The 59,918-nt window shown below is 45.9% G+C and overlaps 1 protein-coding gene, 1 long non-coding RNA gene, 1 other non-coding gene and 1 pseudogene across 3 annotated transcripts; all 4 read left to right on the top strand.

The window, feature by feature from the left end:
- Positions 1-28,872: 28,872 nt before the first annotated feature.
- Positions 28,873-29,851, top strand: LOC107276585 (uncharacterized). Its single transcript, XR_010735196.1, has 3 exons — positions 28,873-29,124; positions 29,341-29,439; positions 29,528-29,851. It is a non-coding gene; the product is annotated as an uncharacterized protein (transcript).
- Positions 29,852-37,323: 7,472 nt separating this feature from the next.
- Positions 37,324-40,936, top strand: LOC107278814 (uncharacterized; annotated as a pseudogene).
- Positions 40,937-42,170: 1,234 nt separating this feature from the next.
- Positions 42,171-44,688, top strand: LOC4346435 (uncharacterized). Its single transcript, XM_015755846.3, has 3 exons — positions 42,171-42,332; positions 43,463-43,895; positions 44,106-44,688. Exons 2-3 carry the CDS (start codon positions 43,482-43,484, stop codon positions 44,121-44,123), a joined length of 432 nt encoding a protein of 143 aa, XP_015611332.1. The 5' UTR covers positions 42,171-42,332; positions 43,463-43,481; the 3' UTR covers positions 44,124-44,688.
- A 4,336-nt stretch (positions 44,689-49,024) lies between these two features.
- On the top strand, positions 49,025-50,421 carry LOC107278894 (uncharacterized). The gene is made up of 3 exons (XR_003238485.2): positions 49,025-49,073; positions 49,277-50,002; positions 50,169-50,421. It is a non-coding gene; the product is annotated as an uncharacterized lncRNA (long non-coding RNA).
- Positions 50,422-59,918: the final 9,497 nt, after the last annotated feature.

Raw genomic sequence — 59,918 nt, 5'->3', positions numbered from 1 at the left:
TCATGTACCTCATATGCATCACATGAAGAAGTCGTCATATCTCGTCGAAGGTGTAGAAGTCGATGTTCTCGTATTCCCTTGCGCAATCCTGCCATGGTTAGTAGCAAACAAGAAACACACACAAGAATATGCACGCTCCTATCAACTACTAGGTAGTGGTAGCTAAAATTTCACACACACTCAAGCTTTTCACCAAGCTCTTACAAGTTCTTACCAAAGCAAGCGGAATGGTGACGTACACCGACTCAACCAAGCACCCCAATGGAGGTTGGATGTATCGATGCCTTGGCAAACACTTGCTGTACGGCTGCAATTAAATCTGTGGAGCTCTGGGTAGGCTTAAATATGTAGCAAAGGAATAGCAAATGCTCAAATCAGAGAACGCAAAGTTGAATAATTGTTCAAAGTCAAGTACCGGTACCGTGCTGGTCCTAGGCTAGAACGTACTAGAGACGCGAGCCTAGACACAAACGGTACCACAAAATAGCACCAGAAACAACTCAAGCACACTCCGATGTATGAAAGCAAACTCAAAGATACAACTAATTTTTCCTTTTGCTTCTTTCTTTCCTTTTCTTTCTTTTCTATTTTCTTTTCTTTTTCTTTTCTCTTTTTTTTTCTTGGTGCGGCTTTTCTTCTCTTTTTTTATGCACCTTTCTGCCCTTTTTTTCTTTCTTTTTTTTGATTAATTTTTTTTACCAAAAACAGACTCAAGGACCTCAATGTAAGATCACAGGGACTCAAATGTAAATATGAAAATTACAGGGACTCAACTGTAAAGTCCACACCAAAATTAAAAATTATAAAAAATGGAATGCTGAATTTATGCCGGTTCCGTTTTTCCAAACAGATCTCGAAACCAACACCAAACGAAATTTCACCAAGGTGTTTGACACAACTCGGAACTGAGATAACGTGATTTGGAGAGGGAGGAGGGAGTCGGACTGTCACGGTGGTGGTGGGTACGGTAAGTGGGAGGGTTCGGCCTGGCCCTCCACAAGTGGAAACCAAATCCAATCAAAAAAAAAACTTTCCTTTTCTTTTCTTTCCTTTTTTTTCTTTCCTTCCACCCCACCGAATCCAAACTGATCTGCTATATTCCTCTATTCTTCCTCACACACATGCACGGCATAGCCACCAAACAGAAGCTATGCAACTCAAGAACTCAAAAACTAACCGACAAAAACTTCTGAAAACTACGAAAATAGAATCGTGGCAGCGAGCCGATTCCGTTTTCGTAGGTCCCGACGACAACAGAGACACGGAGGCGACGACGACTGTGGTATAAAATGTGACCAGAACTCGAAACTCTAAATGGACTAAACGCTAAGAACAGCAACACGACTCGACGATGCAACACAGATTCAACAAAGCAAAAACTGAAAAGAACAATGCAATGGCACAATATGGCTAGGTAAATGATACAATTTTTTTTTGTCTGGCTATTTTCTGGTTACAGGTAGAAGAAAACTCACCGAGAAATGAAAGCTCTGAGACCACCTGATGAACCCTGAGTTCCTCTCGACACTCAAGGCTGTTGTTGGCCCGATCTTTCGGTGAGTTGTGATAACTACGATTTGGGAGAAACGTTGACGATCCGACTACAACCGTACGAGACGTTGTGTTGCGCCTTAGCAATCGATACACCTCTCCGTGGGTTGTTGATCTTGCCGGTGCAGATCAACCCTATTCCTGCAAGCAAATCGAAGAAACAAGCAAGAACAAGACAAAAGCAATCTTATATTGCAAATAGGAATTTAATACAAATGATAAGTTGGGGTTCCGAAGAACAAGCAGACGGACGGTCTAGCCAACACGCGCGCTGCAAGCAAGTAGCAATGGCTAAACTTTAATCTATCAAACCCAAGAAACTCTAAAGGCTACCTAGCTATTTAAGGAGGTGGGAGGACCTCTAGGTCGTCCTCCACCTGGTTGGGGCGCACCCCACATGGGCCCCACTTGGGCCGGGGTCCCAAACGAAGTTACAAGCCCATTGGCCCATGACAGGTGACGCAGCACCTTGTTTTTGTATTTGCGGCCAAACGAGATGGAGTCTGCTGATGAGGCCAGATCTGTTGGAAAGAGGACTCCGAGAACTTTCCATCAAGTACTCATGGGCCGAAAACGGAGGTCGTATGCAAATTCGGTAGCCGTTTGAAGTCAGCAGTGTAGCAGGTGGCCGAATCGGATTCCAGCACTTGGAGGACTTGATCTTGATATCATCTTGTTCATCCATAATGTGAGCTATGGTTGTATCTGTAGTAGCCATGGTCACATCATATGGGCCTGTAATGATCTGCCAATGAGGCATCGCCCTTCTTTGGCAACAGACCGATGTGAGCACTATTTAATTCCTCAAGCTAGTTTTGATTTAGGTCGGTAAAGAATTTTATTGCATTGAACAGGTCCAGCTTGATGCGATCCCAACATCTTTTGTAAAAGGCGCCAATGAAACCATCAGGCCAGGGGCTTTTTTAGATGGCATCAATTTTAAAGCCTGTTCTACCTCTTCCATTGTAATGTCATCTTCTTGATCCTGCAAGTCAAAACTGTTCACTCCCAGGTTTTGCTAGTTGAGTGAGAAAACTCTGTTATGCACCGTTCCAAGCCTTTTGTAGAAGTATGAGAATATTTTTTCCTCTTTTTCCTGGTTTGAGGTGGCAATTCCATTTTCAGTTTGCAAGGATTAGATGAAATTGTCCCTTCTTCTTGCACTGGCTTTGATATGGAAAAGCTTGGTGTTTGCGTCCCCTCTCCTAATCCAAGTTAGTCTCAATCTTTGCCTAATTTTGATTTTGTTTAAGGCCGCTAGTCCCAGCACTTTGCTTTTGAGAGTGGAATAAAAAGTTCTCTCGTCTGTGGATAGGTTTCTACTTTCCTGGGCCAAGTCTAGTTGGAAGATGACTTCATTTGCAATTGCAAGTTGAAGTTTAATGTCACCAACCTGCTTCGACTCCCATCTTTTTAGGTCTCTTGCTAGTCTCGAGAGCTTTAATCTAAAGATTGCCAGGGGGTTTGTTGAGTTCAGAGGCCTATAGAAGGAGGGGTATTGCAGCCAAAAACTCTCAAATCTAAATACCTTCACTCTTGCTTGCTCGTCCTGGCCGATTAGAAGCATAGGGGTGTGAACAAAACAAAAGCTGGAAAGGGGCAAGAGTCTTGAGTGCTGAAACAGAATGTCACAGTCAGGGGTGCAAAAACATCGATCAATCTTTGTTTGTGTTGGGTTAGGTGCACGTCACGACGGCTACCTCATCTGATCAACCCCAAGGCAAGGATGATCAAGGCAAAGAACCAATATCACACAACGAGCAGAGAAGGAAGTCTGCGCGGGAGAGACAGCCTAATAAATTGTATAACTCGAGTGTGTGGACTCAGTGATATTGGGCTGGGCCACTGTAAGCGAGTGAGGCCCATTAGCGCAATGCTATAAGAGGCCGGCATGGACTGGATTGAATCGAACAATGTAGAAACACTTTTCCTGAAACTAATTCAAATCTCTCCCAATTCTATTGTTGTTCTTCCCCAAATCCCTCTTCCTCTGCTGCTCTTGTTCCAGTCTCAATTCCGATTCCTTCCTAGCTAAACCCTAATTCTTAGAAGTCGTGACAATTTGGTATCAGAGCCGTAAACCTGGAGAAGCCACGCTACATATCTCGATTGCAACTCCAAGTCGAAGCTATGGAGAAGCAGAATGTGGATTTCGGCAAGGTGCTCTTGGAGATTCAGGAGTTATTGGGGGCGCTGAATCGTGCACAGGTCGAGACTCAAGCGGTGGTCGTCCAGCAGGATCAAGGAGTTAGCAGTTGGAGACCTCAAGTGGAAGCTGCGGTTCAAGAGCTGCGCTGGGAGGTCGAGGAGATCAAGCAACAATTGGATCTCGCCAGCAAATCACAGCAAGCTTCCGCATCGACGCTTTCCCCTCGAGTTCCGTCGACGGACGAGGAAAGGAAGGCACCGCTGCTGCCCACGCCACCGCCAACTTCTCTTCTGGCCTCGGCGGAGGGTGGAAGCAAATCGGCTCAAGGCCACCATTAGCTTCAGAGTTACCGGGGAAAGACTTCAGGGGGAAACATGACCCTGGGTCCAACCCCGGTCAAGGGTACGTATGATTCACACTCCTTGCAGTTTCCAAAATTTGATAGTTCGGGGGTTGAAGGTATAATCACCGTGTTCCAAAGTTGGATTTCCCTAAATTCGATGGGTTGGATCCCCAGGACTGGTGTATGAAGTGTGAGCACTATTTCAATGTGAATAACATGTTTCCTGGTTTGTGGGTGAGGGTAGCCACCATCTATTTTGTGGGAAGGGCTGCATCTTGGTTAAGATCTTCTAGGGCTCATTTGCGTTTTCCGATGTGGGGGGATTTTTGTGCTGCTGTGTCGGAGAAATTTTATCGTGAACAACATGAAAATTTGATCAGACAGATGGATAGTATTAAGCAGTCGGGAACGGTTTGGGAGTTTTATGAGAGGTTTGATGAACTGATGAACCAATTACTAGTTTATGATCCTGGGGTGAGTGCAAAATATTTGACTCATCGATTTATTGAAGGGCTGCGAAGAGAGATTCGTAATCCTGTACTCTTACAGAGACCAAAGACCCTCGAAACTGTTTTGTCTGTTTCTTTGTTACAGGAAGAGGTGTTGGAGAATCCTCAAGTTTCCAGTGTCAAGGAAGTCAAGAGAATGGAAGGCAACTCTAGTTTTCGATCATCAGGCAAGGGACCTTGGCCATTGCCGCAACCACCAGGGAAGAGTGGAAGTTTCTCTTTGATGAATCGTCCTGAAGAGAAAAGAAGCACTGATACTGTTCGCAGTCCGACAAATTCAACAGATAAAGTGACTGCTCTCAAGGCTTATCGCCGAGCCCAGGGATTATGTTATATTTGCGTAGAGAAATGGTCCCCTACTCATAAGTGTGCTGCATCAGTTCAACTCAATGTGGTTCAGGAGTTGTTCAGTCTCTTTCTGGAGGGAGGAGCTCAGGAAAGTCAAGAAATCTCAATTCTATCATATGCTAAAGCCGGTGAACTAATGGCGATCTCAGTGCAGGCAATACAAGGTTCTGAGCCAGATGGGACTATGCGCATGCTAGGGTAGGTTCAAGGAACAGAAGTGTTAATTCTAGTGGATTCAGGTAGCTCAGGGAGTTTTATAAGTTCACAGATAGCAGCTGGTTTGAAAGGGGTACAATCTCTTCTTCGACAATTGTCGGTCAGAGTGGCTAATGGTGGTACGCTCAACTGTGACGCTATGATTCCTCATTGTGAGTGGCAAGTGCAGGGTCACAGATTTAAAACCACTTTGAGAATTTTGCCTCTTATCAGCTATGACATGATTTTGGGTATGGATTGGCTGAAGGAGCACAATCCAATGTCAGTTAATTGGTCTCAGAAAACTATCAAAATTAACTTGTTGGGAGCAGTGGTGACTCTAAAAGGGGTTTAGTCTGAACTGTCTAGGTGTGATTTGTTATCAGCAAAGGAGATGCAGCAATTGCAACAGAAACAAGCAGTAGCTCATATGGTCCAGCTTTGTTCTCCCTCTCAAGCTGAGGTATCTGAAGAAATGCCAAGTGCCATTCATTTATTACTTCAGGAGTTTGCTACTGTTTTTACTAAGCCAAAGGGGTTGCCTCCCACAAGACAATTCGATCACACAATACCTCTGATTCCAGGGGCACAATCGGTGAACATGAGACCCTATCGTTACACACCTACCCAAAAAGATGAGATCGAAGCTCAAGTGACTGAAATGTTACAGAATGGCATCATACAACACAGTTCTAGTCCCTTTGCATCTCCAATATTGTTGGTTAAGAAGAAAGACGGATCATGGCGTTTTTGTGTTGATTATCGTCATCTCAACGCAATTACAGTTAAGAATAAGTACCCCCTGCCAATTATTGACGAGTTGCTTGACGAATTGTCCGGTGCTAAGTGGTTTACAAAATTGGATTTACGTGCGGGATATCATCAGATTCGAATGAGGACTGAAGATGAACACAAAACAGCATTTTGCACTCATAATGGTCATTTTGAGTTTAGGGTACTTCCATTTGATTTGACTAGCGCACCAGCCACTTTTCAAGGGGTCATGAACAGTATTATGTCCTCATTACTTTAACGTTTTGTGCTTGTGTTCATGGACGACATCTTAATATACAGTCGCACTCTTGCTGACCATATCAACTATCTAAGGGTTGTTTTCCAAATTTTGGTAAAACATGGTCTGAAGGTTAAACAGAGCAAGTGCTCTTTTGCTCAACAGAAACTGTCTTATTTGGGTCACAGCATCAGACCAAATGGGGTTGCTACTGAAGAAGATAAAATAAAGGCTGTTAAAGATTGGCCCACACCTCAGTCAGTAAAGGACTTAAGAAGTTTCCTTGGTCTAGCAGGTTATTACCAAAAGTTTGTGCGCAACTTTGGTATTTTCAGTAAACCATTGACAAATCTTTTGCGCAAGGATCAGCCTTTCATTTGGAATACTGTGACAGATGCAGCTTTTCAAACCCTCAAGCAAGCACTAATATCAGCACCTGTTCTTGCGATGTCGGATTTCTCCTTACCATTTGTAGTTGAAACCGATGCATCAGATAAAGGGATTGGCGCTGTGTTGATGCAGAATGATCACCCTATAGCCTTTCTCAGTAAAGCTTTGGGACCTCAGCATTTGGGCCTTTCTACCTATGAGAAGGAGAGTTTGGCTATCATGTTGTAGTAGAACACTGGAGACCATATTTACAGCACGCTGAATTCTTTATCAGAACAGATTATCGCAGTCTCTCATTTTTTGATGAACAGCGGCTGACCATGCCTTGGCAACACAAGGCTCTTACAAAATTGTTAGGGCTTCAGTACAGGATCATTTATAAAAAAGGTGTTGATAACAATGCCGCTGATGCATTGTCTCGCTGTCCAATACCTGAATCTGTTGCTTTATCGGCTCTTTCTGTTTGTGTTCCAGAATGGACACAAGAAGTAATTGAGGGTTATCATCAGGATCCTGACTCTGCCGGTAAGGTTCAAACGTTGTGCATCAATAATTCTGCCATTCCTGACTTTACAATCAAAAATGGTCTGCTATACTTCAAGGGCAGAATGTGGATAGGAAATAATGTGCCTGTACAACAAAAGATCTTAGCCAATTTGCATACAGCTGCTATTGGTGGACATTCCGGAATTACAGTGACTTATCACCGAATCAGACAACTTTTTGCTTGGACAAGTCTTCGCGCAGATGTTGCAAAATTTGTTCAACATTGCGATGTCTGTCAGAAAGCTAAGGAGGAACATGTTAAGTATCCAGGGGCATTACAACCGTTGCCGGTTCTGGAACAGTCTTGGCAAATTGTTTCCTTGGACTTCATTGAGGGTCTGCCTCGCTCATCCACTTTCAATTGCATTTTAGTGGTTGTGGATAAGTTTTCCAGATATGTGCATTTTGTGGCATTGGCTCATCCTTTCACAGCTTTGGACATTGCTGAGGCATACATGCAGCATATTCATCGATTACACGGGTTGCCAGAGGCTCTCATTTCAGATCGTGATAGAATTTTTACTAGCACACTTTGGACGACACTATCCAAATTGGCTGGCACTCAACTGCGAATGAGTTCTTCTTATCACCCTCAATCCGATGGACAAACGGAACGAGTCAATCAGTGTCTTGAAACCTTTTTGCGTTGTTTTGTGCACTCCTGTCCCTCTCAATGGAGCAAATGGCTTGCCTTGGCTGAGTATTGGTACAATACTTCCTTTCATTCTTCTTTGGGAACCACACCATTTGAGGTATTGTATGGGCACAAACCTCGCTATTTTGGTTTGACAGCTTCAGCTGCTTGTACAGCACCAGAGTTGGTTGATTGGCTGCATGAAAGGGATAAGATGCAAACTCTTATTCGAGAACATCTGCTACGAGCTCAAATGAGAATGAAACATCAGGCTGATTTAAAGAGATCGGAGCACTCCTTCTCTGTTGGCGACTGGGTCTATATGAAGCTTCAGCCTTTTGTGCAACAGTCGGTGGTCACTCGCACTAATCGCAAGCTTTCTTTTCGTTTTTATGGGCCCTTTCAGGTATTGGCCAAGGTGGGGACTATGGCTTACCGTCTTGCATTGCTAGATTCCAGTTTAATTCATCCGGTGGTTCACGTCTCCCAACTCAAGAAGGCTTTGGCTCCAGTGGAACGGGTGCAGCCTCATTGACCTGTTTTGCCGAATGATGAAGTTGTCGATATTTCGCCTTGTCAGGTGTTGCATCACAGGCTTGTTCGCAAAGGAGCTAAGATGGTGGAACAAGTTCAGGTATGTTGGTCCCGCCAAGATCCTGTCGCCGTCACCTGGGAGAATCTTCAGGAACTACGACAACGCTTTCCACAGGCCGAAGCTTGGGGACAAGCTTCGTTTCAAGGGGGGAAGAATGTCACGACGGCTACCTCATCTGATCAACCCCAAGGCAAGGATGATCAAGGCAAAGAACCAATCTCACACAACGAGCAGAGAAGGAAGTCTGTGCGGGAGAGACAGCCTAATAGATTGTATAACTCAAGTGTTTGGACTCAGTGATATTGGGCTGGGCCACTGTGAACGAGTGAGGCCCATTAGCGCAGTGCTATAAGAGGCCAGCAGGGAGTGGATTGAATCGAACAATGTAGAAACACTTTCCCTGAAACTAATTCAAATCTCTCCATGTTCTATTGTTGTTCTTCCCCAAATCCCTCTTCCTCTGCTGCTCTTGTTCCAATCTCAATTCCGATTCCTTCCCAGCTAAACCCTAATTCTTAGAAGTCGTGATAGTGCAGTCCCAACCCAAGTGAATTTCTTCCCCTGAAGGTTTAGCTCTTTAGCCTGTAATCTGTCAATTGTCGCTTAAAATTGTTGTATCATTCTTCTGTCCAGCCTGTTGTTATTCTTGTCCTCTGCCTTGTAGATTAGGTTGAAATCTCCCAAGATTAACCATGGAGGTAAAGTCACTTGGGCCACTTGCTACAGTTCTTGGAGAAAAAGGAGCTTGGCAGCATCTTCCTGTGGACCATAAACCACTGTAATTTTCCAGGATACATTTGCTTCTCTCATGGTCACCATGGCCGTTAGGGAGAGCAAACGAAGATCACAATGTGTCAAGTTAAAAAATTTCTCATTAGCTGCCAAAATTATTCCACCTCTAGTTCCATCCGCAGGCAAGAAAAAGAAATTATTCTGAAAATTGACTCCAGGTGTTTGGATAATGCAGGCCTTATCTACCTCTTGCAACTTAGTCTCTTGCAGGCAAACCAAAGTGGCTTTGTACTGTTGGAGAAGATTCCTGACGGCTTCTCTTTTGGCTGGCGCATTTAGGCCTCTAACATTCTAGCTTACAATCTTGCAATGCTGTTCGGACATTTTGGTAAGTAAAAAGACAGCAGATAAGCTGAATAAAAGAAGAAAAGAGCCAACACAGACTGCTCTTTTGATACAGCAAAAGATAGAACATCTTTCATGTCCATAACCTCCTGGGAATTGTTCAGTGACTTGTGACCAGTTTGGTGGAGGTAGGAAGCAGCAAATATCACAGCAGGTGCAGCAAAACCTACATCTTGCTTTAGCTTACATATGGGGGAGTGGGGGGGTTACAGCCTCATTTGCTTTTTGGCGCAGGAAGGCAAGAAACATCAAGTGCCCTACACTTTTCAGGTTAAAATTTCTTCTCTCTTGGCATCCCAACACCTTCTTCGAGGAGCCGACACCCATTTTGTTTATGTAAGTGCCCTCCAGGACTTCATATTGATGACCTTTAAGCCGGGGCAACAGCCGCCTTTCCCTTGGTAGCCTTCAGCTTCAGTTTCTTGCAGCCGCCCTTCTTCACCAAGTCAGCAATCATCTTGAGGGACCGCGGAGTGAGTGGCTGCTTGAAACACTGCAAATACAATTTTTTGACATTCTCATCAAAAGAGTCACTTTCATTCATGATACCAATTTTTTTGGAAATAATCTCTTGTGCAATAAGCTCAATTTTACATCCATTCCTTCTTTTCTTTTCTAGCCCTTCACTATGATGTTGTGTGGCGCTTAGGAGGACTTTGGGTCCCTGAGTGCGAATGTGAATTGGGAAGGAATGAAGGGTGGTCTCACCAGAGTTGTGAGAGACGCGATCAGGTCAGCAGCTGTGTTGTTGTTCCCTTCGGTCTGCCCCGCATTGGTCCCTCACGACAGAGGAATGAAATCAAGGGAGCCCTGCACACCCTGATCACCATCTGGCGAGAAGATGATAGCCGCTTCGACTCTCTTGGGGTCTTCTTGCTGCTCCTGGCTTCCCTGGTCCCCCTGATGGAAGAAAAACAACTCAGCGGGGGAAGAGGAGAGATCAATAGAAAGAGACCTCGAGCCCCCTCTCGGGCTTTTGTTCTATGCGGTTTGCGCACATTGCATGGAGAGAGAGTTTCAGCAAGTTGAGGTTTCTTTCGTAACCGACAAGAGGGGTATAGTGAAATTGGAGCCGTGACCTTCGCACTGTCCCTAGAACGATGGTTGCGGCTTCTGGTGGTGTAGGCATCTCTGTTGCGCTAGCGCCCCCACGTGTCTTCGTTGTAGTAGACTTGCCCGTCACCCCTGCGCTCGCTGCTGCGGGATCTCCCCGTGATACGGCCCTAGAGGGACCTAGAGCGGCTCCGGTAACGCGGGTGTGGGCGACCGCCGTTGCCATCTGGGTCCTCATCTAGTCCCTGCACCGCACTGGTCTCCTGCCTGCATGGAATAGGCAGAGGGCGCGAGCGGGAATGAGAAACATCATCATAGGCCCCATAGGACCACTCATACTGCTTATACAACATTGGCCGAGGTTGATGATCTTCTATGGTATCCAAGTGGATAATGACCGGGGATGACCACCCATCTTTGGGCCCCGAAAGATGGGGGTTGTGCATGGGGTCAATGTCAGGCACAGGGGTATCAATGGGGACCGGCTCATCGTCCGGATTTACCAACCCCAGCCAAGCCATTTTTGGGATGGCGTCGGGGTCGTTTGTCCAAATCCAGAGGTCGAAGGTGCGGTTGTAGTTGTGGCGGCGCGAGTACTCTTCAATGAAGTAGATGGCACATCTGGGCCCGATCAACTTGACTGTCGTGACCTCAGTGCGCGCATGCATTGGGATGCCCTCGATGCAAAGCCGCGCCCAGAACCGGTAATGCACATGATGTGCATCCTGCCGGGCATCCAAAGCCTTGAGGTGGTAAGATCTACCAGAAGGGCAGTCCAGCCTTGGCTGCTGTAACGCCCCGATTTTCGTTCGCGATTAAAAATTAATTAATATATCATTTCTAGAAATTATATTAAAATTTAAAGCAATTTAATCAAGTGAAATAATGGGAGAGTTAAAATTTTCCCTTAAAAATCATGGCCGAGGGTATTTTGTAATATCCATTGTGCCCTAATGAACTCTCTGAAATTTCCCACGAATTTTCAAAGCTCAAGGAATAATTTTACAAGCACAAAGTTCATTTAATCAATTAAAATAAAAAGGAAACCAATTAAATTTCCTTCCTTGTCCTTGGGCCGTTTCCGGCATAAGCTTTCTACCCTCTCGCGGCCCGCGCGCCCCCTCCTACTCTCAATCCGGCCTCCCCACTCCTCTCTTGGGCTGTTGGCCCATTTTCCTTCTCCCACACAAAGTCTATTTCGTCTCCCTAATCCGGCCTCCTCTCTCCCGAGCCGCCGACAGGTGGGGCCTACCTGTCGAGGTCATCCCCAACCTCTAGCCCGCCTCCAACCACCGCCATGGCCACCCGAGCTGCCCACGTCGTCGCCGATTCCGCGCCACCCCGCCCACCTCCTCAGCCCCACGCGTTCGCTCTCGCCCGTGAGACCGCGTCGCCCCACGTTCCCGCACTTCTCCCCCAATCCTCCTCGCAAAAACTAGCTATCAATACCTCCACGTCCCCACCCTACTCCGGCCGACAACTCCGCTACTCCCGATCGCGGTTCCGCCTTCTCGCGCCCACAAAAACCCTCCCCATGCGACCCTCTTCCGTTTCCCCCATTTTCCACCAGCTGTCACGCTCTCTAGCCGCCCCACGCCGCGAGCCCGAGCTCCGCTACTCGTCGGCTCTCTTCCACCAGCCACTGTCGCCGCTCCCGCCATCGCCGCCCTCCAGCCGCCCGCCACCACTGCTCTAGCTACACCCGCGCTGCGCCGCTGCTACCATCGGCTCTGTCGCTCCACGCCGCACCCCGGCCCCTACTCCGTCCTTCCCTTCCACCCTGCAGCACCATTCCCACCTCCAAGGCCGAGCCACCGCTGCCTGTACCACCTCCAGCCGCACCTCGCCGCCGTCCTAGCCGTCGGCGCGCCACACGACAACCTCCACCGGCTTCACTGTCTCGAAGGCAAGCACGGCCACCACTTCTCCTCTGCAAATCGCCACCCGAACCCCGTTTTCCCGTGCACCGATGAGCACTCCCTTCTCACCCTCCATCACCGGCCTCAATTCCTCGCCGTTCCCTGTCCCCTCGCGCTCTCCTCACCCCGTCCGCTCTTTCCGTAGGACATTGCCGTCTCCGTCCACCGCCTCCCTCCCGTGGACCGCTGTCGGAGCACCGTTCCGCCTCCGTCCAGACGAGCGCTGCCACCGAGCTCTCTCCGGGTTCCGCCAACAAGCCCTTCCGGCAGTTGCCACTCGTCGGTGCTGCTCGGTGAGCTCCCCCTCTCCTTTCCCACTACCCTCCGCCGCTTTTCCCGCCGTCGCCACTCGCCGTTGGTGGCCTCTTGGCCCCAGGCATCGCTGCCACTCCCTGCCGGCTGGCTGTCCTGTGCCCACCCACGTGGCCGCGCCGCTCGGCCGATCTGGGTTGTCCGCGTGGTGCCCACCGTGACCGCCAGTGGCTCTGTCGCGTTGGCACCGTGTCGGCGCCACGTGTCACAGGCGCTTGACGGCAGGCACGAGCTAGACACCAAAGCCTTCATCATCCAGGATCTCCTCTTCTGGGTTTGGGAAAAATTGAGCAAGATTGAGTACAACCAACGTACTCAACAAGACACACCCACCAGTGCAGAATAAATGCAAGGGAGTACAAGGGAGTTATAATGTAAGGGGTTAGGGTTTGCAGTAAACAGCACCAAAAGACACTTAGTTGCTCAAAGCTATTTTGTAAATACGATCCTAGAGCTATACAATATTATTAATCAAGGCCGTGAACCCACACGAACCTGCCTTAACCCAAGGCCTACGATGATTTGGACCGAACTGGCAACCCGACCCTGGGTCCCAGCTCGTCCCAAGCCAACCCAGGCCAACCATTCCACATTTTAGTTGTTAAGCAGGTTTTAAGAATTAAAACACTAACTTGGGTACATTGCTCGGCTTGCCCATAACCGAGGGCGCGGCTATTCGAATAGGTTATACTCTGATCAGAGGTGTACATCTTTACCCACAAGACACATCTTCGTCACGTGTAACCACGTGCCACATATCACCACGGTATACGGACGGAAGACGTGACATAGTTTCCAACCCATCCTAGCCATAGACAAGAATACCGACCCAACCCCACCTACGGCCGGAACCTCCGGGACAGGTAGGCAGGTCTGAGCCCCTAGCAGCAGGACACCAGCCCTGTGCCATGACATCTCGACTACCGGGCCGCAGCTCATGTAGCCTTCATTTGCCCTAGAGATGTCCATCAACCCCGACTTCGTCCATCTCCATCCGTGTACTTTTGTTTATAACCAGACTGAGCCACAAACTAAGCCTTACCCACTAGACATGTGGAAGTACGGTAGTGCTTTGCAACAGAGGCCCGAAGACCGGTCCTTATGTGGCCGAGGTGCTACTATCAAAACCATGCACCCCGAGCCCAGCCTAAAACCATTTTGAGGATTTTGAATAGAGGGGGAGGTGTGAATCCGATTCCACAATAATCCAACCATTCCATAGTGTCCAGGTGATATGAATATTCCCAAAGTCTAGAGTTGTAAAACCACCTAATGTTGCCTAATTAACCAGCGAAGCATCTACCTAAGTTCATACTAGTGGAACCATAAATAGAGTACCCACTAGTTGGGGTTTTATTTTCCTAGGGTGAACAAGGTAATAATAACAATAGCAATAATAATAAGGTCATAACAAAGGTAAATAGGCATGGCTAAATAAAACAGTGATAACGCAGGAATTTAAATAAAGCGATAATGCAATAATTTAAATCAAAATAATTTTATAAACTGGGACTCAATATGTTCAAGGATGATATGACTTGCCTTGCTCGCTTTCCCAAACGTCAGCTTCAACCTCCACGTAGAGCGGATCTTCCGAAGCTGCAGCGTCTACACGACCAATGAAAAGGAAAAAAGCTTTTACTCTAATAAACTCCATATAACAAGCAGGAACAAAGCACAAAAATAGGTTCTTGACTTCTTAAGGAAAAATTAGAGACTTGAATGGTCCAATTCCGAGTTCAAATGGCCAAGTTATGGCCATTTGAAGTTTATATGCTCTTTTAAGTGAATATTTGCGAATTTCTTGTCACACCCCGAAGTTCTCCTCCCAAGCCAAATTTAATTTGTAAACAACCCCAAGAAAATGCAGGTGCAAATCAAGAGAAAACCCTAAGAAAGTAATGCAAATAATAATCGGATTGGGCATGTGGAATTTTTCTTGAGTTCTACATGTCGAAATTCATTAACAGGATTTTTAGTGGAATTTTCAGAGCTCTAGAAATAATTTTAACCAATTAAAATTGAGCAAGCAATATTTTAATTCCAGGGAAAATCCTTTTTCCTTTTTCTTTTTCTTTTTCCTCTCTTTTTCCTCTTTTTTTTCAAATGGGCCGTCGGCCCATTTTTTCCCTTCCTTTCCCCCCCTCCCTGCTGGGCCGGCTGCAGGCCGAAGCCCAGCCAGGCCGCCCGCCGCCCTCCTCTCCCGGGGTCGCCGACAGGTGGGGCCCACCTGTCGGGTCCTTCCCCCACCTCCGGCCGACGCTGCGCCAGCAACCGACGCGCCCGAAACCGCCGCCGCGTCCACGCCTCCGCCTCCTCCGGGCCACGTCGACCACGCCCGCGCGTGCGCCGCGTTCCCCGCGCCCACTCCCCTCTCTCTCCAGCTCGCGCCCGCGCCCGAGATGGCCGGGATTCGATTTTCGAATCCCGCCTCTCTCGCCTCCCCCACTCCCCCACGTCGGCCGGCGTTGCCCGCCTCTCCCGGCCACGTCTCGGGGAGGGCCATCGGTTCGGCCGCCGCGTGGCGCGCCGCTCCTCCCCGGTCCGTGGACCCGATCCGCCGTGGACCGCCCTCCCCGAGCCGCTGACCGGTGGGGCCCGCTTGCCGGCGCACCTTCCTCCCTCTCCCGAGCCGCTGACCGGTGGGGCCCGCATGTCGGCGCCGCGCCCCGCCTTGATGACGTCAGCCCTGGAATATATTGTGCAATAAATGATTTAAGGTTTTTCTTGTATAGTAATAAACACAGTGAATCTTCTAAAATTCATAACTAATTCATCCGAGCTCCGTTTAAGCCCATTCAAGTCTCAGTAAATCAAGAAAAATGTGTAGAATCCATTAAAAATGGTTTTGTTCCCTGTTTCAGTAGTCTTATAGCCTGTTTGCAATGTTTGCTTTGTATGTCGCTAGATTCCGATTCCTCCGACGCTCCGGTGTACTTCGAAATAGTCGCTGAGGTTTCTCCAGCAGCAGAGCAAGGCAAGTCATGCTTGTCACTTGAACATGTTGATCCTATATTGCAAATGCTCTATTGTTTTCTTTCAAATATTGCATTGTTTTATAATGTTACTATGGGATGTTTACCTATTGTTACAGCCATGTTATTTTGATACCATGCTCCTTTGTTAGCTTGGGTTATAACATGAATAGACTTTGGACTAGGAATTGCTTAGCCATGCTTAGTTCAACTAGTTCACAATGGGGAAAATCACATTAATGTTTAGACTGTTGGTTCTAATGGCTTTGTTGGATTAGTGACACCGCTTTGGTGTTGGTTAATTAAAATAAACCACATGGTGGGCTGTGGGTGCATGGTTTAGCAGGTCGCACCTATGGCAGTTAAGGACCAGTTCGCGGGATGCCCTGGAAGAACTTATCGTACTTATCACAAGCCAGCGTGGGCAACGGCTAGGCTTGTAGTGTAGCTTTCCTCTAGTCGACGCATCCAGGCAAGGGTGGGCGTGATGGAGCGGGGCGGGCCCAGCGACGGCCTCTGTCGCTTTCGGATTCACCTAGGCACGAGAGGGGACTGCCCGTTGCCCGCTGGGGACGGGGGTGAAACCTGAGGTGTGGTGTGCTTGGCTAGAGGGGGTTATGCGAAGGGTCCTGTCACGGCCTCTTTCCGGTGTGTCGTGGTGGCATGTCGGCGCACGGAAACGTGTCGAGGAGCTTCCTCACCGTGTTCGCCTGGAGGTCCACGGCTACGTGGGTACCTGCCTAGCTAACATGGTGGTGGAGGCATCTGGAGGCCCAGCAGATCACGCCTGTCAGGAGGCAGCATACCTGATGATGGCTAGACTACGGGAGCGCCACAACTACATATTCCACGACACGGTGTACCGGTTTCACCCTCGGCGAGCCAGCAGTGATGATGTCAGTACTTTCCGTCCGACAGCCGGCGAGAACGACACCACCTTTGGTCACATGTGTGCTGTGATGAGGGGATTGGATAGGATGCACTCGGACCTGGACAAGGCGACCAAGGCCTTGAATGATGGGAAGCTCATGAGGATCGTCGCTCTGAAGGACGAGATAGCGCGCCTGAAGAGGGAGAACGCTCAGTTAAAGGGTCTTCCCGCGCCAGGAGGAGTCCGGATCCGCACCACGCCCCGCAAGACGATGACTGCACCCGTGCGCATCCAGCTTGCGCCCAGGAACCCACCTCCATCAGCAGCTCCCGCAGCACCTCCAGTTCCGCCCGCAGTTCCTGCAGCTCCAGCTCCAGCTCCCGCGTCCGCTCTCTCCTTCGCTCCAGCATCAGCCGCCAGGGGCCCAGCCAGAGGCAACGGAGGTTGGTTGTCTGCTACTCCCAGTGGCAGCCACGATCTCAGCAGCAGCAGCTCCAGTGGCTCAGAGTCGGGCAGCGGCGAGACTTATCTGCCAGGGTCCGGAAGTCGCTCAGAGGGACCTGGTGACGAGCAGGAGGACGCCTTCGACTCCACCGACCGCAGGAGCCGTTCCGAGCATTAGGCTCGTTTTCCATTAGTTTACAGACTGTCTAGCTTCTGCTTGTTAGTTTGTGTGTTTAGGTTGCTTGTTTGGGGTTAGTCGACGGTCGATATCATGTGCCTATGATATGGCTGTCTTAATAAGGATTTTTGCTTGCTCTTTAAGTGTTTTAATTCAGATCAGAACAATTGCAGTTTAAATTCCTATGTAATAAAGCTTAGTTCCTGAGCATCTGTTTTTCTTCTTTTCCCCCGTCTGCTTTTCCCTCCAGATGGTCTACACCAGGAATGGTAGCCGCGCAACAGGCGAGGGCAGCAACGGCGAAGAGCGCACTGAGGGTGTGCATCCCAACAGCAACTCCGGCAATGGTCCGCCACCACTTCCCGAGAATCCGACGCTAGCCCAAGTGATGGCACATCAGACACAGATGATGGCAGCCATGATGCAGCAGATGCAGCAGCAGCACCAGCAGATGCACCAGAGGATGCTGCAGCACGCCGAACAGCAGCACCAGCAGTTTGGTCCCCCTCCCCCTCAGTCCAAGTTGCCAGAGTTTCTACGTGTCAGGCCACCCACCTTCTCCAGCACCACCAACCCTATGGAGGCGAATGACTGGCTCCATGCCATAGAGAAGAAGCTGAATCTCCTGCAGTGCAATGATCAGGAGAAGGTTGCTTTCGCCACACACCAGCTTCAAGGTCCTGCGTCAGCTTGGTGGGACAATCACATGGCCACCCGCCCACCAGGTACTGAAGTCACTTGGGCAGAGTTCTGCCGTAGTTTCAGGAAGGCACAGGTGCCAGATGGGGTCGTGGCACAAAAGAAGAGGGAATTTCGGGCACTCCATCAGGGCAACAGGACTGTGATGGAGTACCTCCATGAGTTCAATCGCCTCGCGCGATATGCACCAGAGGATGTCCGTACCGACGCCGAGAAGCAGGAAAAGTTCATGGCAGGTCTGGATGACGAGCTAACCAACCAGTTGATATCTGGAGATTACGCCGATTTCGAGAGGCTGGTTGACAAGGCAATCCGTCAGGAGGATCAACGCAACAAGATGGACAGGAAGAGGAAGGCCGCACAGTTCAGGGCACCTCAGGGAAGTCACCAAAGGCCGCGCTTCGCTCCCGGGCAACAGGGTGGACCTACCACCATGATCGTCCGCCAGTACCGCCCGTTCAACCCTAGCAACTTTCCCCATGGCGCCGGTGGCAGTCAGACCCACCATAGAGGTCAGTCCAACCGCGGTGCAGCTCCACGCCCACCAATGGCACCGGCACAGTCAGGCCCGCCCGCGCAAGCCAAGAAGGAGACTGGAGCAAAACCAGGGTCCTGCTTCAACTGTGGCGAGCTTGGCCACTTCGCTGACAAATGCTCGAAGCCTAGGCGTGCCGGGCCAAGGTTTATCCGGGCTCGTGTCAACCACGCATCTGCGGAGGAGGCACAAGCAGCACCAGAGGTCGTACTGGGTACGTTCCCTGTTAACTCAATCCCTGCAACAGTACTTTTTGATTCTGGTGCAACGCATTCTTTCATTTCAAAGAAATTTGTTGGGATGCATGGGTTAATAAGAGAGGAACTTAGCACACCAATGCGGGTTCATACCCCAAGGAATAGCTCCACTTCGGTTCAATTCAGCCCTTCTATAACAATAGAAATTCAAAGATCACCATTTCTAGCCAACCTCATTCTTCTCGAATCCAAAGACCTAGATGTCATTCTTGGGATGGATTGGCTGACCAAGTTTAAGGGGGTCATCGATTGTGCGAATCGCACAGTCACCTTGACCAACGAGAAGGGAGAAACCGTGGTGTACAAATCACTAGACTCATCAAAGCGAGGGGTCTTTTTGAATCAGATTGAGACGGAAATCCCAGTGGACACCGTGGAGAAGAACTTGAGGAAATGGGAAGATATACCCATAGTCTGCGAGTATCCGGAAGTGTTCCCCGAAGACCTCACTACCATGCCACCCAAGAGAGAGATTGAATTCCGGATTGACTTGGCACCGGGAACCGCTCCAATTTACAAGAGACCGTACAGAATGGCGGCCAACGAATTAGCCGAGGTCAAGAAGCAGGTTGATGAGCAGCTACAGAAAGGGTACATTCGACCAAGTACTTCACCTTGGGGTGCTCCGGTCATTTTTGTGGAGAAAAAGGATAAGACGAAGAGGATGTGCGTTGATTATCGCGCACTCAACGAGGTCACAATCAAGAACAAATATCCTTTGCCGCGAATCGATGATTTGTTTGATCAACTGAAAGGAGCTAAAGTGTTTTCTAAGATAGACCTGCGATCAGGCTACCACCAGTTGAGAATTCGGGAAGAGGATATTCCGAAGACGGCCTTCACCACTCGGTACGGGCTATATGAGTGCACGGTTATGTCGTTCGGACTTACCAACGCACCCGCATTCTTCATGAATCTGATGAACAAAGTGTTCATGGAATTTTTGGACAAGTTTGTTGTGGTGTTCATCGATGACATTCTTATCTATTCAAAGTCCGAAGAAGAACATGAACAACATCTCCGTCTAGTACTCGAGAAGTTGAAGGAGCACCAGCTATACGCCAAGTTCAGCAAGTGTGACTTCTGGTCGACGGAAGTCAAATTTCTGGGCCATGTCATTACAGCTCAGGGTGTGGCAGTTGATCCATCGAACGTGGAGTCGGTTACCAAATAGACCCCGCCGAAGACCGTGTCGCAGATTCGAAGTTTTCTTGGACTTGCAGGTTATTACCACCAATTCATCGAAAACTTCTCCAGAATCGCTCGACCCATGACTCAGTTACTTAAGAAAGATGAGAAGTTCAAATGGACAGCTGAGTGCGATAAGAGTTTTGAGGAGCTCAAAAAGAAATTAGTATCCGCACCAGTTTTGATTCTGCCTGACCAGATGAAAGACTTCCAAGTCTATTGCGATGCATCCCGTCACGGACTTGGATGTGTCCTAATGCAAGAGGGCAGAGTGGTTGCGTATGCCTCGCGACAGTTACGTCCACACGAAGGGAATTATCCAACTCATGACCTGGAATTGGCAGCAGTGGTTCATGCTTTGAAGATCTGGAGGCACTATCTGATTGGCAACCGCTGCGAAGTATATACGGACCATAAGAGTCTGAAATACATCTTCACCCAACCGGACCTAAACCTCCGACAATGAAGATGGTTGGAACTAATCAAAGACTATGACATGGGTATTCACTACCACCCGGGTAAAGCCAATGTGGTGGCAGACGCTTTAAGCCGGAAAAGTTACTGCACTGCCCTGTGCATCGAGGGCATGTGTGAGGAATTGCGGCAGGAGTTTGAGCATCTCAACGTGGGAATTGTTGAACACGGGTTTGTGGCCGCTCTGGAGGCACGGCCTACGCTCGTGGATCAAGTCAGAGCAGCTCAAGTAAACGATTCTGAAATAGCAGAGTTGAAAAAGAACATGAGAGTCGGAAAAGCCCGGGATTTCCACGAAGATGAGCATGGCACAATCTGGTTGGGAGAAAGATTGTGTGTACCTGACGACAAGGAACTGAAGGATCTGATACTCACCGAGGCTCATCAGACCCAGTACTCCATTCATCCAGGCAGCACTAAAATGTATCAAGACCTCAAAGAAAAGTTTTGGTGGGTCAGCATGAGGAGAGAAATAGCTGAATTCGTCGCACTCTGCGATGTTTGCCAGCGAGTGAAGGCAGAGCACCAAAGACCAGCAGGTTTACTCCAACCTCTTCAAATCCCGGAATGGAAATGGGAAGAGATTGGAATGGACTTTATAACAGGACTGCCCCGGACATCATCGGGTCACGATTCAATCTAGGTAGTCGTGGATCGACTCACTAAGGTTTCTCACTTCATACCAGTACATACCACATATACGGGCAAAAGGTTGGCGGAGCTTTACCTTTCGAGAATCATGTGCCTACATGGAGTACCCAAAAAGATTGTATCTGACCAAGGGAGTCAGTTCACCTCAAAATTCTGGCAGAAGCTGCAGGAAGAATTGGGGACCCGTTTAAATTTCAGCACGGCCTATCACCCGCAAACTGATGGTCAGACCGAGCGAGTCAATCAAATCTTGGAAGATATGTTGAGAGCTTGCGCTCTTGATTTTGGTGGAGCTTGGGACAAAAGCTTACCATATGCGGAATTCTCGTACAACAACAGCTACCAGGCCAGTCTACAGATGGCACCGTTTGAAGCTTTATACGGCCGGAAGTGCCGCACACCTCTCTTCTGGGATCAGACAGGCGAGCGTCAATTGTTCGGGACAGAGGTATTAGCGGAAGCGGAAGAGAAAGTCAGAATCATCAGGGAAAGGTTGAGGATTGCCCAGTCTCGACAGAAGAGCTACGCGGATAACCGTCGAAGGGAGCTCACTTTTGAGGCAGGGGATTACGTGTATCTTCGTGTCACTCCGCTCCGGGGAGTACACCGCTTTCAGACGAAAGGCAAGTTGGCACCACGCTTCGTGGGGCCATACAAAATCCTGGAACGAAGGGGGGAAGTTGCTTATCAGCTAGAACTTCCATCCAATATGATCGGCATCCATGACGTGTTCCACGTGTCCCAATTAAAGAAGTGCATAAGGGTACCTGAAGAACAGGCTGATTCGGAACACATTGATATCCAGGAGGACCTAACATACGTGGAGAAGCCGGTTCGTATACTTGATACCAGCGAAAGAAGAACCAGAAACAAGATCACCAGGTTTTGCCGAGTTCAGTGGAGTCATCATTCAGAAGAGGAAGCAACCTGGGAAAGGGAAGATGAGTTGAAAGCCGCCCATCCGCACCTCTTCACCAGCTCCTCCGAATCTCGGGGCCGAGATTCCGTTTAAGGGGGGTAGGTTTGTCACACCCCGAAGTTCTCCTCCCAAGCCAAATTTAATTTGTAAACAACCCCAAGAAAATGCAGGTGCAAATCAAGAGAAAACCCTAAGAAAGTAATGCAAATAATAATCGGATTGGGCATGTGGAATTTTTCTTGAGTTCTACATGTCGAAATTCATTAACAGGATTTTTAGTGGAATTTTCAGAGCTCTAGAAATAATTTTAACCAATTAAAATTGAGCAAGCAATATTTTAATTCCAAGGAAAATCCTTTTTCCTTTTTCTTTTTCTTTTTCCTCTCTTTTTCCTCTTTTTTTTCAAATGGGCCGTCAGCCCATTTTTTCCCTTCCTTTCCCCCCCTCCCTGCTGGGCCGGCTGCAGGCCGAGGCCCAGCCAGGCCGCCCGCCGCCCTCCTCTCCCGGGGTCGCCGACAGGTGGGGCCCACCTGTCGGGTCCTTCCCCCACCTCCGGCCGACGCCGCGCCAGCAACCGCCGCGCCCGAAACCGCCGCCGCGTCCACGCCTCCGCCTCCTCCGGGCCACGTCGACCACGCCCGCGCGTGCGCCGCGTTCCCCGCGCCCACTCCCCTCTCTCTCCCGCTCGCGCCCGCGCCCGAGATGGCCGGGATTCGATTTTCGAATCCCGCCTCTCTCGCCTCCCCCACTCCCCCACGTCGGCCGGCGATTCCCGCCTCTCCCGGCCACGTCCGGCCCTCTCTCTCCCTATTTAAGCTCCCCCGTCGCTCCCTCTCGCTTTTTTCCCATTTCGCCTCCCTCTCCCGAGCTCCCCATCGCTCCCGCGCCGTGCGCCCATCCGCCGCCGCCGTTTCCGCTACTCCGGTCGCCTCTAGCCGCCGCTACACCCGCCGCCGCACCGCGCCGTCACCGCCGTTGGGTTCGCGCGGCCGAGGTCCACCTCGTCCACCCCTCCTCCATAGAGATTCGCCGCCGGAGCCCCATCCCCGTCGTGCGCTGGAGGTTCCGGAGCTCGTCCCGCCGTCACCATCGTCCTCCGTCGCCCACCGTCGTCGACCGTTATCGGTGAGGCCTCTCCTCCTCTTTCTCTCTCTCCCGCACCGTTTAGCCGTCGCGCCGCCGCTTAGCCGCGTAGCTGCCGCTTCACCTCTAGCCGCCGCTCTCCGCCGCCGGTCGGTCGCCGTCGGCCGCCGTCTTGCGCCGCTGCCGCATGTGCGCCGCTGCCGCATGTGCGCCGCGCCATCGCGCGCCATGGTCGCCGGGCCGGTTTGCGCCGTGCCCGCGCGCACCGGCCGCGAGCTCCCGCCGCCGTCCGATCTACCCTTGGGTAGATCGGGGCCATCGGTTCGGCCGCCGCGTGGCGCGCCGCTCCTCCCCGGTCCGTGGACCCGATCCGCCGTGGACCGCCCTCCCCGAGCCGCTGACCGGTGGGGCCCGCTTGCCGGCGCCCCTTCCTCCCTCTCCCGAGCCGCTGACCGGTGGGGCCCGCTTGCCGGCGCCCCTTCCTCCCTCTCCCGAGCCGCTGACCGGTGGGGCCCGCATGTCGGCGCCGCGCCCCGCCTTGATGACGTCAGCCCTGGAATATATTGCGCAATAAATGATTTAAGGTTTTTCTTGTATAGTAATAAACACAGTGAATCTTCTAAAATTCATAACTAATTCATCCGAGCTCCGTTTAAGCCCATTCAAGTCTCAGTAAATCAAGAAAAATGTGTAGAATCCATTAAAAATGGCTTTGTTCCCTGTTTCAGTAGTCTTATAGCCTGTTTGCAATGTTTGCTTTGTATGTCGCTAGATTCCGATTCCTCCGACGCTCCGGTGTACTTCGAAATAGTCGCTGAGGTTTCTCCAGCAGCAGAGCAAGGCAAGTCATGCTTGTCACTTGAACATGTTGATCCTATATTGCAAATGCTCTATTGTTTTCTTTCAAATATTGCATTGTTTTATAATGTTACTATGGGATGTTTACCTATTGTTACAGCCATGCTATTTTGATACCATGCTCCTTTGTTAGCTTGGGTTATAACATGAATAGACTTTGGACTAGGAATTGCTTAGCCATGCTTAGTTCAACTAGTTCACAATGGGGAAAATCACATTAATGTTTAGACTATTGGTTCTAATGGCTTTGTTGGATTAGTGACACCGCTTTGGTGTTGGTTAATTAAAATAAACCACATGGTGGGCTGTGGGTGCATGGTTTAGCAGGTCGCACCCATGGCAGTTAAGGACCGGTTCGCGGGATGCCCTGGAAGAACTTATCGTACTTACCACAAGCCAGCGTGGGCAACGGCTGGGCTTGTAGTGTAGCTTTCCTCTAGTCGACGCATCCAGGCAAGGGTGGGCGTGATGGAGCGGGGCGGGCCCTGCGACGGCCTCTGTCGCTTCCGGATTCACCTAGGCACGAGAGGGGACTGCCCGTTGCCCGCTGGGGACGGGGGTGAAACCTGAGGTGTGGTGTGCTTGGCTAGAGGGGGTTATGCGAAGGGTCCTGTCACGGCCTCTTTCCGGTGTGTCGTGGTGGCATGTCGGCGCACGGAAACGTGTCGAGGGGCTGTGTCTTGTGGGTACAGTTGTACACCTCTGATCAGAGTAAAAACTATTCGAATAGCCGTGCCCGCGGTTATGGGCGGTCAACCAGATTCACCGTGATTAGGCTCACCCTAGTGTAATCTTTTGAATTTGGATAGTTTAGGTGGATGGTTGGGCCTGTCGCAACGTGGGTTAGCGTTGGACAGTGGATAGTTGATATTGTTTAATTATTACAACTGTTTAAATCTTTCAACTTCTGTTTATGCAAATGAACCACTTCAGCTCTTCTTTGATGATTCCCTGCATCACACCCCTATTCCGGTATGACTTGCTGAGTACAGTAGGTAGTACTCAGTCTTGCTCTATTTTTCCCAACCCCAGAGTTCGAGTATGTGTCAGATGGAGGTGTCTCTGAGGAGTAGGCTTCGTCCGTGCCGTCGAGGATGCCTGTGGAGTGGTGTTCCCACTGCAGTTCTAGTCAAGGCTTAGCACCTGTTGTCTTTCGTTTTTCCGCTGCATTTATGTAAGACTTTTATGATGTTTGTAAGACGTGGATCTGAATGTCAACATTGTCGTTTGTGTACCCCGGCTGGTCCTGGACGGGGATTTTAATGCACATTCTGCTTGAAATTCTATTCGGGAATTTCTGGGCGTGACATTTCTTCATTTAAATTTTAATTTAAAAAAAAGTGTTTATTGCGTCAGCCGAGGGGAGGGGGCGCGCGGACCGGGTCCACGGGAGTGGGGCCCACGCGGCAGCCTCATGGTCCACGGTGGACCGGGCGCACCCGGGCTTGCACCGGCCGGCGCCGTGGGCCCCACGCGTCAGCCACACCCGAGGGCGCGGGCGGCTGACGGCCGGGCCCCACGCGGCGGCCACTCGGCGCGCCCAAAGGCGGCCACGACGGCGCAGCCGGCGGGAGGCGGCACCCGCGCCCCTATGGTCGCCGGCGGCGGCCATCGGCACGGCGGAGCGGTGGCCGAGAGAGGGGAAGGGAAGGGGGAAAAGAGGTGGCGGTCCACGGCTCACCCTAGGTCAACAGCGACGACGAAGAAGGCGGCCGGAGCGGAGGAAGGCGGCGGCGCGGCTCAGGTCGACGGGGTCGACGGCGTTCCGGCGGTCGGCGAGCTCGGCGAGGGGGTGGACGGGGTCGACGGCGGTGCGGCGAAGCCGGAGGAGGTGACGCTAGGGCGGGAGACAGTCCCGGCGAGCGGAGAAGGCCGGCCGGAGGTCGTCGGCGACGGAGGAGAGAGAGGGCGACGGCGCGAGCTCGATTCCGGCGAGGAGACGGTGCGGCAAGGGGCGGAAAAGGGCGAGGGAGGCGCAGGGAGGGTTTAAATAGTGTTGGATGGGGGAGAGGGCGGCCGGGAGAGGAAGGAAACCGGCCGGGAGGTCCGGCCGCCATCAATGGTGCCGGCGAGATTTACGGGAGCAAATCCGCCCATTTGAATGCGAGAGAGAGAGGGAAAAATGGGGGGAAAGGGGGAGGGGATCACGGGGAATATTTCCCCCCACTTTATTGCACGTGGGGACGGCGGGATGCGGCGGATTCGGCGGCGGTGGCGGCGCTTGGCGCGGGCGGGCGGCGGGAGCGGCGGGAGGACGGGGATGACAGGTGGGCCCCACCCGTCAGCGAGGGTGGCGGACGGGCCCGCCCGTCAGCGGCGCGCGCGCGGGGAGAGGCCGAGTGGGGTGCGGGGAGAGAAGGGAGAGGGGGAGGGAGATGGGCCGAGCCGGCCCATTAGAGGGAAGGGGACTTTTTAGGTTTTTTTCTTTTTATAAAACCTTTTTAACTTGGTTTATTTCTTAATAATTATTATTTGTGCTCTGAAAATTCCACTAAAATTTATTTACACATTTTAGGCTTTTAGGAAATATACAAAAATCCTCTAAGCCTTATTTGACTTTTACTTTGCACATTTTAATTTTTGGAGGCTTTCACACGGATTTTAATTATTCTAGGCATAATTTAAAGGATATATTTTAGGGTCGTTTTGGGACGTGACAAACCTACCCCCTTAAACGGAATCTCGACCCCGAGATTCGGAAGAACTGGCGAAGAGATCGGGATGGGCTGCCTTCAGCTTGTCTCCATTGGGAACCAGAAGGAGTTGTTTCACTTGATCTCTCAGAGGGAAGTAACACCACTTGTGAGTACTCTACTAGATGCAGAGACTCTAGGGCGCTCAAGGGAAGAGGAAGATCACTTACGGGCTTACGGCTGGAAGCAATCTTTTATGGACTAGCAATTTGCCTCCTGCACCTGTACCATCGGTTGGTTTGAAAGTCTTCACCGCACTTGAGTTTGAAAAGACATTGGCTGGTGGAGGATTGAAGGGGCCATTATTGCCGGTGGAGGAGAGCAGCACCAATTTGAAGCTTGCACCCGGTTGAAACCTGATCTGCGAATTTGCGTGGCCTGCACTTCCTTCTATAGCCTTACCTTGAGCCCTAAGATGCACTAAAGGCTCACGCTCAGGGGCGGTCACGTCGGGTGGGGAGGGGTTGGCCTAGAAGGATTCAAGTGTTGGGGAGGAGAGGTTGGTCGGTGGATCGGTGGAAGATAGCGTCGACGGCGGGGAACGCAGTCGCCGGTGGCAGGGGTGGGTGTCGGGGCTTGGAGAGAGAACCATTTGGCTGCGTCCGTGTGCTGTGCTACTTGTGGAGAATATCCAGGTGATACCCTGATACTCCTCATTTCCTGTATATGGATAGCAAGGTTTTGGACATATTAAAAAAAAAAGGCTCACGCTCCCTCCTTCCACATTTTTTGTTTGAAAGAAAACAGCACACAGCACAAGATTGTGCCTTGTCATTAAATATAGCGGCAGAAAAATACAACCCTAAGAACCCCAAGAAGTAAGAAAAAGGGAAAAAGCTCTATACAATATACAGAGTGGGGCAAAAAGTCATGTAAGCGCTTTGCTCCTGCCATCGCCCAAGCTTGTGTCTCATCCTTGATTTTTGGTGAAAAGGAATGACGACATGGCCTCGTTTTGCTAGAAGATTTGTTGGTTCCTCTCCTTCCAGATCTCCCAGAGGATGACGAGGATGAGGGTGTGCAACCCCTTTTTGGGAACTCCTGTCGTATTTGCTAGAGCCTCCCACCAATCTTTTACGGTCTAGGTCGTCTCCCATTGTTTAGGGTCTAGCTGTTGGTAAGCCACCCAGGCATCTACCAGGCTCCAAATTCTTTTCATGTATCTGTAGCTGACAACGAAATGTAGAACCGTTTTGCCTTCTCTACGGCAGAGGGGGCATATCCCATTATTTTGCCATCCTCTAGTTGCCAGTCGGTCAGAGGTCTAGACCCTATATTAGATGACTAGCCATGCGTGAAATTTGCATTTCTCTGGCGCCCAAACTCTCCAGATGAGCGAATTGAAGACCGTTTTTGGCACCCCAAGGTACTATGCCTGGTAAGCCAACAATGCTAAGTATATGGAAGTGAATTTCTAAACAATTTGATCAGGCTCCTCCTCGTTTATATGGATGTTTCGCACAACGGTCCATAAGGCGACTAGCTGAACAATAAGTTCCACTAAAATTGGTGGGTTGGCTTCAAGGTCTAAGTCATCAATCCAAGCATCGTTTTCCTTTTCCTGATGCAAGGACTTCTCTTTCTTTTTTGATATTGCATAGACCAACAGCATGAGGTCCTTTGGCCTACGCCCTTCTACCCAAGCAGAATCCCAAGAAGAATTCCTCTTCGCCGCGTCTCCTTCCACATTTATAAAGCATGCATATATTTGAAAAACTACAACTTGTGTATGTTGTGATCACGTCCTAGTCTTCTATGCATGTAGTACAGATGGTTTCATTGTTATATAACATTACTTATATATGCAGCATGGAAAATAACTTTGTTGAAAGAAATCAATTATCAAAAGTACAATTTTCAATAATATGGCAGTTTAATGTAAGACCTGTAAAATTGAATTATTGGAGTTTTTCCCCTCAATAAAATGGAGACAAACAGTAACGCTCATTTCAGGGTAAAGAACTGAAATGCCAGAGCATTTCCAAGGCAGGTCAGCCGTTTTAGCAGGAAATATGGGCATATAATAGGAGGAAAATAAATTGTAACTGCCAGTAAGAGAAACTGCAATGTGGCAGAAAAAGAATCAACTACTGTTTCTTCTTATAGTATTCAGCAAAAGGTTATCTGCATTGGAAGGCTGCTACTAGAAGACTTCTATATAAAGGATAGATGTGAACCTCCATAAATTATGCCTTTATAAACCAACCGTTTTTAGCTTTTGATTCTTGATTAGGAGAGACTTGTGAATCGCCTCATGTAATTCTGCCTACATTTGCAAACAGCTTGGTGGCAACCATTCACACGTTACAACAAGCCAAAGGTCAAGCAAGTTCCATGACTTGTTTATTTGACACCTATTTGAAAATTGCGTGTGACTAATCTAGTGGTGAAGCTTGCCTATATATATGCTTGATAACCCTTTGAGTTCTTTGCCAAACTACAAGTTGTCTCACTTCAGAGTACTGAGTACTAAAATTCAGTCATCCAGTATTTCAATGGCCCAAGGAGACAATGGCAAGAAGGCAATGCCACAGGCAGAAAACAAAGAGATTGCTGCTAAGGATGCACAGGACATAAGAAGACAAGCAGATGAATTTAACTCTTGGGTAAATAAAATCATAGTAATGGGTGATATATATTGTCTTCAATTTTAATAATAATTATATTTATGCTTTATTTTAGCTTTTGCAGGAATAGATTTAGCATTTTTCTAGAGGCTGTACACAGTGGCTGTAAATTTCTGGCAGATGAGCATGCAATTAACTAGCTAGACTCTTATCATTTGTAGACTTGTATCATATAATCAATTGTTCTTGATTCAGTTGGACAGGATGGAAGCTATGGACAGCCAAGAGCTGAAGCAGTACAAAGAACAAAACAAGGACATGTTTAACAGCCAGAAGAAAGCTGCGATAAACAAGGTTTGGATGGCTTTTATGAAAATTATGTGTACTAAATTCCTGGTTCCTTGGCGTATATCAGAATATATCTGGTTGTAAACCTTTGCAGATTCAGCAGAAGGAGAAGAAGAAGAGAAAGAGAACTGTGCTGAGCCCAATCTTGGGCGCTGTGATGAAATTTCATAGAGACAATGATGTGGACCCTTCTGCTTCAGGACCGGCTGCATAAAAGATGGTGGTGTGACCGATCATGCATCGAACAAGAATCTGTCGTCAATTATATACTTGGATAAGTAAATGATGGCTTCATTTGTTGAAATCTAAATCTTCTACTGTGTACTTGTTTGGTCATGTGAGCTTTGCAATATGTTGTACTTGACTTGTGTGATGTGTGGTAATCTCAAAATTAAATATATTATTAATGTTCAGTGTTTGATATTGAGATAATGCTTTTCTTTTGTCAAATTGCTACAGAAACCACTAAGTTCACAAGTATTTTTTTTCTGGGTCGGTCAAAAATAATGCCAACCAAATTTTATTAAGATTAGGAGAAGTTACAATATACATCGACAGAAGTTCTGTCACCAAATCTGGGATGCAGCTGGAACAATCCGTTCACGCATTTTCGTAGTGAAATTCTTTTTAGGAAGTACATAAAAGATTTGCACGTCTTTGTATTAAGATGTTGTTTAACATTCAGCTAAGAAAGTGCCAACAAAAGAAAAATACACGGATTCCTCCCAACCATTTTGTGCGACCTTGCGGAAAAACCGTGTTTAGTGATAATGAGTATTGCGGGGCAGTTGTGCTTGTGCATTGTGGTAGCGAATGTTTTGGGGAGAACCTTTGTAAATATGTCCATGATGACCATTTCACCAGTAGAGGAATGATGATTTCCCACAATTGCAATGACTTCACTTCCCCTTGGTCTTCGGGTATAGTCATTCATTTGCATTTCCAAATTATCTAGTAAGTCCAATCGGGTGTCTAAAGCATCATCGCTCTAGCTAAGATTATATATTATGGTTCCATACTTCCATCTACAATAGTCCATGACAGAGGAGTCACTGGCCGGCATTGGCGATGCTTGTCCTCGATCCAGTGCATCATAGTCCAGTAGTACGTCTCGAGCGCGTGCTTGCTTTCTATGCACATTCATGCAACATTGGGGATTGGAGTCCACTTTTGTCACAGCGAACTCGGCCCAGGCTAACTCCAGACCGAAAATGGCAGTCACCGAAAAAAAAATCAAAACCTCTTTATCTACTACTCCACCCCAAAATATAGCTATCAAAAACTAACTCACCTCTCTCATTTTCCACGCACACGTTTCCCAAACTACTATACGGTACGTATTTTGCAAAAAATAATTCTATAGGAAAGTTTTTTAAAAAATTCATATTAATCCATTTTCAAGTTTATTTTAGCTAATGCTTAATAAATCATGCACTAACCGCTCTCTGTTTTGCTTGTTGGGAGTGAGGGTTCCGAACTCAGCCTAAGAAGAGAAGTAAAAAATCTATACTACTATTCAATAATTACACTAGTTGGTGGTGGGAGGTGGATGAGAGTTGTCAGATAAGTGGTATCTTTGAATATTTAATGACTATAAACATCCCTTGGTATTCTATAGGCAATTATATTTTGGGTTAATTTGATCCATGCCACTGCAAATTTAGCTATTCAGAAAAATGACATTGCAATTCATCTATTCTTAACCGTGCCACTGAAATTTTGTAAAACTAAAACCGTGCCATTGACGTCACATTTTCCATCCATTCTCTTCCTTTTCCGTCTTCTTCCTTCCTTCTCCCATCTTCTTCCCGGAGTCAAGCCGGAGAGGGAGCTCGCCGGCAAGGTGAACGAACCCAACCTCGAGTGCGGTTGGCGTGGTCGGCGAATCCGGCGGTGGCGGCGTCGGACAATGGTGGCATCGGGACTCGGGCGGAACCAGCTGAGGCCTAGGCTGGGTGTCGAGCGTGATCGACGACGGTGACTCTCTTCTTCCGCGTTGCTGCTCAACCTCGGCTCCCGCTCTGGCCTCCGGGTCGGTGAGCACCTCATGCCGGCCGCTCTCCCTCGCGGCAGTGCTCTCCCCGCACTACTCATCCTTGGACCTCTCCGAGACTCCAACCGCCTCCTCGTCGCCCGCCATGAGCTCCGCAAGTAGCTGGAGCACCTCGCCGCCGTCTTCGAGTCTTCATCGCCTCTGTTGGGTCTGCTCGCGCCATGCAGCGCCAGATCTACCGTTGTTTCCATCGACGTTGGCTCCACCGCCGACACCGTCGAAGCTCGCTGCGGCCATGGATGGATGGACGACCGCCGTTGGCATCGCCGCCGCTGCTCCCGCACGAGATCTCGCCCACTTGGCTCCGGGAAGAAATGGGAGAAAGAAGGAGCCGCTGCCGCCTGCCATGGTTGGGTCGCTGGCAAGCTCCCTCTCCTCCGAGCTCGCCGGCATGACTCCGAGAAGAAATAGGAGAAAGAACCGGGAAGAAATGGGAGAAAGAAGGAAGAAGACGGAAAAGGCAGGGGATGGATGGAAAACGTGACGGCAGTGGCACGGTTCTAATTTTGTAAAATTCTAGTGGCACGGTTACGAATAGACGAATTGTAATGGCATTTTTCTTAATAGACAAATTTGCAGTGGCATAGATCAAATTAACCCTAATATTTTAGGACAAAATTTAAATATAAAGTCGCTGCGATGGGAATATATTTGATGATGACTAATGTTTAGTGCCATGCATGACCCTAAACTAAAGCTGAACTTCAGCAAAGAATTAAGGCCTGGTTTAGTTCCCAACTTTTTCTTCAAACTTCCAACTTTTCCATCAAATCAAAACTTTCCTACACACAAACTTCTAACTTTTCTATCACATCGCTCCAATTTCAATCAAACTTACAATTTTGGCGTGAACTGATTAAACACACCCTAAACAGAAACAATCGATTTTAGTTTCATTGCCATCACCTGATGACAGACTTCTCTGTAATCACTGTTGAGTCGTTAACTTCATGTTCTGGTGCCGTGAGCATGAGTTACCATCATCATGAGGAAACATAGCCTTTATCGCTACAATTGCTCTTTTGTTTTTCTATTTTTATCACAGAAGATCATTGATGCTTATTGGGGAAAAATGATGCAACCTCGGTCTAGTAAGCTGTAGTTTATTTTGCTTCTGAAGTAATTGCCAGTGGTTTGGCTATACTGTCGACCACTCTTAATTTTGGGATGAAATTCTTAAACCATACTGCATGCCCCGTTACATGATATCATGCCACAGATTCTGCCTACATTGTAGATGATACAATAATCGTCTACATGGAGCTTTTCCATGAAATAGCTCTCCCACAAGAGTGAAAATATAACCTGAAGTGGATTTCTTAGTACCTAAGCACCCTACAAAGTCAATATCTGAATAGTCTAATATCACAAGCTTATCAGACCTCTTATATGTGAGCATATAATGCTTAGTTCCTTACAAATAATGGAGGACCTTCTTAACTCCTTTCCAGTGGTCCAATCCAAGATTAGATAAAAATCTACCAAGCATCCTAGTAACGAACGCCAAATCTGATTTCGACAGTCAAAGCATGCGGTTTCGTCTTCATTTCTTTAGTTTCTAAGTCATTTGTTGGGCTTTAGAATTAACCAAATTTATCACCTTTTATTATTGGGGCAGGTGTCGTAGAGCATTTGCTCATATTATATCTTTCCAACACTCTGGAAATATATGATTCTTGAGATAATCCTAGCAATCCTTTGGACCTATCTATTTGAATTTCCATGCCCAAAACATAAGATGCTTAACCAAGATATTTCATATCAAATTTAGATGACAGATTTTCTTTACTTTCTCGCAGCAAATTCTTATCGCTGCTTGCTAACAAAATGTCATCAACATAGAGTACTAGTATGATGAATTTTCCACTTTTATTCTTCATATAAATGTAGTTGTCCATCACATTTTCCTTTAATCCAAAAATTTTTAATTACTTCATCGAATTTAAGGTACCATTGTCTGGATGCCTCCTTAAGTCCATAAATGGATTTATTTAATTTGCATGCTAAATGGTCTTTCCTTCCACAACAAAACCTTCTGGTTTTGCCATGTAGACATTCTCATTTAAATCACCATTTAGAAATGCAGTCTATGCATCCATCTGATGAAGTTCTAAGTTATGGTGAGCTACTAAAGCCCTGACAATTATAAATGAGTCTTTCTTAGATATAGGAGAAAATATATCTAAATGAGTCTTTCTTAGAGACAGGAGAAAATGTATCATTATAATCAATTCCTTATCTACGCAAAAAAAAACATTTATCAACAAGCCTTGCTTTGAATCGTTCGATGTTCCCTTTAGAGTCCAGCTTAGTTTTGTAGGCCCATTTGCAGCCTATTGTTTTGCCTCCTTAGGAACTTCTACTGATCCCACACTTTAATTCATCTTCCATTTCTTCAAACCACTTGGATGAGTTTTTACTGCTTATGGCTTCTTTAAATGAGGTAGGGCCATCTACCTTCCCTATATCTTCACTCATATAAACTTCATGATAATCGGGAATGGCAAATTTCCTTACCTGTTGTGATCTTCTTAATTGCTGATTTTCATCGTTGTTCACATGTCGTTGAGCATCTTCTTTTGGATATTTCTTCTTCATTCTATGTCGCATAATTCTATTGATGCTCATTACTTTCATCATTATTTTCATCAACACTTTCTTCAACATCAGTTGTAGGGCCAGAGGGTCCAGAATTACTCGTTGTTGGCGCACTACATTCTATGGCACAAGTTTGATAAATGGAATATTATTCTCTTGGATTTTCATAATTGGAACATTAGTTTTAATTTCCTCAAGATTAATCTCCTTATGTTGTGAGCTCTCCACTTCATTATTTTCTAAGAAGACAACGTGTCTAGTCTCCACAAACTTAGCGATATGGTCTAGACAATAAAATTGGTATCCCTTAGATATTTCTGGATATCCGATGAAATGATGGCTCATAGTCTTATGGGTCTAATTTCTTTAGTTGTGGATTAAATATTCTGACTTTTGCACGACAATCCCACACGCGTAAATAATTTAATGTCGGTTTCCTTCCAATCCATAATTCATAAGAGATCTTAGGTACTGACTTACTTGGAATTCTATTTATAATGTGGGTAGTTGTCTTTAAGCCTTCAATCCACAATTTACTTGACGGAGTAGAATGATTTAGCATACTGCGCACCATATCCATGAGTGTGCGGTTGTGTCATCCTGCTACTCCATTCTGCTGAGGTTCTTCGGGCATAAATATTGGGCAACTATTCCATGTTGCTAGAGATATAAGGCAAACGGACCAAGAATTTGACCAAATGGAGCATGTTTCCCATAGTATTCACCACCACGATCTGATCTCACAACTTTAATTTTGGCATTATGTTGATCTTCTTGTTTAGTCCTAAATATCTTAAATTTCTCAAGAGATTCAGAACGATCATTAATGGGGGTAAATATAGTCATAACGGGAATAATCATATCTGAATGGAACGATCATTATTTTTTGTGGACTTGTGCTCCGAGTGGCCCCTTTCTTTATTGTATTGGTGAATTTCCCCTTAATGCAATCTATGCAATGATCTGCGTAGGAAAAATCTAAGTAGAGGAGTATTTCTTCTTTAATGATACGTTCAATTCTCCCCCTAGAAATGTGGCCTAAAAAATAGTGCCATAATTTTGATGATGTCTCAGCTTTATCATTACAGACATTTGTAGCATTCATCACAGTGTCATCCAAAGAGAAGAAATAGAGTTTGTCTCGCACGAAGGCAAGACCCATAACTTTATTATCAAACTAAATGTAACATGTTCTCTTTTTAAAATGACACTCATAATCTGTCTTTGCAATGAAATAAGGTTTCTCTTAATAGAGGGAGCAAACACAGCATTATTCAAAATTAAATTGTAACCGCTAGGGAGTCTAAGTGTGAGGTCTCTAACAGCCGTCACATCAATCTCTGCCCTATCAGCTACTCTTAGGTTTTGCTCCCCTTTTGCTACCTTCCGCACGGTACTGAATCCCTGTAATGAGTTGGAAACGTGCACCATGGTACCTGAGTCAACCCACCAAGTATTAAGGGAAAATTCAGTGTAAAGGGATTCATCCACATTAGATATTTCTTCAGAATTAGTGTTACCTTTCTTAGCTAACTATGCTTTAAGCATGAGCAATTCCTTTGCCAATGTCCATCCGCCTCGCAGAACAGGCGGTGTGGAGTCTTGGAAGGATCATCATTAGTCTGAGTGCTTGCAATAGCTTGCTTGCTCCCACTAGCATCCCGTGAGGAGATTGATTTTTTTTCTCGTTGCTATTAGAGCATTCCCCTTGGTACATCTTTCTTTTGCCTTTGTAATTGGCATTAGCGAGGTTGAGTTAGTCTTTAAGCCTTTGTTTTTCTGCTCTTTGACACTCTTCCTCTTCGACTGAGTGTGCAATTAGCTCCTGTATGGTCCACTTCTCTTTCTGAGCATTATAATTAATCTTAAAAGGACCAAAGTCAGGACCAAGAGAGCTCATGATGAAGTGCACTATGAAACCATCAGACAACTCCATATCCATAGATTTGAGCTAATGTTCCATATGAGTCATTTCCATGATATGCTTCCTTTACCATTATAGGTGCTAGAAAGCATCTTGCTAATGATTGTACTAGCATAATTCTTAGAAGAGGATTTGAAATTCTCTTGAATGTTGGCTAAGTATGTCTTTGCATTGTCAGAATCAACAATACCTCCAATGATTTCTTGAGCAGTGTGGCTCTTAATAAACATCAAAGCCATCCTATTGGACTTCACCCAAGCGGCTACTTTTTCTTCATGAGACCACTTGAGATTTTCATATTTTCCTCCTCGCCCATGTCGAGTTCTTCAGCTGATTTGAGTTCCTCAGGAGGATCCTCTCTTATGGCCAAGTCGTAATCCAACAAAGCTAAGTTAAGACGCATAGTCACCCTTTTTTCAATATTTTTGTTTTCCCCTCTTTGGTTTTTAGTCTGATTTACGTGAAGTAATACATGTATGCTTCATCAATTGTCCAGATCTAGTAGAAATGATGTTGTTTTATTTAGTTGGGTAGTTGGGAGTTGGTATCTTGTGGATGTTTTTTCATCATGTTGTTCAATATATTATTATGTAATAATTTTGCTAGATAGATCTAGTTCTTTTTCAAGTTTGTAGGTCTGAATATGTGTTGGATCTGTCGTCTCTTGTGGTTGGATGCATGGTATATGGTTGTGCTTGTTGCATTCCACGTTTTGACAATGTATAATGCATATTATAAATTTGCTATTTGCATAGATGGTAGATATACGTCATAACGTTAGATCCTAATGGCTAAAGCTGCTGGTTTAGTTGTTACAATGTGTGCCTACATGATTTTCATTATGAGGAGAGCTAGGCAACGCCATCACTAGGATTTTCTATGGGCCATTGATGGAAAGGGACTTAATTAGACAAACCAACCCATTTTTTGGCTGTCATTTGTTGCGCCAAAGAGAGCTACTGTGGGACTCTTGTTAACAATGAAATTTGGTAAGCCCCAAAGTCATCATCGGCCTAGTGTCACTATCGGCTTCAGAGTCATGGAATCGACCGATGGGAATTATCAAGTTGTCAATAGTAGGATTCTTATTATATTTGGTTAAGGAAATTAATATATTAAAGAAAGCTTATCCAGAAGTGGCCGAGTTCAAGGAGGATGTGGCCGAGTTCAAAGAAATTAATATATTAATTAGGAAGAATCTGTTAGTTTCCTTTTATCTTTAGGAAAGGGTATTTAGTGTTCAATAAGGATTTTATGTTTTACTTTTATCTTTAGGAAAGTTTCTTTCTTGTCCGAGAAGGACTACTATCTACCCATGGGTATAAATATGTACACCCGGAGTCATTGTAAACTATCTCACGAATAAATACAACTACTCTCGGTGATCGCCACCCTCTTTACCGAGGTTTTTACTTATCATCCGGCGAAACTTAGCACCTGATGCGGGGTTGCATCGGCTTTTGATATCCGCGAAGGGTAAGTCCTACGTTCCGCCGGCCCTGGCAATTGTATTGGCTTCATCGGCGTCGTTCAAGGCTGCATCAGCACATCCGACCTCTTGGATTGCTATGGTTCGGTTGATATATTTGCCTACCTATTTATCATATATCTTAGTTAATCTAGTCTTAATATTTCAATTTAGCCGTATCGGCCGATTCTCGCTTTAGGGTTTATGCCGGTATCGGCTAAATCGCTTTACCAGATTATATTAGCTAAGGTATCTACCACCCTGAAAATCAGCCAAAGGCTTTATTGTCTAGATATTATGTTTCTTTTCATACTTAGTGCTGCATCAGTTAAGTTTGATCACTTCGCGCTTAGAACCGTAATCTTTAGCCTACTTCTTGATTGCCAATAAGGGTTTCATCGGGGTTTCAGCCGATGAGTTATCTAGACATTACATCGGCTTACAAGGATTGCATACAAGTTAGATTTAGCCGATTGCAACAAAGGTTTCAGTGTTTATCTAATCTTGTGGATTTTATGACATCGGATATTCAGCCGATGTATGTTTTAACTTACGGATCAGTGCTTATTCTATCATATCATTGTTAGCCGATTGGTTTCTACTGGATATTATTATCGTTTTATTACATTACCATTATCCGATTGTCTTTATATTGTTATCTACATTGGACATATAGTTGATTGCTCAAAACCCTATTGACATCGGGGAGTATCGACATCGGCTGGAATTACTCCATCGGCTTGTCTACCGATCGGCTCAATGATCTGTTATTTGTATATCTTGTCAGTTGTAGGATCAAACTGACTGGCATGCTCGCATCTCAACAACTTTTGGACCTGCACTAGAGCTAAACAGATCTCCCAGGCCGTTGTGTTCGTCGACTTAGTTCGCGCCAACACAGACCTAGCACCATCAGCCGAGCGCGGACTTTTCATCAACAACTCCATTCACAGCTCACTGGAGGAACAGGTTGCCATGTTCCTTCTAGTTGTTGACCACAATGTTAGATTTAAGGCTTTACAACCCATTTTTAGAAGGTCAACTGAGACAGTTAGTAAGTACTTCGGAGAGGTATTGTATGCTGTTGGTGAGCTGAGAAATGATTTGGTCAAACCACCTTCAAGTGATATTCCTCGAACAATTCTTGGCAATAGAAGATTCAACCCATATTATAAGGTAAAACAAATATTATCCACAAGTTACGTTTTTTTCCCACAACCTATCCTAACATTTTTCATGCCAATTGGGATTGTATTGGTGCAATAAATGGAACCCATCTTCTATGTCAGCAGCGTTTAGGGGTAGAAAGTGTGTTACTACCCATAATGTAATGGCTGCGGTGGATTTTGATCTTAAATTTACATATGTACTTGTTGGCTGGGAAGGGTCTGCACATGATGCCCTCATACTTGCATATGCCTTAGAGAGATGATGGCCTTAGTGTCAATAATTTAGAGTGTCAATAATTTAGATCTTCAGGATTTTTTTTTTGTCATCTGGTAATGATTGAGCACATTTTATCACATGTTAGGCCTCACTACTGGGAACCCATTTTTACTACTGGTTCGGCAACCCCTTTTAGTCTCGGTTGTACAACCAGGACGCACAATCCGGAACTAAAGATGGTAATTTTAGGCCCGGTTATTTCAGTCAGGATTAAAAATCGATCTATACCAACCGATACTAAAGATGGTAGCGACTAGTGGCTAGTGCTACCATTTTTAGTACTGGTTGGATCTATTTGCTTTTTTTTAATGTTTTTTTTGTTGCTTGCTGCTTTTTTATACATATGCATATATGGTGCTTGCTGCCCATATGGTGCTTGCCTTCAGGCTTAGCCAATGGCTCTGTTTACAAACGTGGCCCTTCTGCTCACATGGCAATTAGCAAGGCACAACTAATTTGCTTGGATAGAGTAGAAAACTCTTAGGGCATGTATAACGGTCTTTATTAGTGGTCTCTCTCTATTGATGCAAGTAAATTTAATGACATGGAAGAAAGAGAAAGGAGTATGGTTGTTATGCATGACAACGGCTCAGAGTCGACTCTTAGAATTTATTAGAGCAAATTTCGTTGTATGGTGGTGAAAGAAAGGAAAGAAGAGCAAGAAAAAGTATTTTAATACATTAATGATTAGAGACCATATTGTCTCTAACTGTTATAGGATGCTAGTCTCTAAATAACGTAGAGCTCGTAACTAACTCTACCTTTGTGCATGACCTTATGTCACAACTGTTTCATGTATTATGTGTTCCCTTGTGTACCTTCTGTTTACCATTATTTATGGTACTTCCGAGCGCAGATTTTTCGATATCCTGTGACAGTTTAAATGCTGCCTGTAAGTGAATATGATATGTCATCGTCCTTAGCCGCGAAAGTAAGAATCTGTAGTTCTTGTTTGAGAAGTTTGGTAGCCTAAGTTTTAGTCCCTGGCAGTTTAAGGAGTCCCCCGCGTCGCCCCCCGCGTCGGGCGACTCGGGCGGCGCAACCCTTGCCGCCGCCGCCGCCCTTCCCCGCCCCTTCCTCTGCCTTGCCGCCGCCTGAGCGAGCGGCCAGCAAAGCCGGCGGCTCCCAAGGACGGCGGCGGCGGGGCTCACGGCGGCCATCTCCCGAGCTCCTGGCGCGGGCGGACGCAGAGGCGGTGGCCGACCGGAGCGGCGCCGGCGTCGAGGTGCATGGTGGCAGATCCAGCGTCGCCACCACTAGATCTGGCGCACCCGCAGCTAGATCCGGTCGCGGAGGCGCCGGCACGGCGTCGGCGAGGCGTGGGCGCAGGCGGCCACGACAGGCGGTGGCAGGCGTGCCGGCGGCGCAAAAGGCGCGGGCGGTCGGGCGGCAGCGTCAGGCGCGGACAGCCGCGTTAGGCGGCGGCAGGCGCGACGGCGGCGCAGGCGCGGGCGGCCGCAGCAGGCTCGGAGGCGCGGCTGCTTTGGCCGGCGGCTCGATGCCTGGCGGCGACGGCAGTGGTGCCCCCAGATCCGTGCCTCTCGGCCGGATCTGGAGGGTGGGAGCAGTCGGCGACGATAGCGACGGTGTGGCGACGGCGGCGGCGGCAGTTGGCGACGGCGGTCTCGGCCGGATCTGGACGCCGGCGGTAGTTGGCGATGACGGCGGCGGTGTGGTGATGACGGTGGCGGCGGCAGTGGGCCGGTGACAGTTGGCGACGGTGGTGGCGGTCGCGGCTGTGGTGGCTGCCGTGTCATCTGGCGATGGCGGCGGAAGACATGGCGTCGGGCTGCTAGCTGCTCGGTGGTGGAGGGTGACAGCACAGCGGCGATTTGCGGAGGCGGTGGTTGGCGTCGGTGGCAGCGGCGACGGCGGCTGTGACTCTGGAGGCGGTGGCGACGTCGGCGGTGGGGAAGGAGTCAGGGGCGAGGTGGCTGGGTGTTCGGCAACCAAGGCTGTGGTGGTGGTGACCGTGTATACGGTCACCGGAGGCATGGCGGTCTCGGTTGACTAGCCAAGGGCGTGGGAGACGGCTGCAGCTGGCCGGCGCGGCATCGTTCGGTGGAGGGGTCGGAAACCGGCTTGGCACAAAGAAGCGCAGCCGATGGCAGCAGAGGCCGGCTCGGCGCGAGATGCGCGAGCGGCGGAAATGGAGGCCGGCTTGGCGCGAGAGGCGCGGCCGATGGAGGGAGGCTGGATTGACACGAGAGGCGCGGCCGGTGGAGAAGGCCGGCTTGGCGCAGAGAGGCGGGGCCGGCGGTGGAGGAGGCGACCTAGGTGTGAGGAGGAGCTGCCGGTGGGTGTGGCGCGGTCTTTGGCGCAAGAAGGCTGGCCGGCGGGGGACGCCGGTGAAGGGGTCCCACATGTCAGCAAAGCTTGTGGAGTGGTGGAGCATCGGTGCGCCAGCCGTGCCTTTGTTGGTCTAGTGGCGGTCGGCCACGCTTAGCGGCGGCCGATCCGGTACTAGCCTTCTCCTGGGCTTGTGTATTGGCGATATCGTCGTGTGGGTGGTGGTATTTTTTTTCTTTTCCTGGTTACGATTCTCCAGGGTTGTAATCTTTTATTTTTTTTCCTGCTCTGTTAATAGAACTTCGTACCGTCTCGTGCGAGTCGTTCAAAAAAAAAAGTCCCTGGCAGTTTGATGTCTGGTCCAGAGATGTTCATCCATTGCAGCTTCGTGCACTGCACGAAACATGAAATTGATCGATGCATGTATATAAGAGTGGGAAAAAAGGTTGTTTGGAATCTTCCATTCCTTATTTCTCGCTTCGCTTCTCTACTCCTACGTGAATCTAAAAACCAATTTATTTTGGAATTGGACGGACTAGATGTGTGTGTAAAAAATCGTTAACTTACCATTTCTTAGGTGTTCATTTTTGTCTAAAATTACAAATGCAAATACGTTTGGTCCCTGTTTGACTTATATTTGACCCGTTGACTACTCGGCCTATGTATTTTCTTTTCTCATTTTAATTGTAATAACAAAGAGCAAAACATTTTTTCTTACTATTTAAATTCGTCCAAAAAAGCCTATTTCCAGAAAAAGCTTTCCATCAATAGTAGAAGCCCCCTAAAACTTGAAGGAGAAGGTGGAAAATAAAAGATGAAACTAACATGTTGTGGGAGCAAGAGACGATCGCAGCCGTCCATCCGGGAACCGCGCCGATCTCCAGCCGTCGATCGGGCTCCACGACCGTTTCCCCCCACGCCGCCCGGGCCCACCACCCCCGTCCTCCTTCCGTTCCCCGTTTCCTCCCTTTCTCTCCCGGTCTCCCCTCACCTCTTTATTACGCTCTCTCCTCCTCCCCGACGACGAGGCAACCCAGCGCGAGGCGAGCCGCGGCGACTAGGGTTTCGTCGCGCCTTCCTCCTCCTTCTCCTCCTCCCCCACCGCCGCCGGCGACGACAAGGTATGCCCGCAAGCGCGCCTCTCTCTCTCTGTCCCACTTAGGATCCCCCGCGGGTGTCTCCTGCTACGTGGCGGTGTTGGATGGCCGGGTGGTGTCCCCGATGCTCTGGATTTCGTGCGAATCCTAGCTAGTAATATTAGAGGTTTTTTTTTTTGTTATTGTTGGTGATGATGCTCATATGCTGTAGAGGGGGGTTGGGGTGTGCTCCATGCTTCGCGGATTGCTGGCTCTGGATGCTTCCTTTTTTTTTCGTGTGTAATGCATCGTTTGCTTAGTTGATCGAGTTGTGGTGTGCCCTGTCGCCAGACATTGCCCTAATTTCTCAGCCCGGCTGTATGATAAATCTGAAATGAAGGTGTCTAATATGTAGGGGTGTCACCAGGAAGTGAACTCCTCGTTTTGTTCAAGTTGCATTATATATTTTGGAACCTTATGGTAGCTCTATTTTTGTGCTGGAGTGCGGATGTGGAATACACGTGTGCCCTGTTATAAACTATTCTATTATGATGATTAGGCTGTTATTGGTTGAAGTTGGGTGATAGATTTGGAACTCAACGCGATAGGTTGTTATAAACTATTCTATTATGGTTCCAGCTACAGTTTGCAGTTGTTCCCTAATTGTTGACCCTTTTTTTTTCATCTGAATTATAGATTGCACTGTTCTGGAACTAAAATTGATGTGGACTGTGGGGTCATCTTTACTAAGTGCTAATCATACTAAAATGTTTTATAATCCCAATTCCAAGATTTAGTTTTCTGGATGGCAACTTTTTTTTGATCAAGCAGTATGAGATCAGTTTTTGGTTGTTGCAATACTTTGTCTAGGACCTGATACACTTGAGACATAGTACTGTGGCAAACTTTTATATGGTGGTCTGTGACTTTGTGTGCTGTAACTTATACAGAAAACCAACTATTATGTGACAGAAGAAAAGGACAAGGAGATATCTCAGCTAGTTATTTCTCATTAGTTGATAATATTTTTGTACTGCCTTTTTGGTTGACTGATCCTCATAGTAGGTATGTTGTATGGAACAAGTTAATTTCTCAGCAGAATTTGGTAGACATGAAATGATGAATGCTCACAATTTGTACACATTTTTACCAAGATTTCTTTGCACATTTGAAAGGTCTACTGGAGCGCAAACAATGGAGCGGTCTTCTCAGTTGAATCCAAATGCCACTCCCTTTGTGCCTCCCCCAAGGTCTTCGTTTGAAGAAAGCTTGAGCGGAAGGAAGGCCTCTGAGAAGCAAGTAGGTGATTCAGAAAAGGATGAGACTGCTGACAAGTCTTCTGAATATGAGCTCCCAGATTCCCTTTCTTTGGACGACTATGGTGAAAGCCTAGGAAAGCTCAACATTTCTGCAGAATCTTCATCAAAAGGAGCTGCTAGTACCGCGCTTGATCCATCGCACTACGAGGAAAATGGTGTTGATAATCATCTTGCTGTGGTAGAATCTCTCTCGAAGATGTTCCCAGATGTGTCTGCTGACTTCATTGTTGAAGCACTGAGGGCCCATGATTTTGATACAGAACTAACTATTGATATGCTTGCTGATCTGGTATGTAAATTCCTATTTCGATCCTCTGTTTATGGCACTTCTAGTTATTATCACCAAGTGTTACATCACTAATGTTGTCCGCACACCTTACAAATACCATGAAACTGCATGCTGACTGCCACTTTTGTTGTTGACATTATTTCTGGCGATATATATTTATTCCAAGGGAAACATTTCTAACAATCTTTCTTGTTGAATTTTCCACTTCAGTGTGAAGGTGATGATTAGGGGAAATCTGCTGAAGTGTCAGGAAAGTAGCAGCAGCAGTATCGCTCTTCATCCACCTTGGCAGAACAATTACTCTTCAGCTACATGTTATTGAAGTCAATCTTCGTGACAATCAAGACTGAATTTCGTGGCGTACATCTTATTGCTGCTGCTCTAAAGAATTCAGTATTGTTTAGGAGCCAAAGCAACAATGACCGTGTTTTGGGTTTTTAGTTCCGGGTGGAACAGCTATTTTTTCAGTATTAGAGTCTGCTTCATGTTGATGGTTTCACCCAGCAGTTTATCGTGTGATCTGTTGCAACCCTTTTGGTGTAGCTGAACCTCCCCCTAGCTAAGCATTTAGGAGTCAGCAATAGTGTGCAATTTTTGCTGCAATGCTGTGCTCTTACCATGTACATTCTGGTCTTGCTGCATTCTGTGTAGGGAGATGAACCATTCCAGATTCTGTTATGATGCATTATTTGAACAGAACAGATATGCGCATGAAGAGATATCTATCTCATTGCAGTTACTGAATGGAGAATTGGAGACCATATGGTCATGGTTATGACTTATGAAACCTCAACGTTATCTTATGGATATCGTATTGCTCTCGCTTTTTATGCAAGTTGTTGTCGTCAATATTTGTATTTCGAGACGATGTATATATATGTGCAGATAACCTCCCTCTCCCGTTTCGATGCAGATAACCTCTCCATCTTCCATATCGATGCAGATAGACGCACGCTGCACATGTAATGTTGTTCCATGAGGATGCGTGACAATGAAGCGGCAACCTTTCTGCTATATTGGAGACCCAGGGGGGTTGGATCGTGCCGATTATGTTATTGTGTACATAGTAGAGCAGATTGTTTAGCAGATTTTTGAGAAAATTAACTTTCACCTATGTATGAGAAATTCGAAACATATTCAGGCCTTATAATCAAGACAAATTTTGCTACAAGACAAACATCTGCTAAACAATATAGGTCAAAGTAATTAAAGTAATTGCGGGTCAAACATATGACAAACATCAGCAAATATCCAATAATGTCAAAAATGGATATTTGCTGATGGACATCGCTCGCATTAAAGTAATAATTTCCGGTTGAATAGGAAAGAGAAATCGCGTTTTTGAAATGTCAAAAATGCCCTTGTGCCCACATGTTAGCTCTTCTATCTCTTTTCTCTCTCTATCCCACATGTCAGCTATGACGGCAGGCAGGGGAGGTCTGGCGGTGGTGGTGGGAGGGCGAGGACGGAGCGGCTGCGATGACGGGAGAGTGACGGCTCCGGCAAGCGGTGCGCCCGGACAGCGGCGCCGGCCACCGACGGCTCCCTTCCCTCCTCACTCGACGCGTTGCAGCCGTCACCGTCCAGCTGTGCCACCGCTCCTTCACACGCAGTTGCCACCGCCGAACCTCGCCTGTTGTCCAGCCTGCGCTGCTGTCCGGGCGCACCGCTGGCTGGCGCCGGCGCTCCTCCGCGCGTCACTGGTCGCATCCGCTTTGCCCTCGCCCTCGGCCACTCCACCCTCGCCGGCCCACCGCCGCCGCCGAACCTCGCCTGCCTACCAACGTCACAGACATGTGGGATAGAGAGAGAAGAGAAGGAGGGGATAGAGAGGTAGGAGAGTTGACATGTGGGCCCAAGGGCATTTTTGACATTTCACACGATTTCTCTCTCCTCTCTAACCGGAAATTATTACTTTAATGTGTGCAGTGACTACCACCAAATATCTAACTTTTGGAAGTGTTTTCCCCCAAAAATCACTTCGTGCAGTGCCCTACAGCTAAAACCACGAAGTCACGGTGTCATGTAGCAAAATTTGCCTATAATCATCATGTATTAATTTTAAATCAAGTAAACAGCAAAAATCCTAAGGTTAGTATTGTCCATCCTCCCAATCTTTCATCAAGTAAAAAACAAAAATCCTAACGGTAGTACTTGTTGGTTGATCTCTGACCACCGAGCCAGAAAGGAGAGCGATGGGCTCAGCCCACCAACGCCCACGCGATCTCTAACGTTGAAGAGCGAGTCCCACGCATCCTCATGCATGTTTCTCTCCTTAACGCTATGATCGGATACACCGTTTTCCTCAAGAAAGAATCACCCCCGATCCCCACAAGATACATATAAAGGGAATCTTAACCCTGTGCACGAGTGACGAGACACGTACGCTAAGCCATTCCCAAAACCTTGAGACTACCGATCCTAAGGCGTGTTGAAGGGGATCGAAGGGCGAATTTCTACAAGAAACTTGTTAATCCATGACGGATTTTCGGTGACGGATTTATAGATCGTCACTGACAAACGTAATCGTGACGATTTTTTGTTTTTCGTCACGGATGAGCCCAGTGGATATTCACGGCCTGCTAACTCGTGACAGTTTTATCAAGACTGTCACAATGTATGATTTTAAATTCGTCATACTCTAGTTAGCCCAAAGCAATAAAAAATAAAACATATTTAGCGCAAAGAAAAATAAAAAATGTGATTGCAAGAAGAATCAAACGCAAAATACGGTTTGTTAAATTTGAACAAAATAATTTTATTAATTTGTTACATGTATATGATGCATAATATGGCAAACTAAAAAAATATGGTGCGCATGGGTAAAAATCTGCAGCATGTGGGATTTGAACCCACAACTTAGCTAGAAGGTAGGAATGTGTCTTACCCTTTGAACCACTTGTTCTAGATGTCCCAATGTGCACTTAAATATTTTTATTTGTCCCAATGTCACTCGAGTTGGCCCAGCAACTCAGAGTTGGCGTTTCAAAGAAGGAAAAAATAACTCATAACGTGCGCCCAACGAGAATAGAACCCATGACCTCTAGTTGAAGATAACCCATCCTACCACTGCGCTAGTTGCCTGGTGTGTTCTAATAGGATTCTATAATGTATTATAGTTGAAGAAAACGTCATATATTTATATATAGCATTACTAGAAAAATATATTAAAGATTAAAGCAATTTAATCAAATGAATTAACGAGGAAACTAAAATTTTTCTTTAAAAATCATTGCTGGAATTTTTTTTTAATATTCTACGTGGTCTAAATTATTTTCTGAAATTTTCCATAAATTTTCAGAGCGCAATAACTAATTTTAATATCACAAAGTTCATTTAACCTATTAAAATAAATAAAAAAACAAATTAAAATTCATCTCTCTATACTTGGGCCTTTTTCGGCCCAAGTATTACTCTCTCCCTCCCTCAGCCCGCAGCCTCCCTCTCCCTCCTCCTCCCTCTTCGGGCCGCCAGCCCTTTTTGCTCCTCCCTTGCCGAGAAGTCCATTTTACATCCCTCCTCTCAACTCAAATAATTTTTCGGGAATAAATGATTTCAAATGAAAAAATTGTCAACAACAAAATTGTATAACTTGTCAAAATCGAAAACTTTTGTTTTGGTCATTTTGCTATATGACTTTGTTTCAATAATTTAAATTTGAATTTCAAATTAAATTTCAAATTATGATAACTTCAACCAATATTTTTAAATAGTAAATGATTTCAACTAAAAAAGTCATCAACAAAAAAGTTGTATAACTCATTAATATCTATAACTTTTATTTTGGTCATTCCTTCATCCGACAAAGTGATAGTAACATTGTTTACAAAATATACACATCTCTCTTATAATTTATGAAACCATATTGGAGATATGTAAAATTTATGAACAATGTTAAAATTACTTTGTCGGATGAATAAATGACCAAAATAAAATTTGTAGATCTAGATGAATTATACAACTTTATTGTTGATGAGTTTTTCAGCTGAAGCCGTTCACTAATAAAAAATTCTATTTGAAGTTCTCAAACTTTGAACTTCAAATTTCAAATTGTTCAAATAGAGTCAGATGAAGAAATGACCAAAATAAAAACTTTACATCTTGATGAGTTCTACATCTTTGGTTTTGGTGACTTTTCTATTTAAAATCATTTATTAACCCCAATTTTTATTCGAAGTTGTCAAATTCTGAAAATTCAAAATTGAAATTGTTCAAATGAACTTATTTGTAGAAAGGACCAATACAATAGTTGTAGATTTCGATGAGTTCTACAATTTTGTTATTTATGATTTTTTCATTTGAAATACAAAAATCAGTCTAAAATTAAATTTAAAGTTCTCATAAATTAAAATTAAAAATTACCATAAGATCTTTAGTTTTTTTTTGCCAAAAATAAACATACTGCAAGGGCCAAAATTTTCCGGCCAGGTTTGCATCGCGGTGCCACTGCGCGCGGTCAAGCCAAAATTGACGTGAAATGTCCAAATAGTGTCAGAAGCTAGTACATGCACCAAGGCTATTCTTGTAAAATCGCATCCGTTGTTGCTTCATACCCATGTTCCCCAACCCTAGCCGATCCAAAATCAAACGAAGCAATCCCCAACCCTAGCCGCCGCCAAGTCCCCATCTGAATCCGCAACCTCTTCCTCCTCAACCTCCGGCGGAGATGGTTTGGCGGCGAGTACGCCCTGTTCGACGCGGAGGTATGCCTCCTTCTCCCGCCGCCAGCGGTATCGATGGTGGAGGTGGCGCCGTCGAGGCTGCGAGCGAGGAAGGAGGAGGTGGGGAAGAGTAGTTCATAGATCGGATCCGGCACTGACAGGCAGATGTAGAGGAGGAGGCGAGGGTAGCCATGCGTGGCGTACGTGGACCACTCCTTCTCCATCTCCGATGAGGACGACCTTGTCGGCGGCGCCGTGGGCGGGCCCGGGGCACGTCCATCATGGAGATCGCCTTCGCGGCCGCTCTCCTCGTGTTCGGGGTGCTCGGCGCCATCGGGGGCGCATCCTCATGGCCGCCAACCGCTTCGGCAGCGACCGCGAGAGATATCCTCCGGCAGCAGCAGCAGTGAGGAGGGCTCGACGGTGTGCGGCGGTGAGGAGGAGGTGAGCGGCGGTGGTGTGGTGCACCGGCGCTAGGCGGCGAGGAGGCGAGCGATGGCGGCAGATCCATCCCACGGTACCCCCATCCTCCTCCCCCTTCTTTCTCTTATTTCAAATAGATTGAATTAGTGCAAATAGAAGCACGTCCTGCCTGCCTCCCATCCGTCCTGGCCGTCGTCATCCACTTCCTCGTCATAGTTGCAGCGGTCTTCCCGTCTTTACAGTTCCATCCCAGACGTGTATCTACTACTGAATTTGTTTTTTTTTTTTTACTTTCAGATTGAAATCAGTTCTATGAATGCACTGAAGTTTTCAATTTGACAACATGGTCGATGCACTTCATTATATCTGAAATGAGTTAGGAACTTGCTATCAACCCCTTGTTTATGGCTGTAAATTTGCAAAAGATAATAATTTTGGCTAGTAAGTACAAGTATTTGGTGATGTATATCCTTGCTCATTTTCTTAATCTGCAAATAAACCAAGTAGATTTGTTTGATGTATATACTTGATAACTTTCTTAAGCTGCAAAAGGAGCCAAACTAGCAGTGTCGTTTTATGGCTGTAAATGCCATTTTTGGTTTTGCTTCCATGATGAGCAGGTCTAGTCAGTAGAATTTGTCTGTGTATATCTCTAACCACTTTAGTTGTTTGTGAATCTATCTATAGTTTGGTGGATGGGAATTATCTGCTTGGCCGTGAATGCCAAGTTGTTCATTCAAATAGCATTCTGAACTCAGAACAACTCTGAACTAGTTGTGCACTGCCTTGATTTTTAGTTTCTTGTACAGAGGTTTTTGTCAGTACGTGATATGTAGAGCTATTCCTGAAGTAAGATGTTTAAAGATTAATTGTACATAACACAAATCTTTGATAGTTCTGTTTTGTTGCGTTTCTTTGCTTCAGAAACTGTGGATTTCTTGCTCTGTCCTGCAAAAGGACCACATTTATTTTCTCCTTCAATCTATAGCATCAGTTGCTTGCTTGCTTGGCCAATGAAATGAGGTAGATGGGGACATTGAGTTTTGTTAGTGCAATGTATTATGGGACATAAGATTGGTGTTGCAAAGTAGCCCTATCATTCAAAAACTAATATCGTATCGGTAGATTGTTTCTTCTTGTTTCTCTAGAGCATAAAAAAATAATCTAACACATGGTATTGTACTATCAGGTTGCTGGGCTCAAACATATGCGACTTTGATGGAGTGGCCAAAATGCTTTGGTGGCTGTTGGGTATTGTCATGTGCTTTTGAACAGGTTTTAATTATGTTGTATGAGATATGCTAAAAAATTATGTTGTATGAGATGTGAAGGTTGTAATGTGTTTTTAGAATATTTATGTGCTGATCAATAACTATTTTGTTACTGATGATGAGAGAATGTTAATTGATCGGTAATTAATTTTGCTAAAATTATGGACGAAATATTTGTATTTTGCTAAATTTAGCAGCAACTGAATTTTAGTTGGGCTAAAATCTAGCTGTAGCCCAATTTGAACTGGGCTGAATGATGACTAAAAGGCCGAAAAAACACTCCAAAAAAAAACCGGCCCAAAACAAAAAAAAATCATCAGGTCATAAATGGGCCGAAAGCTCCTTGGAAAAAGAATTGGGCCACAAAACACGTGGGCTAAGTCCTACATGGCATCGATGACACATCAGCGTCCACCTTGGCGAACACATGGCACATACGTGGTGATTCAAATCCTTGACGGAAAAATATCCTATGTGGCAGCTAATCTGTGACAGAAAAATATCCTACGTGGCAGCTATCCATGACGGTTATTTTTCATCACAGGAAATGGGCTTGGTTGGACTAACTAGACCATGGTCTCCATCATGACGGTTTAAAACCATCACCGATTCTGTTAATCTGTGATGGTTTTCGACAAACCGTCACGCAGATCAATCCATGATGCTCAATCCGTGATGATTTCTGAAACCATCACAGATGTTGTTTGGTGACGGTTTTTTAGTGATATGTGACAGAAATTTTTCATCACGGATTAATAGGATTCTTGTAGTGTTCCATCGCCATTGCCACACCGCAGCGGTCCTGTCACTACTGCCGCACGGTGATCCTATCACCGGTGTCCTACTATCACAACGCCGAATGGCTTCTCCCAATACCGGTCAGTACACCAAATTTCTCGTAAGCTTAATGAGGTGATCAAGCATAGCCTAAGTTCATGATTTTAAGAATTAACTCCAATATTCTGGTATAAGAGCCTTCTTAGGACTATGCATGTTCCATCACTCCAGTGATTGAAGCCAAAGGTTGCATCAAGTTTTCCCTAAGTGTCAGCTTCTTAAAGTTTTAAGGTTTATGTTCAGTGTATGTTTTTTTGTTCATGTTGAAATTAAGTCAAATTTATTATTCATGTTCTGTTGATCACAATTAGAGCTAAGTTTTAGTGTATTAATTAGATTGCTATTACTAATCAAGTTCAACTTGGGTAGCAATTAGAAGGAGCCAAGGAGGGGACTCAGATCATTCAATTCCCTAAATCATGACGAATTCCCAAATTAAGTGCAACCCAACCGGTAAATCCCAACTCAATCAGAAACCCCAAGGATTTGGGAGTAAGAAGACTCACGGTTTGGGCTCAGGTTGCCAGAGTTCGCCATATGCGGCATGAGTCCGTCGTGCGCGATCGTTCCGAGTTCTCCATCGTCTTCATGTGAATGGCACACGACTTCACTGCCGCTATGCATCCCCTAAGCCGTCGCCTCGGACCGGCCTCATGCCCGCATCAGTCCTCCGCTTGAGGTCGAGGCTTGTCTCGGCGTGGTCTTGCACCGCGCTGGAGAGGAGAACTGAAGCTGGAAGAAGGGATTACGCGCGGTATTAGTCCGCCACACACCATGAGTCCATGACCTGCCTTCACACTATGTCACCAGCCTTAGCTCGCATGGGCACTTATTACGGCCACGGCAACCCACTGGACCCCGCCAGAGACGTGCTCAGCATCAACCTCTCTGCGCACGGGCGTCTCAACGTCACCACTCCGCCGGCATCCCTGCCGCTGCGTGCGCTCCTTGCGTCGGTGAAATCAGGGAGAGAGAGGGTAATGGTTAGGGTTAGGGTTTTGGAAACCGGTGGTGCTTTTGTTCCGGGTACGTTTGAGCTGAGTCGTCTGATCGGAATTGGACGGTCGACGCTGCACCTACACCGCATCAACCAGCCCTGGGTGATCATGTCCATCGATTAGATCCAACCGAGCCTGCTCATGGGCCTGTGGGCAAGCTAGGCCACACATGTGCGATCTTGATCTCCCTCATGGGCTGTACGGGCCTCCGCGCACGATAATGGGTCGGCCGGATGCAATTTTGGGCTATGGCCAGCACTTGGGCCAAATTAGTTTATTCTTATATTTTAGCCCGAATCAATGTTATTCTAATTACATGAATGCATTTTTAATCAGCTTAAGCCATAATTTGATGCCATAAAATTGCATTATAAGTATCCTTATGCAAATAAGATCATGTCTAGCTAAATGGAACCAACTAGAAATTTGGCTAGAATATTTAATTTATTGCCTTTATTGTTTCAACCTGTTACACCCTAAAAATTCCAAATATATAAATTGTTGTCTAAATTGGAATTATTAGAATTTATTTTAAAAGCCTAGAAGAGAAGATCTAGTTTTAATTAATAAATTCCAATATAAAATGGGGTCAGATAAAATTTCATTAAATACTTTGCTTAATTCTATAATTTCTAGATTTTTCTGGGATTTATTTGAGCTAGGGAAGTATTTTTAATAAATGGAATTGCATTTAATGAATAATTTAAATTGAAAAAGGTTTTTAAAATCCTCTTTTGGCTTTGGGCCGAAAGTCGGCCCAAAACCTTCTCTCTCTCCACGGCCCAAGCTGGCCCAGTCCGCCCGCAGCAGCCGCGTGCGCGCGCCCTCGGACGCTGACAGGTGGGGCCCGCCTGTCAGGTCGTCGTCTACCTCCGGCCGCCCGCCGCTCGAGCCCTAGCGTCGCGCCGCCGCCATCTCCTTCCAAATCCGCCCGCCCCTTTCCGTTTTCAATGAAATTAATAGAGGGGAAATGATCCCCGGGATCCCCTCTATCTTTTCTCTTATGGAATCGTTGGCTAATTTCGTTTGGAAATCCGTGGATTCGATTTCGAATCGGATTCGTCTCTCTCCCCGAACCCTAGACCTTCCTTCGCCGTCACCGGTTGCCGTGGGCCTCCGACGCCGCCTCCTAGCCCCTATAAAAGGACCCCCGGTGTCTCCGCTACCCACCGCCACCCTCGCCTTCGCCTCTCGTCGCCCGTAGAGCCCTAGCCCCGTGCAGCCTAGCGTCGCCGTCGTCGCCGTCGCTCCAGCCGTGCGCCGCCGTCGCTTCGGTCGTCGCCGTCGCTCGGGGAGGTCACCATCGTGGTCGCCAAGTCGTCGCAGTCCTCGTCCGTCCCTCCGCCGTCGCTGTCGACCGCCGGAACACCGTCGCCGTCGTCAAGCCGAAGAGCGCCGCCGCTTCTTCCTCGTCGCCGACGTCATTCGGTCACCGTCCGTCGCCGTTTAGGTCATCGGTGAGTTCGCCACGTCGCCCGCATCATTTTGGTGCTCTCCGTTCGCGCCGCCGCGCCGTCGTTCGCCGGCGGGCATGCGTGCCCGAGTCGTCGCCGGTGATGACGTCACCGCTGACGTCATCGTCGTCGTTCCCCGTGGCCCGGTCATGGACCGATGGATCTTGGCCGTCCATTTTGGATGAATCGATCTCGGCCGTTCGTTTCCGTGAGCCGCCGCCGTGCACCCGGTTCACCGCGAACCCTAGCCGCTGACGCAATAAACCCCTTTTTCCTTTTCAAAAATAATTCATTATTGCGTCATAATTCAATTAAAATCTAAATAAATGATTTAATCTGATTTAATCTTTGAAAATTCATAACTAATTCATCTTAGCTCGGATTTAGTTGGTTCAAGTCTCTAAATTTTTCTAAAATTGAGATCTACATGTTAAAAATATCCACATATACTGTTCATGCTTGTTTATGTGCTGTTTGGTGATTTTGCTCCTTTCTGTTTAGATTCCGACGTTTCCGGAGAGTCCGTTTTCGCAGGAGAAGAATTTGAAGTGTTCCAAGGCCAGCAAGGCAAGTCACACAGATCCCAAACAATCCTTTGAGCATGTTGATCCTATATTTAAATTCTCTATTTATTTCAACTGTGCATTTATTTTCGAATGTCACCGAGTGGTGTGGACCTGTTCCTTTGTTATGACCACTTTGCATTGCTTACTCTATTCTTTGATACCTTGGGTGATAATTTGACTAGTTTAGCTTTATATATTGGTTCAGCTAGATGTTAGACATAATTGCTTAGCCATGCTTAGAAACATTAGCACACTATTGGGATAACTTATGATTCACTATTATTTAATGATGGCTTAATGATAGTTCACGATGGTCAATCGTGATTGGTTAATTAATTAAATTGCCAACTAAAACTTGATAATGGTGGGTTGTGAGCACATGGTTTTGATGGTCGTGCTCATGACAATTAAGGACCGGTTCACGAGTTTCGGTTGTGAAACATTAACCGTGCCAACCACAAGCCAGCGTGGGCAATGGCTTTACCTTTTGTATAACATGGTTCATTGCGGAGCACCAGACTGAGAAGTGGCGGAGATAAGCCCACGGGGGTCGCTGGGGAGTCCATGCCTTGTTTATAAAGGGGTGATTATGATCTAGGAACGGTGCACTGTGGTGGATTGTGTTGTGCGAGGGGTACTGTCACAGCTCCTTTCCAAGGTACCGTGGTGGTATTGAGGCACATGGTGACATGTTGTGGGGCTGTGTCTTGTGGGTACAGTGGTACACCTCTGGCCAGAGTAAAACTATTCGAATAGCCGTGCCCGCGGTTATGGGCGGGTCTAACAATGTCTTTCGTGATTAGTCTCACATTTCTCATCATAATAAAAGATGCTATAACTGGTAATAATTTGATTAGCTCCTGGTTTGGAATGGTTAATTCCTGGTTTGGAGATAGAACTGTGCAGCCAGGATGGTTGTTCAGAATGGTTGGGCCTATGCAACAGGGTATGTTGTATAGCGTTGGATTAATATTGTTTAATTATTACTTAACTATTTTATTAAATTCTGAAATGTTTATTAAATGCTGTTTATGCAAATGAAACCCTACTATGCCATCCTTTGTTATCCTGTGCACTTGCATATTTGCTTCGTGGCTTGCTGAGTATGTCATATACTCACCTTGCAATCATTCATCAAAGGAGGAGTTCTACAGTGATGCTGATGGTGTGGAGGATTAGGTGTAGCCCTGGTCAAGCTGCCTGTGGAGTGGAGTCATCTGCGCCGTTTATCTTATTTTTTCCGCTGCTTACCTCTGTAATGATATTTTATTCGCTTATTAATTAGAGTAATAATTGTACTCTATTATCAATTTGTTATTGTGTGCCTCGGCTGATTCCTGGACGAGGGTTCACACACATGTAAGCGTTTAGAATTTTGGATAGAAATTCCGGGCGTGACACAACCCAACGGAAATTACGATATAGGATTTTCCATTATTAAGATACTAATGTTAATTTTGCTTCATTTTCGCTCAATAGTATCATTAAGTAGAATTTTGTGTTTGTATTAATCTTGGTGACATTTTTTACATGTAGCCTCTCATTTCTTGCCCTATGGTGAGATAAATTAAAAATCTTATGTAATTGTGCGCGTCAATTGTCATTTCATGTCCTAATATGATTTTATCCCATCTTGCCTTATGGCATTATGGGGTAGAATTTTATTTATGTGCGTATTTTACCTCAATCATGTCGTTTCACTCTATTTTGGCCCAACGGTATTGTAGAGTGGAACATTATGTTTATGCACATTAATGTCTTGGCATTTTTATTTCATTTTACCTAAGTGATGCAATGGAGTAAAAGCCTTATGTAATTATGTGTACAATTAATGCACTTTCTTTTTGATAATGGTGTTATTTTACTTTATCTTATAGAGTGAAACATCATGTTGATGTGCATGATTGATCAGACCAACATAGGGTTAATTATACACATTTTTTATCGATGTCATTGATCATGAAATTTCAGCCCCGAATAATATTATTGCTCACATTTGAGCAACTTAATGGCACAAATTTCCAAAAATGGAAGGAAAGGGTGTGACTTACTCTTGGGCTTCTCGATTATGACATTGCTATGTGAGAAGATGCTCCTGTTGCTCCCCCTGCTGATGTAGACCCTAATGTTAGAGGGGTAATCAAGAGAGGGAGGAATTATGGGAAGAAGCAAATCGCATGAGCCTAATGGTCATCAAGGATTCAATTTCACCTGGCAGTTGAAACGGCATTCCAATTGTTGATACCGCCTGGGGTTATATGGCGAATGTGGAGAAAGCCTTTAAAGGCTCCTCTACTATTTATATTGATGTCCTCATTACAAGGTTGCGTTAATCCTGTTATGATGGTAAAAGTGGTGTGGCAACACACATAATGTCAATCATCAACATGGTTCAGCGACTAAGAGCTATGGACATAACTATTCTAATGATTTTATTATCTATTCATTATGAATTCATTGCAAGCAGATTTTAAATCACTAAAGATAAGCTATCATACTCTGAAGGATAAATGGTCGATTAGAGAATTAATAAGTCATGATGTTAATGAGGAAGAGCAACAAAATGCCGAAAGGCGTAATAAGCAAGCTTTCCCCACTAAAGCTCTAAAGACCAATGAGAATATCACTGATGAGCCCAATGAGTCAAGTGCCACCATCGTGTCCAAGCTTCGCCATAAGTCTAGGCATGAGCAAGAGGACTGCGAAGGCTTTAGAAAATGGCTTCCTTAGAAGGGTAATCTTACTCATTACAATATTATTGCCCATACTTATGATACATTTGTGTAACACCTAATGTCATTTAATTCTTGTTGAATGACATAGGTGCATTACACTTATTCAATATAGAAAAATAGGAACAAAGCCCCTTTAATGGGAATCAATTTTGATTAGGAGACAACTGATGATCTTCCCTTAGTCTAGGAAGACCTTTGTTGTTTCATTTCACATGTTTTTTTTATGTTTATGAACTTATTTCCATTTATGACTATGGCTACAATACTGAGTTTGATAATAAGGGATATTTATTAAATTCAATAATAAAGTTGTGAGTCTTGCCTTCGAGCGAGACAAATTATAATCGCTCCATTATGATACTATGCTAGATATTTGCGATGTTGTACGAGACCTCATCAAAATTGTGACATTATTGCTTAGATCACATTTTGAATGAGAAGACTATGTCTCATTACATTAGAAACACATTTACTAACTCTAAAGTCTCTAAATATAGCAGAGGAACATTAAATTATAAAGTTCCCTTTCACCAATAAAAATCTCCCACTAAAGTACTATCTCCTTCGCTAAATAACTATTCTAAAAGCAGTAGAAAAATCAAAGCTAAATTAGAAAATCGGCATTATGTTAATAGTGCGGTTAGACAAAGAGGAAGACATTATGGGAGAAACACTAATTATGCTTCTTTCTTACGCTCTATATGGGCCTCTGTAGGCATTTTCAGGGCATAGTACTAAATTCCTACTTGTTTTTATTGGAATTGGTATAGTTGCCCATAAATTAGACTTGTCTTTAGAATAATGAAATATGTGGGAGCTTAAGAGTGATGTTTTAATTCGTGGGAGCTTAATTTTAAGAGCTTCATCATGAATAATTATTTACCTTCTAATGCATTTAAGTGGTCTAGGACATAAAGTATTTATCTACAAGCATTGTCTAAGCTTGTAGAAGAGAGTTTTTCACAAGGAGAAGGAAACTAAGTAAAATAGTCTTGCCTTTAAGAAGGACTCATTAAGTTGGCATAACACTAATTGTTTCGATGGATGGATATTTAAATTCCAATTATTATGTTGACTTGCATTAGTTAATTTGTGTACATAGCATGACCAAGAAATTGGTTGTGGAAGGCAAGGCACAAAAATATTGTGGTCTTATGAAATTCATCTATGCATATCGATTAGATGTCAAAACTATTGTCAATAATAATGGTACCTTAAATCCCATAAGGTCATCGGTAAATTCAAGTTTAGGTTGAATGAGATGGATAATTGCCTTTGGGTGGACATTAACCTTACTAGTACTCTGAAAGGGTCACTTAGGCCTAGAGAGGGGTGAATAGACTAATTTCAAAACTTAAGTAAACGTAGAAGCAAGAATTTTCAGAAATTCCGAAAATCACAAAGTGTGCGCACGGGTAAAGAAATGCTAGATCTAACTACCCACGAGAATGAATAACTAGCACAAACAGTAACTAGACTTATAGCGGCACAAACAAGTAAAGCTAGAGGAGGGGGAGAGAGATTTCACCGATGTTCTTGTAAGATTAGGTGTTCCCGAAGTTCAAATCCTTGAGGGGATTCTAGTCTCTCTTGAGGAGCTCAGAAAAGCCGGGTCTTCGTTAACCCTTTCCTCTAGAGGCTACGCAAAGAATTACTTCCAGTAGTGCTATCTCTTTCCTTTCGGCTCTTTCCTTTCGGAGGTGAGATCCGACATTCACAAACTTCTCCTGGCCAGCCACAAGTAGATCAGTGACTCAAGAGTGACAATTTTTGGAAATTCTGAAAATTTTTTGGACATATTCGAAAATGACCTAAACCAAAATTGCTTGCAGACATTTTCGTAAATTCTAAAAATAGTTTTTGAATAAGTCCGAAAACATCCTGAACCATTTTGGTCGCTCAGCCATTTTGGTAAATTTCAAAAATGATTTTCGGACGTCCGAAAATTTCCAAAACCGAGTTCGACTTCACAGCCATTTTTGGAAATTCCGAAAGTGGAACTGTACTACTATTTTCTCAACTCAGACAACTTTCGGAAATTCCGAAAACACATTTCGGACAAGTCCGAAAAACTCCAGAACTGATATTTTGAGGAGACACTTTGAAAAATTGATTTTTGAGCACCCAACGCATTCCTCGTTATCAATGCATCATTCCCCTATATAGTACGCCTTCTCTAATGACACAAACAAAATAAAATTTACATTATACCATTTGATCATATGCTGCATCACATCGTTTTCTCACTTTCGCCGGGTTTTGTATTGAACCATGCTTTACCGAGGGCTAACATTCCTTCGCACATATTCAAATAATTTGTTAGTCCCCTCTAATCACATTGTTATTAATCACCAAAATCATTTGGGGCCTAGATGCACTTTCATACTCTATATGTCTAATGTCCCATTAGCAAGCACATAAGTAAGAGATGCATCAGTGAAGGGATTTACTTTTAAGTTTAAGTCCAAAGAAGTACTAGACTTATTTATTTTCATACAGTGGCAGAAATTTTGGGATATAATGTGAGGTTGATTTTTCACGTCTGCTCTAATTAGGGGGAATTAGTTAATCAGATAAAGTTAAGTTGATTCCCTATGTTTTTGTCGTCGGAAGCAAAATAAGCCCTATGTTTTTGTTGTCGGAAGCAAAATAAGCGCTAAGCCTGGATGCATATAGGTTTTGTGTTATGTATCGGGAACTTCGGTAGATTTAAGTTCAGAGTAAAAGTATCTACTAAAATATTAGGATGTCTTGCATATTGTTTGTAAGTGTCTTGCATATTGTTTCTAAGTGATTCGAAGATATGTTCACAATAAGAAATTATGATGACTTTTGAGTGAAGTTATTCAGATATTAATTTTCAAGGGTACGTGAATAATATCCACGTTAAGTTATGCTCTTATTCTTGTATAAGGAGCAAAATCCATGGTTAATGGAACCAAATATTATTATACTACATAGTCGACAATGCAAGCTAAGTTTGTAACATTAACTAGTCGACAATTCAAACTAAGTTTGTAACATGTTAATGAGCAAGAGTATGACTTAATAATACTTTTCTGCAACTAAGAGTGATAG

Source organism: Oryza sativa, chromosome 9 (genome assembly GCF_034140825.1).
Source record: "Oryza sativa Japonica Group chromosome 9, ASM3414082v1".
Classification (NCBI taxonomy): domain Eukaryota; kingdom Viridiplantae; phylum Streptophyta; class Magnoliopsida; order Poales; family Poaceae; genus Oryza; species Oryza sativa.
This window is presented reverse-complemented; position numbering and strand designations above follow the sequence as displayed.

Excerpts from the sequence above, each read along its gene's own strand:
- LOC4346435 (XM_015755846.3), top strand. The coding sequence starts at position 43,482 with ATGGAGCGGTCTTCTCAGTTGAATCCAAATGCCACTCCCTTTGTGCCT.